The sequence below is a fragment of the Papaver somniferum genome, chromosome 4 (assembly GCF_003573695.1).
Source record: "Papaver somniferum cultivar HN1 chromosome 4, ASM357369v1, whole genome shotgun sequence".
Classification (NCBI taxonomy): domain Eukaryota; kingdom Viridiplantae; phylum Streptophyta; class Magnoliopsida; order Ranunculales; family Papaveraceae; genus Papaver; species Papaver somniferum.
The window spans coordinates 162,372,382-162,444,470 of NC_039361.1; the positions used below are offsets into that span (position 1 = coordinate 162,372,382).

At 37.8% G+C, this 72,089-nt stretch overlaps 1 protein-coding gene across 1 annotated transcript; it reads right to left on the reverse strand.

The window, feature by feature from the left end:
- Window positions 1-37,530: 37,530 nt before the first annotated feature.
- LOC113273389 lies at window positions 37,531-40,180 on the reverse strand. Its single transcript, XM_026523122.1, has 7 exons — window positions 40,024-40,180; window positions 39,829-39,914; window positions 38,730-39,706; window positions 38,518-38,614; window positions 37,968-38,407; window positions 37,720-37,810; window positions 37,531-37,617 (listed from the first exon to the last, which is right to left on the reverse strand). The coding sequence occupies exons 1-7, from the start codon at window positions 40,178-40,180 to the stop codon at window positions 37,531-37,533; spliced, it is 1,935 nt and encodes a 644-aa protein (XP_026378907.1).
- Between the last annotated feature and the right edge of the window lie 31,909 nt (window positions 40,181-72,089).

Below are 72,089 nucleotides of genomic sequence, written 5' to 3' on the forward strand. Positions count from 1 at the left end.
TGGTGTACAATGGGATGAGGCTGAAATCTCCAGATCAAGGATCGCTGAGCTAGATATGCTTGAATAAAGGAGAACCAAGGTGGATAAATATGTGGAAGCTTACAAGCAGAGGATATCCAGAGCCTACAACAAAATGTTAAGACCTCGAATATTTCAAGTAGGAGATTTGGTATTAAAGACGGAAAAACACATTCAACAAGACATGTCTGCTCCTAAGTTCTCTCCTAAATTGGAAGCGTCGTATGTTGTTATCAAAGTAGTGTCTAGCGGATACTACAAAATTTTAGCAATCAATGGAGGAAAGGAAGGAAACATCATCAATGTCAAATGGCTCAAAGCTTATTATGCCTGATCCACGAAACAAACTACCTCTTCATCATTTCAAGCATTTTCAAAAATGTAAAACATTTTATAAATGAGCAAAATTCGTTCATACCATGATCAACTGTTTCACCTAACTAGAAACTCAGATTTATTCAAAAAACAACAACCACAAATGATCACTCAGAGCAAACCATCCAGCAACGGATAATCCCTGTAAGAAGCCTCGTCAAGCTTCTTTTGAAAAATCTTGGTCTTTTCCTTCAAGTCTTCGACCTCTTTCTCAACCCTTGCTGACTCCAGAGACAGTATCCTCTCCTCATCCAGTAAAGCGACATTCATGGAAATTGCATCGGCAGCCTCTGCCGCCTTATGAACCTTGATTATCTCAAGACGACGACGGAGCCAACTTACATTGAATCGCAATATCTCACAATTCGAGATCATTTCATCCCATTTGTGCAGTTCATGGTTTTTGACGTCTCGTAAATGCATCTGGTTCATTTCCTCGATGATCGGCAATAGCCCCACTACCGTGGTTAAAATAGTTGGAAGAAAACCTTTCCACACTTCTGTGGTAGCAATGTGACCATACCTCTTCCAAATCTTGGTGTACAGAGGCGCATGACATTTGGGAATCACGAATCCACTGACCACTTCATTGTCTGGGAAGGTATTAATCAATGGAGCTTCGAATAAGAGTCCAGCGGTTGGGTATTCACGAACATGGACACTGTCTCCAGTCTCCACAGATCCTGCATAATCTTCACATGCCTGGTTGCTGCTTTCCTTAACCTCAACCACGGTCACGGACTTTCCACTCTTTCTTAGTCTAGCATCGACGACGACACGGACATCCGCCTATGATGAAACGAAGGAGTGTTAATCCCGGGACTCGGTACAATCTCAAGAGTCATAGGTTTACTTACAGACGATCCAGCTTCAGCACGAGCCGATCCATATCGGGCAGGAGCTCTAATAGTCCGCTTAGGCCTTGCATTATGAGGAGTAACATTCTTCTTACAGTCCTACGACAAATCATTCTCTTGTGATCAACAATCTCGATCGAACAGAGACAAGAAAGGAGAAGAAGAAGAAGTGTACAACTTACTGAGATAGAGGTTGTTATTTCACGCTTCGATTGAATATCATCTTGAGAAGAAATGTTATTGCTCGACATGACGGCAAGGAGGTAGGATCAAAATTTCTCTGCACGATGAAACTGACTCAGGAATGGAAGAAATATTTGCGTGGATCATAGATTTGGAGTCTTGAAGATATATATATCAGGCAATAGTCATTACTCGCGAATAGTCAACTCAGTTACGAGTTTCACTGAAACCTAGGCTTCAAAGATCGATACTGAAGACACAGAGGAAAATAACGCACTGGGGACTGAACATCACGGGTCAAAGGATAGGCCACGTGGCCTTGTACACGTCATGAATTCTCAGCCGTGTGTTATGTTACTTCTCATGAAAACCGACAAGTCATGATGAATTTGGATGTATGGACATTGGTCCATGTCATAGATTAGAAGAAATCGACGTTAACAAAATGTTCATTATTCAAAAGAAAAGTCTAATTGAAGTAAATTCATTTAAACAGTCAAAAGAAAGGTATCCACTACGAAGACTAAAAGGGAATGCTCTAACGTCTAAAGAAGATGGAAGTAAAACTACTCGTCGGACTCATCCGAATTGTCAGATTCATCGTCGCTATCCTTCTCGGAATCATCTTCTTCAGAGTCACTGTCAGAATCATTATTGAAGTCCGGTGGACGGAAGATAATATCATCATCATCTGAATCCGAGTCATCTTCTACTGCAGCTTCATCTTCAATTTTCTTCATCATCCTCTGATGCTCTCTTTCATATCGATGAGGCTTAATGTAACGCTCGGATGGTTCCCATGTGATCTCTTCTTCAGAAGCATCGGCATCAGAATCATAAGGCACTCCATCCAAGAATCGCTTCTCCTCAACCCTATGTTTGTTATGCCGGGTGCGATCTTTCTCACGTTGACGGGTATCCTCCTTTTTGTCTTCAACTCCTCTTTTCTTGAGTTCAGCAAAAGAGACTCTTCGCTCACCCAAGGAAACATTAGGCTTGGTACCTTCATGGGTAACCCTAGCCTTTGATTTCGCCACAGGAGCGTCGGAATCCTCATCAGAAGAGCCAGAGGAAAAACAGGAATACCAGTAATCGTAATTGTTGTTATTGTTGGTCGACATTTTCTGGAACCGGAAGATCAAAGATTACTATTATGTAAACAAACCAACATCAGCAAAAAAGGTAACTCTGAACTCTTAGCTCTTTACAATTCTACTAATGGTAGTAGTTATGCCGTAAGAGTAAACACCTCAAAATCGTTCGTCTCTTCGAAAACGGCAAAAACGAACGAAACTTTATTTAATTTCCAAAACTGATTTTTCATGAAATCACGGACACAATTTTCATAATGTGAGCATTCACACAACTGACCTATGAAGTTCATAGCAATAATATATTTCATCATAAATATATCGTCTATCTTCGAAGGTTCCTCAAAACACACGCTTTGATTTTTCGAAAAAAAACAACAATTAATGCAAGTTGCATACATGAACTCTCAAGGATTTTATTTAATGAAAACAAACTCATGAAAATAAAATATATCATCATATTTTGCACAACATATGTCACGGATGCATATATATAAAAAAAGAAACTATTTTTCCTTCGTATCGTCGTTATTTGTCTTTAAAACGAAGGTTTATTTCAAAATACTGTGAAATTTCACATCTCATACATATGATAAAGTTTTGTATTTACATGAAAGCTCATAAGAAAATTTTTATCACTGGACACAAGTTCAGCATATGAATTTCCCTTCGAGTCGTCGTAATTTGCCTTTAAATCGAAGGATTATTTCGATTTCGTGAAAATTTACTCCTTTTATGATAAAATCGTGGTACACATTAAATCTCATACACTAACTTTTATCACTGGACCTAGGTTCACATACTAAAAAAAATATCTCCTAAATCAGGGATAATAGTTAGTTTTCAAAACTAACGATCGAACGAACATACGTTTTCAAAAACGAGGGTTTTCATAAAACTCATACCAATATATACACACATGTATATGGTTTCATCATGATCAAAAAATGAACAACTCGTGAAGGTCACAACATCAGCAAACATCAAAAAAAAACAACGCGCGCACCTGGTCGGCCGGAAATTGGCCGGCGGCAACGGCGACTGGCGGCGGCGATCAGGTGGCGGCGGAACTTCAATCTTCTCCTGCTGGCGTGAAGGAGGAGAGGTGATGGAGAGCTGGACGTGAAAAAAAATTTAAAAAAAAAAGGATTAATTCCTTTAATACAACTTTTTATTTCCAAAACCTAATTTTCCAAGGATTTCCTTATTGGGCCCGTCCCGCGAATCCTGACCAAACCACGGACTCGTCGCCCAAACCAGCGGTTCAACACCAATTTATGCTCACCAAACGACACTCCAATCATGACATTGAATCCTTCATCAAGTCGTGGTCTTCTCATGCTCTCTAAATCCGGTAACGTCTCAACTTATGACTAAGTTCAATTACTGGTATTGTTATTTATGGCCGGAAAATCACCATTTAATGCTGACTGAGGAACACAGCTTTCCCCAGTAAGCAGGGAACTTAATGTAGATGGTGGATTTTCGACAAGGGCTAAAATCATAAAATCATAATTATACAAAGCTCCGATCCAGCAATCAGACGTGAGTATTGAGACACGGATCTCTCATCGAATTCTCAACGGAGAGTACTTTTTTCGGAGTACATATAGATATGTAGTCTCACAGCTGGATAACGGCATATCTCATGAATACTGAACACTTTCAGTGATTATTTATGTATAGTATCACGAGATGGACGGCTCCTAGACAGCTTGTTCTGCTAGTATAGAGCAATAACGTCTTCAGGAACAAACAACGAGTTTACCCTGACTATATAAAGGATATGACTTACCGGCAAGCTCATATCGGGATAATTAATGCTCCTAGACAGCTTGTATAGAGCCACAAAGTTAGTTATTCCTAAAGTTTTTGGATTCATCCGTGACATTCACTACTGAATTCCCAGAATAATCTATCATTGTTCCTATTCCATGGTCGAATCCACGTCCTGATCCCATGGAATGGCAATGACAATTGCTCCTATTCCATGGTCGAATCCACGGCCTGATCCCATGGAATGGCAATGACAATTGCTCATATTCCATGGTCGAATCCATGGCCTGATCCCATGGAATGACAATGACAATTTCTCATATTCCATGGTCGAATCCGCGGCCTGATCCCAATGGCAATGACAATTTCTCCTATTTCATGGTCGAATCCACGACATGATCCCATGAAATGGCAATAAACAATTGTTCTGATTCTATGATCGAATCCACGGCTTGATCTCATAGAATAGCAATGAAACAACTATATTATCTCATTACCCCGATTTCATGATCGAATCCACAATTGGTCTCATAAATGGTAATAGATAAATCTTAATTACTACGTGGTCGAAACTACGATCCCATGGAATGGTAATGATCGCTTTATTATTCGTAGTCGAATCCTCAGCTGATCCTATGAATTAATAGTAAACATCTATTTATTTTATTACTCAGTTTCATGAATTATTCTCCATAGAATTTCATAAATTAATAATAAATAATCAACAACCGGGCGTCTGAGCTACCTCTAAGTAAGCCCGATTTATATGATAAAAGTGTATTCAACGACAATGCACTAACAGTCACCGCATGAACGAGTATTTCAAAATACGACGAAACGATTAACCTATTGCAAAATAGGAAGAAAATAATAAATAATCAAAATATTGACCAAGGCGCCAAGGGATTGGACTCATTGACTGGCCGACCGTGCCATGACCAATCCCACGCCAGTTTTATATTTTATCATATTTTTATTATTTTCCTTCATCTGAAGAAGATCCTTTCATTTGAACAAATCTCCTTCGTCTCGAGGAAACTCCTCGACTTCATGGTGTTTTCATGAACCCATGAAAATAATATAAATTTAAGGAAAAATAGTGTAGGGCGTGACCATTGGCCAACCGGCCATGCCTTGGTCCCATCTGGCCCCACACCTTATGGTTCCTCATTATTTTATTATTATTATTATTTCTCTGATTTCATGAAAAAACTCCTTGATTTCATGGTATTTTGCAAAAATTAGGAAATAAATAATATAAAATTATGACAAACTTGTGGGACCGGGCCCTAGCCGGCTGGCCATGCCCTAGCCGATCCCACACGCCCCTTTATTTTATTATTATTTTTATTTTCCTTGAATTCAGTAAATTCCTTGATTTCATGGTATTTCTCTCAAATTAGGAAAATTCTCTCAAATCATGAAAAAATACCTTAAAAAATAATAATATAAAATTATGAAAAACTTGTGGGACCGGGCCCTAGCCGGTCCAACACGCCCCTTTATTTTATTATTTTTTTTATTTTCCTTGAATTCATCAAATTCCTTGATTTCATGGTATTTCTCTCAAATTAGGAAATTTCCCTCAAATCATGAAAAAATACCTAAAAAAATATTAAAAATTATGAAAACTCGTGGAACCGGGCCCTAGCCGGCCGGCCGCGCCTCCACTGTCCCACACACCTTGTTTTATTATTTTAATATTTTTTGCTTCCCTGAACTCATGAAAACTCCTTTAATTCATGGAAACTCCCTAAATTCATCAAATTTCTCAAAATTCATGAATTTTTCATAAAATCATCAAAATATTATAAAATTAAGGAAAAGGCACCAAGGTACCGTAGCCATGACCGGACAACCATGCCTTGGCCTCGGCGGTCCCACGCCTCCTTATTCCTTATTTTATAATTATTTTCAATCATCTCATGGTGTTTTCCTCAGTTTCGTCGAAACCCTAATTTTGGCATATTTTCTTGAATGGATGCCCAATTGCACGCCAGAAAATATCAAAATTCTCAGGACTGAGACATGGAAGCCTTGGGGACACGAGCACGCTATCTTGACCGACCAAGATTGGCTCTTTGGCTTACAGAAGCCGGTCCCATCAAGTTTCACAGTTTTGACCTAATTTGCACAATTGCACGTATTAGGTCCAAGACTCTTCCAAACACTTTGGATTTTCATGAAGTGATCATCAGGCGGTCACATGACTACCCAGGGCCGGTTTCATGACCCCATGTTCGGACCCTCACTTCGTCATAATTAATTAGGTTTTCTCACCTAAGGCTCAGACGAGCATTTTCGAATAAATGATTAAACGAGCATTTGATCATTCTTTCACCAACAAATCGTCAACTCTTCAGGAGTTCTTTGTATTTGCTCACGTGAGCATATGGACACTACATGGTTGATCCACGGTCTCATGTAGTCGCTCCCTCCTACGTCCCATGGTTAAAATTCTGATGAACCATGAATTGATCATCAATTGATCAAATTAGGGTTTCTGAATCCAAGGATCATCATTCCATATTCCAACCTTAATAATTTTACGACGACCTCATGATCATTAATTTTATTAATTATGCTCGGTTCAACGACCAGTACTCTAATTAATATTTTTGGTACGCTGCCAATAATCCATCAGATGAGCAACACATGTTCAGACGATCAAATATTCAACAATTCATCACATGAGCAACACTTTCTCAGATGATAAATATTTGCTCAAACCAAGGGATATTGGTTCAACAATCAATATTCAACGATCCATCGAATGAGAAATACTTGCTCATTTCATCGTAAGAACTATACCTCTGTCTCATGACATGTTCAACTCATGAGTTTCAGAACATCATGTTCACCTCAGCAACTACATGGAATTATCGTCCCATCAAACCACGAAGTCATCAATTGACTAATATACCACGAGACGTCAATCGTGTCACTTTGGGGGGATATCACTTAGGGTTTTGGTCTGGCGGTCTACAACACGTGTGTTCAAACACACGATGGAATGTGAGAAAGTCGTGCAATCAGTTGAAGGAATTCACGAGGTAGTGGGTGGAAAATCGACCAAGTCTCCACACGTTGAGAAACTGGTTTCAAACGCGATCTCCACTTCCCCAATCCTTGATTCCATCAACTGTCACACTTCATGAGGTCATGTGTCTAAAATTCCAGCAATATAAATAAGTCTCTGAATCATGATTGAATCATCAGCATCAACGGTATCATCAATCTCACGTCTCATCGACAACAAGAGATCATCAACTCATCAATTGAGCAACTACTCTCAATTGAGCAATTTCAATCATTTAGAGCTTATCATATTCAGAATTCACACACCCACAATCTTTGATTACCATTGATTCCACACATTTCCCAGCTTCCCTCCTACAGATCAACCCATCCTCTCTTGCGACCGAATTTACTCTGGAACGGTCATTGTCTTGATTTAGGCCGGAGTACTACAGATTGATCTCTCAAATCTAAAGCACCCCCTTTGCAGCGGTGCATCTGTGTGAGGTTTAACATTTCGCTCGGTTCGTGGATCCCCCTCTGTACGGTCGTCTCCTCAATTCCTTAAAAACAAGCAAATCGTTTTTCCCCATATACAAAAATGTGCATAAGAATTCAGGGAGTGCAAAGGAATGTGTCAGTACCACTGATGAACTTCATGTTCATCAACATACAACTTGACTGTTTCTGTATGTGTATCCTCTCTATGGACCAATGAGAATACACACATAACCCTCAATGAAGATACTTTCTTCTTGACAAATGGTATGTGTTGAATTGTGATGACATTGTTCTATTTTCTTGTAATTTACTCTGAACAGTTTTGTTTTCAATTGTTTATCTAATGCCTTCATAGTATACACTAGATTTTCTTCCTAGAATGACAGTCGAGTTACTTTGTATCAAAGATTCCTGTCATTATATCAAAAACTTGTTTACTCTTTCGGTTAACCAACCTGTGCACCCGATCCGTTCCAAACGCATGCAAGAAACCCTAGGTTTCCCTTGTGGAATTTATCCTTTAAATATGTATCAAGTTTTTGATATATATATGATGGTATGGTAACACCAAGAGCTCTTCTGGGTTTGATTTAGCAAGTGCACAACTGAAGGAAGCAAAAAAGAAGACAACTTTTATGATGTAGCGTTTGAACTTGATGATGATCCCATCCCTGTTATTTGCTTTAAAGCAATTGATCATGAAAAAGATCTTCAGATCCAGATGTCTGTTCAATTGGTTGGAAATCTTCTTCAGGATTTTGAGGTCGTACGTGAACATATTGAGACTGCATCAAAGAACCTAATGTTTTTGAAAGAAGAGCTAAAGAAAGCAACTGATGAACTCGCCCTTGTTTGTTCCATGGTTGCTGATCTCGTCTGAGTTGTTTTGATTTATTTGGTCTAATAAATCTTCTTATGAGAATTTATTTCTTGTGTTTTTAGAAGCATAACTAGGGTTTGGAATGGCCATTATTGTGAGTACACATAGCTATGTCTAACGTTTTCATCTTCATGTTTTTAGATTTATTTATTTAAATTCTAAGTTTTTGGAAGATGATTTTTGCAATTTAAATTTTATGATTTTATATTTTGCAAATTGTTATGGGATATGTTGTTTACGTCCGTGAACCTGTGATTGTCCCATACTTGTTCAAAAGTTATCTCTATTATGTCGGTACGAAATTATTGATAAAAGATATAACGAAATTTTTACTTACAAAATTTAAAGCCTTTTATGTCATTATTTGATGGAAGAAAGGATAAGACTTTTGTTTACAAGGATTATGTCTATTGTATGTCATTATGCAAATAGTGATGGAAAATAGTATGAATCCTTGTATATTCCGCAGTATTGGTGATCTCTGATCCACATTTTTGTGCACATACTGTGTTGCTCCGTTACCTCCGTAAGTTCTCTTATGTCGAGCATGGCCAATTGAATTGATCACCTTCTTGTGGTTAATTTAGTTGTGTATTCAAATTGAACTAACTATGGGTTCTCTTGTGGTTATTTCAATTGAATTTTTTGGATACAAATTCATGTTTTCATGTAATTTGGTTATGTCCAAAGAAATCCTTCATTTCTTGTAAAAGCAAGGTCGCCTTTGTTGTTCTTTCGAGAATAACATTTTATGAGGGATAGTTCTTTTTGAACGTGTGCTTAATTGCCAAATCTTTGTTGGGAGTGCGGTTGTGGAATATCATAGGGGTTATCTTGTATCTTTATAAATTCCTTGATGAATGCATTTAGCTTCGGCTTTATGATTGCATCTAAATTAGTTGGTATGTTAATTTTTTTTGGTCATGAAGTATCTCTATGATTTCATGAGGATCCCACTAGTTTTCGTACCTTTACCAATTTATATTTGACAAAAAGGTGAGAATTAATGTGTAGTATCATACTACGAATACATATGGTTGACGGATCATTATGTAAGGGGGAGTGGTTTTCATGTTGAGATGAAGTATTGACTAAGGGGGGGTGATACATATCACCATAGTATTGTTGTCAAAGTTGTGATATAATTGAACTTTTATGTTGTGTAATAATACTATGACACTGTATAACAATGATCGAGAGCATATGTTTTCTTATTGTTATTGCTACGGATCTTCAACAACTATGATGCTGAGTTGAACACGTTTAGGATCATGGAGTACTTGGAAGTGACAAAGTTTTCGAGTTGTGTTGAAGATACCAAGAAGATCAAGCATTTGGATGAGAAGCTAAAAATTTTAATTTATTTTGTAATCCATATGTATTGATAGTTTTGTCACTAAAATTGACAAAGGGGAGATTATTAGAGCACTACTCGGTCGAACTCGCATGTGTTGCTATCTCAAGAATGTTTGTCAATGTTAGTGATCAAAACTATAAGTCTTGATTTCTAGCCTATTTATAGATGTCTCAGATTAGGACATAGATTGTGTAGTTGAGCTTAGTTTTCACGGTGTTCATCATTTGAAGACGAAGAACTACTAAGGGGATCTTGTGGAACTTCATCGACAAAAGGTATGTGGAGACTTGAACTCATCTATCACTTGGAAAGTCTATTTATACTCTATCTCCTATATTAAGTCGTATTACGATATAGTTTTATATATACACATTTGATATTTGGAGTTGAGTTTAAATCGCTTACATATTTCTCGAAATATGTGTTGGAAAGATTTCGCTTCGACCAAGTTCATCTTATATCATGTGAAAATTGCTGAGTAACATCTTACATGATTTGTGTGATACAATCATTTGTGTTGTCTTGGAATGTTTCGTAATGATTATTTCAATAACTTGAAAATCGCTTTGATGAAAAATAGTTTGTGAATAAAAACTATATAACATCCTCTAAGAAAGTTTCAATGATTGAAATAAGAGTTTAGAACACTTAACATTATTGGATATGTCATGTTGTGCACTCTTGCACATATGTAATCCATGTCCGGGAACCATTGTATGCGCACCCTTTTGTGTACCTGTTGGTTTGAGAAATCAGGGAACCTAAGTATGCGTACCTGTTTGCGTATTGGCGTACAGGTTCATGTCCGAGTAACTCAATCTTAGTTTGGGTATTTCAAGTATGCGTACTCGTTTGCATACTTGAAGGTTAAAGTTCTAAAATCGGTTTTAAACATGAACATAAACATTTATATAATAAGGATTGCAATCTTTGCAAACCGTGGCGATAATGTTCATGATTGATTCGGGTGAATCAAATCGATTTTGCTCCAATAGTGTTCTTGTATAATTCTATGAGAATATAGCAATTGAACAACTCTTTAACTAGTTTCATTTGGGTCATTTGAACTAGTTATGATTAAGATGAATAAGGTCGATATGAGAGTAATCATATGGCTAACCTCGGTTACCTATTTGTGAACCAACATGGTGTACACGTTTAGGTACGGTTACATAAACCTAAATGAGGGTACATTTTATTTGTGTGTAACAAGCTAAGTTCGATCTAACGGTTGAAAGATATTAGCTTGGTTGAATCAGGTTTTTCATCTAACGGTGAATATTGAATTCTTTGTTAACAAGGTAACTTGGATTGCAAACCCTGATTTGAAAACTATATAAAGGAGAACTCTAGCAACTGGAAAAACTAACTCCCACACCTCCTGTGTGTGTTACTAGTTGCATAAACTAGAGTTGATTCTCCTTTAACCTTAGGTTTCTATCGACACCCTGTAGGTTAACGACTTCAAAGACTTCATTGGGATTGTGAAGCCAGACCCAACTATTTTCTTTGTAGTTGCATGTTATGATCTTGCCTGATTCTATCGTATTGAGTACAATTGAAATAATTGACTAGAGATTAATTTCTCTGATAGGTAAGATAAAAGTAATCACAAACATCTTCGTCTCATCGTTTGTGATTCCACAATATCTTGTTTCTCCAGTCGATTAAGATTATTATGAGGTGATTGATAATACTAGGTTGTTCTTCGGGAATATAAGTCTGGTTTATCAATTGGTTCTTGTTCACCTTGATTTATCAAAATACGGAACAAAAACTCTTGGGTATTTATGTGGGAGACAGATTTATTCAATCTATAGACTTTTCTATGTGAGACAAATTTATCTATCAAGTCTTCGACTTTGGGTCGTACCAACTCTTGGTTGTGGGTGAGATCAACTAAGGGAATCAAGTGCGTAGTATCCTGATGGGATTAGAGACTTAAGGAACTCAACTGTACCTTGAATCAATGTGATATTGATTAGGTTTCAACTATAGTCCAGTCTGAAGTTAATTGGTAGTAGGCTAGAGTCTGTAGCGGCTTAATATAGTGTGGTGTTTAATCTGGACTAGGTTCCGGGGTTTTTCTGCATTTGTGGTTTCCTCGTTAACAAAATTCTGGTGTATGTGCTTGTAGATGGGGAAAAACGATTCGTTTGTTTTTAAGGAATTGAGGAGACGACCGTACGGAGGAGACTCCTCAAACCGAGCGAAATGTTAAACCTCACACAGATACACCGCTGCAAAGGGGGTGTTTTAGATTCGAGAGATCAATCTGTAGTACTCTGGCCTAAATCAAGACAATGACCGTTCCAGAGTGAATTCGGTCACAAGAGAGGATGGGTTGTTCTGTAGGAGGGAAGCTGGAAAATGTGTGGAATCAATGGTAATCAAAGATTGTGGGTGTATGAATTCTGAATATGATAAGCTCTGAATGATTGAAATTGCTCAATTGATAGTAGTTGCTCAATTGATGAGTTGATGATCTCGTGTTGTCGATGAGACGTGAGATTGATGATACTTTGATGTTGATGATTCAATCATGATTCAGAGACTTATTTATATTGCTGGAATTTTAGACACCATGACCCATAAAGTGTGACAGTTGATGGAATCAAGTAGTGGGGAAGTGGAGATCGTGTTTGAAACCAGTTGCTCAACGTGTGGAGACTTGGTCGATTTTCCACCCAATACCTCGTGAATTCCCTCAACTGATTGCACGACTTGCTCACATTCCATCGTGTGTTTGAACATACGTGTCGTAGACCTCCAGACCAAAACCCTAAGTGATATCCCCCAAAGTGACACGATTGACGTCTCGTGGTATGTTAGTCAATTGATGACTTCGTGGTTTGATGGGACGATGAGTCCATGTAGTTGCTGAGTTGAACATGATGTTCTGAAACTCATGAATTGAACATGTCATGAGATAAAGGTATAGTTCTTACGATGAAGTGAGCAAGTATTGCTCATTCGATGGATCGTTGAATATTGATTGTTGAACCAATATTCCTTGGTTTGAGAAAATATTTATCATCTGAGCAAGTGTTGCTCATGTGATGAATTGTTGAATATTTGATCGTCTGAGCATGTGTTGCTCATCTGATGGATTATTGGCAGCGAACCAAAAATATTAATTAGAATACTGGTCGTTGAACCGAGCATAATTAATAAAATTAATGACCATGAGGTCGTCGTAAAATTATTAAGGTTGGAATCTGGAATGATGATCCTTGGATTCAGAAACCCTAATTTGATCAATTGATGATCAATTCATGGTTCGTCAGAATTTTAACCATGGGACGAAGGAGAGAGCGACTACATGGGAGCATGGATCAACCATGTAGTGTCCATATGCCCACGTGATCAAATACAAAGAACTCCTGAAGAGTTGACGATTTGTTGGTGAAAGAATGATCAAATGCTGGTTTAATCATTTATTCGAAAATGCTCGTCTGAGCCTTAGGTGAGAAAACCTAATTAATTATGACGGAGTGAGGGACCGACCATGGGGTCATGAAACCGGCCCCGGATAGTCACGTGACCGCCTGATGATCACTTCATGAAAATCCAAAGTGTTTGGAAGAGTCTTGGACCTAATACGTGCAATTGTGCAAATTAGGTCAAAACTGTGAAACTGGATGGGACCGGCTTCTGTAAGCCAAAGATCCAATCTTAGTCGGTCAAGATAGCGTGCTCGTGTCCACAAGGCATCTGCGTCTCCGTCCTGATAATTTTGATATTTTCTGGCGTGCAATTGGGCATCCATTCAAGAAAATATGCCAAAATTAGGGTTTCGACGAAACTGAGGAAAACACCATCAGATGATAGAAAATAATTATAAAATAAGGAATAAGGAGGTGTGGGACCGCCTTGGCCAAGGCATGGTCGGCCGGTCATGGCCACGGTCCCGTGGTGCCTTTTCCTTAATTTTATAATATTTTGATGATTTTATGAAAAATATCATGGATTTAAAGAATTTTGATGAATTTAGGGAGTTTCCCTGAAGTGAAGGAGTATCATGAGTTCAAGGAAGCAAAAATATTAAAATAATAAAAACAAGGGCGTACGGGGCCGTGGGAGGCATGGGCGGCCATCTAGGGCCCGGTCCCACAAGTTTTCATAATTTTATATATTTTTTAATGAATTTTTCATGATTTGGGGGAAATTTTCCTAATTTGAGAGAAATACCATGAAATCAAGGAATTTGATAAATTCAAGGAAAATAAAATAAATAATAATAAAATAAAGGGGCGTGTGGGGTCGACTAGGGCATGGCCGGCCGGCTAGGGCCCGGTCTCACAAGTTTTTCATAATTTTATATTATTTATTTCCTTATTTTTGCAAAATACCATGAAATCAAGGAGTTTTTTCATGAAATCAGAGAAATAATAATAATAATAATAATAATAATAAAATAATGAGGAACCATAAGGTGTGGGGCCGGCTGGGACCAAGGCATGGACGGTTGGCCAATGGTCACGCCCCACACTATTTTTCCTTAATTTTATATTATTTTCATGGGTTTATGAAAACACCATGAAGTCGAGGAGTTTCCTCGAGAGGAAGGAGATTTGTTCAAATGAAAGGATTTTCATCAAATGAAGGAAAATAATAAAAATATGATAAAATATAAAACTGGCGTGGGATTGGTCATGGCACGGTTGGCCAGTCAATGAGTCCAATCCCTTAGCAACTTGGCCAATATTTTGATTATTTATTATTTTCTTCCTATTTTGCAATAGGTTAATCGTTTCGTCGTATTTTGAAATACTCGTTTGTGCGGTGATTGTTAGTGTATTGTCGTTGAATACACTTTCACCATATAAGTCAGGGCTTACTTAAAGGTAGCTCAGACGCCCGGTTGTTGATTATTAATTACTAATTATGGAATTCAGTGGAGAATAATTCACAAAACTGAGTAATAAGATGTTTATTATTAATTCATAGGATCAGCTGAGGATTCGATTACGAATTCAGAATAATAAAGTGAGCATTACCATTCCATGGGATCGTAGATTCGACCATGGAATCGGAGTAACTAAGATTTATCTATTACTATTTATGAGACCAGTTGTGGATTCGATCATGAAATCGGAGTAATGAGATAATATAGTTATTGCTATTCTATGAGATCAAGTCGTGGATTCGATCATAGAATCAGAACAATTGTTTATTGCCATTCCATGGGACCAGTCATGGATTCGACCATGGAATAGGAGCAATTGTTATTGCCATTCCATGGGATCAGTCGTGGAATCGAACCATGGAATAGGAGCAACAATAGATTATTCTGGGAATTCAGTAGTAAATGTCACGGCAGAATTAATCTTAATTAGGAATAATTAACTTTGTGGCTCTATACTAGCAGAGCAAGCTTTCTAGGAGCATTAATTATCCCGATATGAGCTTGTCGGTAAGTCATATCCTTTATATAGTCAGGGTAAACTCGTTGTTTGTTCCTGAAGACGTTATCGCTCTATACTAGCAGAGCAAGCTGTCTAGGAGCTGTCCATCTCGTGATACTATATAGAAATAATCACCGAAAGTGTTCGGTATTCATGAGATATGTCGTTGTCCAGTCGTGAGACTACATATCTATATGTATTCCGAGAGAAAGTACTCTCCGTTGAGAATTCGATGAGCGACCCGTGCCTCGATACTCACGTCTGATTGCTGGATCAGAGGCTCGTATAATCACGAGTTTACGATTTTAGCCCTTGTTGAAAATCCACCATCTACATTTAGTCCCCTGCTTACTGAGGAAAGCCATGTTCCTCAGTCAGCATTAGATGGTGATTTTTCGGCCATAAATTATACAAGTAATTGAACTTAGTCGTAAGTTAGGACATTACCGAATTTCGAGAATATGAGCAAACCATGACTTGATGAAGGCTTCAGTGTCATGATTAGATCATCATTTGATGATCATAAATTGGTGTGAACCGCTGGTTTGGACGATGGAACCTTGGTCGTTTAGGATTTGCGGGCCGGTCCCAATAAGATTACATGACTTAAAGCAAGGGGTGTAAGTTTGGATGCTGGTTTTTATGACATGAGTTGGGATGAGCTATACAATTTGTACCTGGAATGCCTTGGTTGGGGTTCAATGAAAACTGAGTTGGAGTTTTGTCGATCAGTTAAAGATGTCGATATCGTTTGCATACCAGGTGGCAGAAATAAGAAGAATAAGAAGATCAAGTTGACTACCTTGAAAAGGGAGTTTGAGAACACAAAGGAAAGAGTCACACAAGGTTTGTTGATAATGGTTCCCGTCAAAGTGAAGCAAACCGGAACTGCCTACTTGCTTTATACTCTTGGTAGAGACATCTTTCCCGACACTACCGGAAACAAGGTAAATGCTAATTATCTCCAATTGGTAAAGAATCTTGAAACTTGTAACAAGTTTGCTTGGGAAACGGCTACGCTCGCTTACCTGCTGGACCAACTTGACACCGCGTCTAGGTTGACAAGTACAAACATCGAAGGGAACTTCACTTTGCTCCAGGTAACTTTTGGGAGTTCAGAGTATGGTTCGTCTTATAACCATAAAACCTTTTAAGACGAAGTTTTTACTTACTTGGTTCGGCTTATAATACTTGATCCATATAAGCCGAACTGTTCTCTGAGTTTGCAAACTTTAGTCTTACTTTGATGTTTCCAAGTAAAACTTGTTTCTATCAATTCAATTCCTTTTATTTTTTAATGTGGTTCTTTGGATGTAGGTGTGGGTATATGACCATTTCCCAATTTTGAACTTGGCCAAAGTATTTGAGAAAGATGTCGATTATGTTGATACTGAGCCAACTGCAGCACGGTACGCGTACGAGGACTCCAAGAAAAGGAACAAAAAGAAGTTGGTGGCAAGTTTGAGAGAGACGTTAGACCGTCTTGGTGTTGATGATGTCGCTTTTCAACCATATGAGAAGGAATATGAAGAAGATGAAGTTGTTGAAGATGAGGATATGCCGGTAGGTATGTATCATGGGCCATTGTGGTATCCCGGTGGTTATGTTATATACGATTCTAGGCGAGTACTCCGTCAATTAGGATGCGTCCAAAAGGTTCCTTTGTTTGACGAGAAATTCAGGTTGTTACCAAAGAGTGGTAAGGGAACTAAAAGCACCACTTCATATTGGGAACCAAAGTATGATCCTGATCCCACCGTTGAGTTTTGGAATAATTTAGACAATCACACATTAGATGCGTCCAAGTTAACACCTTTACTTGATGATCCATGTGAAGATGATCCGGGCTATATGGATTGGTATAACCAAATTTCTCATCCCTTCATTATCAATAAGAAAAGGCAAAAGATGTCTGATAAGGGGAAGGCGAGGCCAATCAAGATCACCAACAAGTCTACTTTCGAAGATGTAGTCAAGGCTTTCAAGGTTATGGTAAGAATGACTTCACTTTATACTGTTTTCATATATTAGTTATGGTAAAAATGTCTTCAACCTCATGGTTATAAGTTGTTGTCAAATGAAAAAATAGGTTGCCTCGGGTAGGGAGATGTTTAAAAAAATGAAGGCCAAACTTGGTTGCAAAGCAACAATGACCGTGGAAGAACAAAAATACCTCATCAACAAGTGGGATGCAATCATCCAAGAGGTCTCGACAAGTTGGTGAAGGTACAATCCAAGGTGGTGCTACCGTCCAACCCGGTAATGATGCGTCGGAAGATGAAGACCAAGGTGGAAGAAGAGGTGGTCGTGCAACTAAGAAGAGGGGTCTTGGTTAAATGCCATTTTATGTAAACTTTTATGGTACACTTTTTCTTAAGTTTTAAGTACACTTTTATGGTGTTGCAAACACCTTTGCTTTAAGGTGCTGAACTTTGTTTTTAATGGTGCTGGGATTGGGTTATGGACACCTTCAATTTCATGTTTTAATGAATAGCTTAACAGTTATGTACCGAATTTACAGAGTTCGGCTTATCCTCTAATGTTAGTTACACGCCGAATCATTTGTCCTTCAGGTTCGGCGCATTCGATAATCACCTTATGTGCCAAACTATAAACATTTTCAGATTTTGGCTTATACGATATCCTCAATATGTGCCGAACCACGAACAATATTTTAACCCAAAAATTAACAAATTCATGTTCGGCTCAGACGATAATCATATTATGTGCCGAACCTTGAACATAAGAGGTTTTGGCTGATACGATATTCTCCATATGTGCCGAACCAGTAACAATATTTCAACCCAGAAATTAAAAAATTATGTTCGGCACATACGATTTTGGATATGTAAGCCGAATTAGTAATGATTCTATTTCGGGCTATTCAGGATGTTGTTCGGCTTACTATGAAACTTTCATATAAGCCGAACTAGTGTCTAGCAAAAGGGTTGGAATTGGAAATTATAGGTTCGGCGCATGCAGTAAACAGATTCAGTAAGCTGAACCGTTCATCAATTGGTAGATTCGGCTCATAGATGTGAGCCGAACCTCAACTTGTTTCGTCGAACCATGATTCATAATCTAAGAAATCAGCCATTTGGGAATCATAGGTGTAGTTGATGTGTATTTTCCTAGGTTTTTTAGATGATATATGACCCTCCTCATCCTCCATTGAATCAAGAATTATAATTTTCTCACTTTCTTCTTCTCTTTCTCTCCTTCTTAACCAAACCAAAACTTTGATTTTTTTCCTCAAATTTTTCATCTAAACAACTCTTATAATTCTAAAAATTATTTTAATCACTAAACAAAATATTTAATCACTAATCAAGATTATTTACACTAATACATAGAGGGCAGATTTGCCATTAAAAAATTGGGTTAAGGGGTTATCTGATTTTGCTATTCAACACCCATTTTTTTCTTCATTCAGTACGCCTTGGAAGATTTTGGTATGCCCAATATTATGGTTCATAAAATTTGGTATAAAAGGTATTAATCCTTTTCTTTTTTTTTTAATTCTCCTTCACACACACGGCCAACACCTTCATCACCTCTCCATCACCTCTCCATCACCTTCACATCAGCAGCGAGTGGAGGAAAAAAATTTCCGGAGCTTCGTCGCCGTCCAACCGCCGCCGATCATCCGTTCGGCCAATTCCGGACACCAACCAGGTAAGCCCGTTTTTTTTTTTTTTTTTGCTGATGTCCATGAGTATCATGGGTTGTTCATGCTTTGATCATGATGAAGTTATATACATGTGTGTATATTAGTGTGAGTTTTATGAAAAACCCTCGTTTTTGAAAACGTATGTTCGTTCGATCGTTAGTTTTGAAAACTAACTATAATCCCCGATTTAGGAGAGATTTTTATATGAACCTAGGTCCAGTGATAAAACTTAGTGTATGACCTTTCATGTGTACCACGGTTTTATCATAAAAGGAGTAAATTTTCATAAAATCGAAATAATCATTCGTTTTAAAGGCAAATTACGACGACTCGAAGGGAAATTCATATGATGAACTTATGTCCAGTGATAAAATTTTGCTTATGAGCTTTCATGTAAATACAAAACTTTATCATATGTATGAGATGTGAGCTTTCACAGTATTTTAAAATAAACCTTCGTTTTAAAGACAAATAACGACGATACGAAGGAAAAAATAGTTTTTTTTTTACATATATGCAGCCGTGACATATATTGTGCAAAATATGATGATATATTTTATTTTCATGAGTTTGTTTTCATTAAATAAAATCCTTGAGAGTTCATGTATGCAAGTTGCATTAATTGCTTCTTTTTTCGAAATATCAAAGCGTGTGTTTTGAGGAACCTTTGAAGATAGACGATATATTTATGATGAAATATTTTATTGCTATAAACTTCATAGGTCAGTTGTTTGAATGCTCACATTATGAAAAATGTATCCGTGATTTCATGAAAAATCAGTTTCGGAAATTAAATAAAGTTTCGTTCGTTTTTACAGTTTTCGAAGAGACGAACGATTTTGAGATGTTAACTCTAGCATTACTATAACTATTGTTAGTGGAAGTATAAAAGGTAAGAGTTAAGATTTACCATTTTTGCTTGTATTTCCTTGATTTATTTCTGGACGACATACTGAAGTAGAATTTTCAGCTACTCAGCAAAGATGACTAATTCCCAAGCTGACGACGCCTCGGGGGAAGAGATGTGCGTTGATGATGGTGTCTCCATAGATGAGACATGCATGGATGAAACTTCTGTTGGGGGAGCCGAAGACGAAATCCCTGGGATTAAGAATGTCCCGAACATAGATGATGCATTCTTTGAAAAAGATATTCTGGGAGCTGAGCAACATTTGAAATCCCCAGTGTATCGTCTTTTGATAAATCCCAGAACTGTTACTCAGAAGAAATTGGTGACTCCTAAGACAGTGATTCGATTTTGTCTTGAATGGGGGATCTTCACCTCATCAATCATAGAGTTTAAGCTTTCTCGAGTACCTTTGGAGAAATTTACCGGCTAGGGGAGGCATATGTTGGGTTTTCCTCATGTGAGGACTATGATCGACCAGGCGCAGGTGACGAGAGCTATTCAAGCTTCTGGAAAGTTGTTCATTTATCATGACACAAGTGGTATTGTGGCTCTGTTTGCTCGCTGGTGCATTCCCACTCACACTTTCATATGTAGATGGGGAGAGTTTACCATTACCTTGGAAGACGTGGCGGCTCTGATGCATCTCCAAATCACGGCAAATCTTCCTGGGGATCTTTCAGATGAGGAGACCGTCGTTTCTCATGTCTTGACAGCTGCAATGGAGAAAGCGAATAAGGTTGGTAGTAAAGGATGCTATGCTTCTTGGTTGACACACTGGTGGCCCAAAGACGAGGTTTCTGATAAACCCATCGAAGGTATGTTACCCATTGCTGCTTTCTTATGTTTATGGTTGTCCAGAGACGTTTTTGAAGACAGTGGAAACTTGTTGAAGCCTTTTGTGATTCCCTTTGCTATTAAGATGGCTCAAGGTGAGCAACTTCCGATAGGTAGTTTATTCTTAGGTTCCTTGTATTACAACCTGGACTCCTTGATTATAGACTCCAGTGTGTCGAACGGCTCTATGAAGATTGAGTGTTATGCCAACACGATGTTTCTTCAAGCTTTGATGTGGAATCACTTTAAGAATTATGCACCTACTCCACGTAATGTTCTGCAAGGACCGAATACTGATGCGCGCCATACTTTCCCTGAGAAAGATAATGCTAGGATCATGCGTTGGTACACAAAGCAGCCTCGTTCTAAAATACGCTTTATTGATGTGTTAGATGAAGAATCTGAGTTCAATTTTCGCTCGTGGGTGTCAGTTCCTGATTATGTTTCTCAGCCGATGACTTTCAATACTGGAGAAAGCACGAGTTTGACGTCTGGTGCGCATCTGAGTGATGGCGAAAGATCTTTCATGTTGAGTTTCACCCCTGGTCATTTGCTATCAGACACGTTTGGAGAGCTTTCAGTGGAGGAGTATAATATTGATAGAGCATCTCGACAAATGGGTATGGATTAGTGTGTTCCAACCATACGGAGAAGGAAGCCATCAGTTGAGCAACTCAGGACTCATTTGGATCATACTCACATGGAAGGGAGTAGCTACTGGTTTCATGGTTCTGATAGATTCGCCTATGTAACCCCAGGTTATGTAGAATTCTGGGATCAGCAACTCGGGCGTTTGCGTGGCTTTGTAAGATTTCCCAAACCTCCATTCAAGGATCTTCCTTCGGCTGAGATGATTTCCAGACGACCAAGATTGAAGTATATTTCTGGTGATAAACGAAACTCGTCTCCAGGATGCTCTCAGGTATGTTTCTTCATATAATTTTCATGAAATTATAAGAACTGTATTCTGATTATATTACTAGATTTCACCACACGACGGTCGTAATATACGACCTCTAATCGGTGTAGATTTCTCAGAGACTGAGGCGGTTATTCATGGCGGAGAAGGCAGGCATAAAGGTTACCGTAAAGTCTCCAGATGGTGCTTTGGTAAGTTTCCAATATTTTCCTCCTCTTTCTCGCCCATATTATTAGGATATTGAAACCGATATTGTTATTCCGTTGCAGGATTTTGCTCCATCAAGTATTTATGGTGTTCGGTTCTCCGCCTTTGAGCAAGCAATTCCTGACTTGAGCGATGAAGGAGAAGCTGTAAGTATCTCTTCACATGTTTGATTATGATACTTTATTGATGAAATGCTAATTGTTTGAGAATATGTCCAGGAGGATGTCGTTATGGAGATGGAAAGTGTTGCCACTCGACCGTCTCTTGAAAATAGAGACACAGGCAGTGCTAAGGATTTGGAGCTGAATGGAAGTAATGATCCTCCCATCGTTGACACGGACAATCCCAACTCCTTGAATGCTTTGGATACCCCTCAAGTAAGCATATACTCTGTATCTTCTTCATGGAAGCATAAAAGTGCTGATTTTTGAATGAATGAATGTGAATCCATGTGCGTGTATGAAAACTTAGTCAAATTTCGTCGTCAGAAAATTCGGAACCCAACTTTTTAGTAAAAGTGTCGTAGAATCTTCGTTCGGAATCGGATTTTGATGATCTGCATTTGAAAATTAAATCCCGGAAAATTTCCAAGCTTTAGAAAATAAGCTTTTTAAGTTTTGAGCACGTTCAGAGCCTGAAAAGGGCGAAATAGTAAACTTCCAGGAGACTTCCAGATTGCGCATCACTTAATATTTTGGCCACATCTACTTGCTCGTTCATCGGATTGTCATGAAATTTTGACATGTCGTAGAGGATATCCATACGAAGAGAATGGTATATGTCCCATCCTCAAATTCCTTGTATATTGCTTCCAGTTCGTCTCTTAGTACACAGCAGAGTTTAGTTTCTTCAGAGGGACTCATCGTAAAACGTGTTTTCATGACTTTTATTTTATTTAATCGTGCGTTGAATGTATTATGATGAACCTTGATGATGTTTCCTTTCTGGTATACTGTGTTTCATAATATCCTTTGGATTCGTGACTCTAACCTCATGTAATCTTCGTATTAGGTGTTAAATACCGAAGTTGAGGATACTGGAGCCAACAATGATAACTCTAACCATTCTGGAGTTATTGATGAAGAGACAACCATCCCTGAACTTCAAGGCCATGAGAAGGTCGATACTGATGTTATTAAAACCCAGATGGTTGTTTCTTCAGTGATAGAAGAAACCGAGACAGCATCGGAGAATACCGAAGGAATTATTTCTTTGGTTGTGGAAGCCGCTCCAGTGACTGAGAACCGTATAATAGTGTATGAATATCCAACTGCAGGAGTTGCTTTCGATCCTCTATTTGACACTTCACTCCCATATCATGAACTGATCGGTGGATTCAACGTTCCCATTGGATATGCACGCTTGTACGAGACAATATGGAAGAAGTTTGGCCACATGATCGTTGACAGGAATCCCAGGCGTGCTTATGCTTTAACCATGCAAGTAGGCGTTATCTTGCATGCCGTGAGTGATATGCATGTTAGACCTAAGAATATTGTGACTCCAGATATACTCTTTGATTGAGAGTTTAACTTGGAGAATTCAGAGAGACTTGGCCTCAACGTGAAATGGCTTCGGAAGCAAATAAAAGTTATCAAGGATTCATGTGAGAAGAACATACCCTTTCCTAATGATGCTGTGAAGGATAAGGAGGACAATATTTCCAAGCTGACCGAGGAGTTGAACAAGGAGAGGGCGGCTTTGCAAATCTTGAAGGATGCTGATGAGCGAAAGTCTTTTCTTGCTGATTTCCTTTGATTATCTCTTGAACTTCTGAACTTCTGAGAGATGTGAGGTTTATACTTGGGTTTTGATATTTAGATGGTTTTGGATTGACTGATGGTTAAGGATTTTCTTATAGATTTGATAGAGATTTTCTTTTACGAAATATGAACTGAATTTTGATAAATTGCTGAATTCAAATACTAATTGCAAGTATTGCAAACGTTTTGGAGGAATTGAAATACAAATGAAAGAAAATCCTAAATATTAAATCCAAACGCCATGAATGCTTCGAACACCCAATACCTCAAATGTCCAATAATTTCAAATAAACGCCTTGAGCCAATTTTCGTGAATTACTGGAAGGGTTCTGTCATCTATGTTGATCAATTTGTAGTATCCTCCGGCCACGGACTTAGCGACCATGAATGGTCCTTCCCAATTGGAGTTCCTTGTAGAATGAAGACCGCGCTGAACTGCTTTGAGAACCAGGTCTCCTTCATGAAACTTGTTAGGCTTGGTCAATCATGCCTTGAATATCTTCCGCTGATTCGGAATTCCCTGTTTGACGGAATTCCACGATTGTGGCACATATGGATACTCGTGTAGAAGAGAGTATCCAGCATAATGTTAATCATGCTTAGCCAGGTCTTCAACAATAAATCTCTCGATGGAGTGACCGATTTGAAGAAGTTCTGAACCCAACCATTGGGTGTAATATTGTTGCGGTGAAGTTACCCACTCGCAACTTTTGATGACTGCTAAATTGTTCATGGGGAGAAGTCTCTGGACCATAGTAACATATCTGAATATTGGTAGTATTGGAGCATGAGGAGGAATAAGACTTGCTTGAGCTCGAAACCTTCTGACAAATGTGTGCGGATTATCTCCAAGTTCCTGCGTAAGTCCCATCAGAGTTTTTACTTCTTCCAGATGCTCAAACGGTGGTGTGTCATCTGCTTCGTCTTCTGACTCGGAATCCTTGTCGATGACAGGATGTGTTGAAGGCATCGTTATCCTTCCAGCATGAATCCAAGTTCTTCCAAGGACCATGTCGTATCCAGGGTCTTCCTGGATTATGAAAAACTTGGCCTCAGTGCATATCAATCTTTCTGTAACTTTGAGAGTGATGAAGTCGTATGCGTCTCTGGAGATTCCTTCGTGGTCCCTGATTGCTATGGGAGCGTGGGTGGCTTCATGTCGAGTAATACCAGCAACTCTGAGAGTTTTCAAAAGGATGATGTTGACAGCGGTACCGACATCGACGAACGCCCCCTTGAACTCATTTTATTTAATGTGCACTGTGGTGAGCAGTCCCCAGTCATACATTTCTTTGTCGGTGGCTGAAGGTTCGGTGGTGGTCTCTTGGATCAGCAGGCGTTTTCCAGACACGATGTGATTCAGTGCATCAAAACATTTCTTTCCTTTGAGCTTTCGAAAGATACAACAACTCGCAGACATGTTCGATCATAGATTGGACCACTTCCCTGATAGGAGGTTCAGAGATGGTAAAATTTCGGACTGAGAGGGGGGTTTTGTGTACTCCCTCAGTCCCCAGGTTGAGCTCTCCTGATTCGACCTTTTCTTGAATATGCGCTTCAAAACTTTGCAATCACTTGTGGGATGGTTGACGTATCTATGGAAGCGGCAATACCGAGGATTTTCCATGGCTTCTTCAGTTGGTTCCTTCTTGACATAAGTCAATTTGATTGCACCATCTTGGATCCAGGCATCGAGTAGTTCATTAACTTCTTCCATTGAACAGGGAAAATCGGGTGCTTCTGGATCTTCCGTATGCTGAGGAGGGACTTTCGAATTCTCCTTCTTGTGTGCCTTTGAAGGGGTGTAGGAAGTCTGCTTGTGCTGTGGTTCTGCTTTTCGCTTACTCCCTTCTGTGACAGCACTTGTTGAAGGTTGCAGGTTGTACTGCTTGTTGATCAAACGCCTGCTTCCTCGAGTGTCTTTTGAATCCTCAGTATTTGTAGACTTTGTTCTTTCCAAAAGAGTGGGTGCAGTGGTTGCCGACCTCTTCGCAGCTTCGTGAAGCTCTGAGAAAGTCTGGAATCGAAGATTCTCCAGCAAGGCCCTATAGATCGGGAGCATGCCATTGATGCACAAGTCTACCAATTGTTTCTTCGTGACGTTTGGGTCGTGACAATCTAGGGCTTGGACTCTGAACCTTTGCCCATAATCATTGGGATTTTCACTGACCCTCTGAAACATTCTTCCAAGATCTGAGAGGGTGACTTGTTCTGACACGAAGAAGTATTTTCTGTAGAATGCGTTAACCATTTCTCCTCAATTGTTGATGGTCCCTGGTGTGATGTTGTTATACCAGGTGTATGCTCTGCCTTTCAGAGATTTTGAGAATTCCTTGAGACAAACGACATGATTATGTTCATGTTATCCCAAGGATTCGAGAAAACGAGAGAGATGTTCCCGAGCATTGCCAGTTCCATCATACAAGGTGAAAGTTGGAGAAACGTAACTTTTGGCGAGTGGAATCCTCTGCGTAGCGGAAGGATAAGGAGGTTGATGACTATGGTCATGCGATGTCTTATCTTTTCCACGGTTCTCTAAGAGGTGCTCCAGATCCTCTCATGTAATGAAGTTCGATGATCCCTTCGCTGATGAGTTGTCTGCAGCAGTTTTGTGGACTTCGTCGTCTTCTACTGTATGGATTGGAATTACTTCAGGATCGTCGTCTGAGGATTTCTCCTTCTCCTTTCCCTTCTCTTGAGTTTTTTTTTGACATCTTGTCAATAAGAGCTTTAAGATAATTACACATCCCCTTCTGTGCAGCAGCCATGTCGGTCTGATTCTTTGCAAGGGTCTCTTGCGCTTTGATAAGCTCAGCAATGGTAGGTGGTGGATCTCCTCTGAATTATTCAGGATGTCGTCTGTACAGTGGATGACCTTAGACGTGAGAAGAGTAATGTCACCACCATCAGTGTTGAAGGTCGGAATTGTCTCCAGAATATTCTGATTGTTTTGGTTGCTAGTGCTAGCACGGTTTGTGTTAGGATTCGTAACTGAACCTGACCTGAGATCAACCATCTTGTGAAATTGTGAGATTGCAACCGAGAGAATGATCTCCCATTGTGGTCGCCAATCTGTAGATAGGAAAAAAGGATTTGCTGGTTTTTAAGGAATTGAGGAGACGACTGTACGGGGGAGACTCCTCGAACCGAGCGAAATATTAAACCTTACACAGATGCACCGCTGCAAAGGGAGTGCTTTAGATTCGAGAGATCAATCTGTAGTACTCCGTCCTAAATCAAGACAATGACCGTTCCAGAGTAAATTCACTCACAAGAGAGGATGGGTTGATTGGTAGGAGGGAAGCTGGGAAATGTGTGGAATGAATGGTAATCAAAGATTATGGGTGTATGAATTCTGAATATGATAAGCTCTGAATGATTGAAATTGCTTAATTGAGAGTAATTTCTCAATTGATGAGTTGATGATCTCGTGTTGTCGATGAGACGTGAGATTGATGATATTGTTGATGCTGATGATTCGATCATGATTCAGAGACTTATTTATATTGCTGGAATTTTAGACACCATGACCCCATGAAGTGTGACAGTTGATGGAATCAAGGAGTGGGGAAGTGGAGATCGTGTTTGAAACCAGTTGCTCAACGTGTGGAGATTCGATCATGATTCAGAGACTTATTTATATTGCTGGAATTTTAGACACCATGACCCCATGAAGTGTGACAGTTGATGGAATCAAGGAGTGGGGAAGTCGAGATCGTGTTTGAAACCAGTTTCTCAACGTGTGGAGACTTGGTCGATGTTCAATTCTGAAACTCATGAATTGAACATGTCATGAGACAGAGGTATAGTTCTTACGATGAAGTGAGCAAGTATTGGTCATTCGATGGATCGTTGAATATTGATTGTTGAACCAATATTCCTTGGTTTGAGGAAATATTTATCATCTGAGCAAGTGTTGCTCATGTGATGAATTATTGAATATTTGATCGTCTGAGCATGTGTCGCTCATCTGATGGATTATTGGCAGCGTACCAAAAATATTAATTAGAATACTTGTCATTGAACCGAGCATAATTAATAAAATTAATGACCATGAGGTCGTCGAAAAATTATTAAGGTTGGAATATGGAATGATGATCCTTGGATTCAGAAACCCTAATTTGATCAATTGATGATCAATTCATGATTCGTCAGAATTTTAACCATGGAATGAACGAGGGAGCGACTACATGGGACCATGGATCAACCATGTAGTTTCCAAATGCCCACGTGAGCAAAAACAAAGAACTCTTGAAAAGTTGACGATTTGTTGGTGAAAGAATGATCAAATGCTGGTTTAATCATTTATTCGAAAATGCTCGTCTGAGCCTTAGGTGAGAAAACCTAATTAATTATGACGGAGTGAGGGACCGACCATGGGGTCATGAAACCGGCCCTGGGTAGTCACGTGACCTCCTGATGATCACTTCATGAAAATCCAAAGTGTTTGGAAGAGTCTTGGACCTAATACCTGCAATTGTGCAAATTAGGTCAAAACTGTGAAACTGGATGGGGCCGGCTTCTGTAAGCCAAAGAGCCAATCTTGGACGGTCAAGATAGCGCGCTCGTGTTCCCAAGGCGTCCGCGTCTCAGTCCTGAGAATTTTTATATTTTCTGGCGTGCAATTGGGCATCCATTCAAGAAAATATGCCAAAATTAGGGTTTCGACGAAACTGAGGAAAACACCATGAGATGATAGAATATAATTATAAAATAAGGAATAAGGAGCGTGGGACCGCCGAGGCCAAGGCATAGTCGGCCGGTCGTGGCCACGGTCTCGTGGTGCCTTTTCCTTAATTTTATAATTTTTTGATGATTTTATGAAAAATATCATGGATTTAAATAGTTTTGATGAATTTAGGGAGTTTCCCTGAAGTGAAGGAGTTTCATGAGTTCACGGAAGCAAAAATATTAAAATAATAAAAACAAGGGTGTGTGGGGCCGTGGGAGGCATGGTCGGCCGTCTAGGGCCCGGTCCCACAAGTTTTCATAATTTTATATATTTTCTAATGTATTTTTCATGATTTGAGGGAAATTTTCCTAATTTGAGAGAAATACCATGAAATCAAGAAATTTGATAAATTCAAGGAAAATAAAATAAATAATAATAAAATAAAGGGGTGTGTAGGACCGACTAGGGCACGGCCGGCCGGCTAGGTCCCGGTCCCACAAGTTTTTCATAATTTTATATTATTTATTTCCTAATTTTCGCAAAATACCATGAAATCAAGGAGTTTTTTCATGAAATCAGAGAAATAATAATATTAATAAAATGCCCTGAGTGGCTCTTATTATAAAAATAATAATAATAATAATGTGGTGTTAAATTGCCTTCTTATGATCCGGGAAGGGATTCTGATACTGCCTTTCCTGCGAATATTGGTAAGCCAAAAGATGGTGTTAAATTGCTTGGTGGACCAGTCAGCCTAGATATGAACTTTTGTAGTAATGTGGTGTTGAACAGGTTTGACAAAACCTCTCAGCTCATAGACAAGATTCAAGAGTTGCACGATCCTCAGTGTGAACTTTTGCTTTTGCGCAACTGTACTGGAGTATCGAGGTTATATTTTGCCCTATGCACTACTTGCCCCCAGGCGATTCAGAATGTTGCCACGCGCTTTGATAATTATCTTATGCAGTATCTTCGTCGTCTTATAGTCGGAGATGGGGCTGGTTTTGGCTTAGTCCAACAACGACTAGCCACTCTCCCCATCGAAGATGGTGGTCTGGGTATTCTTACTATGACAGATACTATGCAGTATTGTTACCTTGCATCTCAGGCACAGACCCAGCATTTGCAGAATTCTATTTTGAGGTTGCCTGCAACGACCGACTTATGCCCTGGTTTCCATAATACTTTGCAGAGTTTCACACAAGCTTGTGGGATTCACCTTCCTGATTTCAACATTAATGATGTCGCCCCCCATTACATGAAATCATTAGCAGCTATCTACTTTGGAGCTATCAGGGATAGAATACCTTCTCGCTTTTCTTTTTCTACACGTGAAGCTACTGTTTGGCAATGTAATAGATCTGATCATGCTATGGATTTACTTAAGGCAATACCTATTCCTGGGCTTAACCAGGCAGTTGGTTCCAGGCAGTTTAGCTCGGTCTTACAGTATCGTTTAGCTATACCCATTTTTGAGGAAGGTAATAAATGTACCTGTTGCGGCAAACTCATGGATATCTTTGGAGATCACGCTATCGATTGTGCTAGCGAGGTCGGGCTTAAATTCATACATGATTTAGTAAAAGATATTCTGGCAGACATGTGTTACAGAGCTGGTGTTGCGGCTAGAAAAGAGGTTTCTTTGGGCGTCATCAATAATAAGGATTTTCGGCCAGCGGACATCATGGTTTATAATTGGGTAGATGGGAAGGATGTTTGTCTCGACGTCATTGTGGTCTCTCCGTTTACCAGTGCTAAAACATGCAACTTCTTACCAGGTCATGCCATTTCTGCAGCAATTACTCGCAAGAACACTAAATACTTAGATGTTTGCACTTCTCTCGGGTATGGGTTCGGTGTTTTGGCTTTCTCCACTTTTGGTGAGATTAGTACGGATTTCTTAACTTTCCTGAAGAGATTAAGGAATTGCATGGCAGGACATGATGCCAACTTCAAGATAGGCAATTCTCTTTTTCATAGACTAGGGATCGTTATTCGAAAAGGTGTTGGTGCCCAACTTGTTGCTAGGCTACCCACCATATCTTGTAATATTGATTTTGATTAATAATAATAATAATAATAAAATAAATAATGAGGAACCATAAGGTGTGGGGCCGACTGGGACCAAGGCATGGCCGGTTGGTCAATGGTCACGCCCCACATTATTTTTCCTTAATTTTATATTATTTTCACGGGTTTATGAGAACACTATGAAGTCGAGGAGTTTCCTCGAGACGAAGGAGATTTGTTCAAATGAAAGGATTTTCATCAGATGAAGGAAAATAATAAAAATATGATAAAATATAAAACTGGCGTGGGATTGGTCATGGAACGGTCGGCCAGGCAATGAGTCCAATCCCTTGGCGCCTTGGTCAAAATTTTGATTATTTATTATTTTCTTCCTATTTTGCAATAGGTTAATCGTTTCGTCGTATTTTGAAATACTCGTTCGTGCGGTGATTGTTAGTGCATTGTCGTTGAATACACTTTCACCATATAAGTCGGGGCTTACTTAAAGGTAGCTCAGACGCCCGGTTGTTGATTATTTATTACTAATTGTGAAATTCAGTGGAGAATAATTCACAAAACTGAGTAATAAGTTGTTTATTATTAATTCATATGATTAGTTGAGGATTCGACTTTGAATTCAGAATAATAAAGTGAGTATTACCATTCCATGTGATTGTAGATTCGACCATAGAATCGGAGTAACTAAGATTTATCTATTACCATTTATGAGACCAGTTGTGGATTCGATCATGAAATCGGAGTAATGAGATAATATAGTTATTGTTATTCTATGAGATCAAGCCGTGGATTCGATCATAGAATCAGAACAATTTTTTATTGCCATTCCATGGGACCAGTGTGGATTCGACCATGGAATAGGAGCAATTGTTATTGCCATTCCATGGGACCAGTCGTGGATTCGACCATGGAATAGGAGCAATAATAGATTATTCTGGGAATTCAATAGTGAATGTCACGGTAGAATTAATCTTAATTAGTAATAATTAACTTTGTGGCTCTATACTAGCAGAGCAAGCTGTCTAGGAGCATTAATTATCCCGATATGATCTTGTCGGTAATCATATGCTTTATATTGTCAGGGTAAACTCGTTGTTTGTTCCTGAAGACGTTATCGCTGTATACTAGCAGAGCAAGTTGTCTAGGAGCCGTCCATCTCGTGATACTATATAGAAATAATCACTGAAAGTGTTCAGTATTCATGAGATATGCCGTTGTCCAGTCGTGAGACTACATATCTACATGTATTCCGAGAGAAAGTACTCTCCGTTGAGAATTCGATGAGAGACCCGTGCCTCGATACTCACGTCTGATTGCTGGATCAGAGGCTCGAATAATCACGAGTTTACGATTTTAGCCCTTTTTGAAAATCCACTATCTACAGTGTTATTTCTTTTCCGCATTATATTTTTTTATATAATTGAAATATCACAGGTTGTGCGTTAACATCAATCAATTAGAATATCCAACCTTTGGTTGTTGATTTACATTTATTGACACTTGAACATTAGTCTTTGGTACCGTTCAAGTAACTTCTCTTATATTCAATCGGGCTCGCAGATTTCTATTTTTTGATTGCATGCGGATTGAATTAAGAGTTGGAGATATTGATCTCTTTGATATACTTTAGTCTAGATTGAGTCTGGCTGTCTAATTGATTCTCTAGAAAGTATATTGGAGTAAGTCCTCTCAGATTTCCAAACGAATTGTTGGATGTGGTTGTTAGACCCCTGCATTTTCATTAACCACAAGAGAACCCATGATTAATTTAATCGGAAATGCTCAACATAAAAAAACTTACGGAGCCGCACAGTATTTACACAAAGATGTGGATCATGAAAACCGATACTGCGGAATATTCAAAAATTCATTCTATTTTTCATCAATATTTACATACAGACATATAATAGACTTAATGTTTGTAAACAAAAGTTCATCCTATCTTCCATCAATATTTGCATAATGACATAATGAGCTTAACTTTTGTTTGTCAAAAGTTCATTTAATGTTTTATCAATATTTGCATAATGACATATGAAAGATTTAACTTTTGACCATGTATGGGACAATCATAGTTCACGGACGCAAATACACATATCACATAACAAGTTGCAATATATAAAACCATAAAGATTAATACTGCAAAATCATCTTCCAAATAAACTTTAGAATTTAAATAAATAAATCTAAAAACATTGCAAGTAAAAAATCGTTGGAAATAGCTATGTGTACCCACAATAATGGCTATTCCAAACCCTAGTTATCCTTCTTAAAACACAAGAATAAATTCTCATATGAAGTTTCCTAGACATTATGACCTTTGAAAAATTATTTATCATTCCCGAACTCCTTGTTGTCAACAGCAATTGGAGCATAAGGTTCATGAAGATAGGAGTCAAACGAACCTTCTTGACTGATGTCGAACCAGGGCCTTCTGAATTTTAAGAGTCCTAAACACAAAAGCCTTTATTTGCTGCATCTCCTTTCTTTTTTCCTTCAACTCTTCAAGAACACCAGAAAACTTCTGAAGATTTGAAGGAACAACCTTTGGTTTTCTCACGTTCTTCCTTCTTCTTTTCAAATTTGAGGGTAAGGGAGATACCAATTTATCTTTTTCCTTCATGATTGACGGCTTAAAAATCATATTAACATCTTTTCCATCAGAAGTCATGATGCTTGGAGTCTCCGTAAAAAATGGATTTGTGAGAGAAAATCACTGAACAAGCTCGACAAGCAAACTTGTGATGAAAAGAGTTTTTTAGAGAAGGAAAAAGGAATATAGGGTTACAAAACCTTTATACGAACTAAGGATTCACGTACGCTCAATTCTCAACCCTAAATAGGGTATAATTGTCGATTTTAACCCTTCTTTTAACGAAAAAGGAAAGACCATTTCAATACCAATTTGTGATATGAAAGGATCAACCACTTCTTTTTTATTGAACCCAAACAAACAAAAGAAAATAACTAAAGAAAAATGATTTTTTCTTTTCTTTTCTTTTTAAGACCTGAATGTGCTTCACTCTTGTCTCTTTGAAATCAGGCACTTGAAACAAGATGCACGGCCAACACAATTATGTTGTGTTCGGGTGAACAATGATTTGTCCACCGTGAACCTTTAGGAAAGAATTCCTAACTACTTCTTCCACTGAATGCTTAGGCCTTGTTCTTTTCCGGAGAGGCCTAATTGGTTCTTTAGAAATTAACCTTTTCGGAGAGGGATTTAGTTTACATACCTCAGACGATTTCTAAACAAGTTTAAGCTTGTTTGCTAATCGATTTGCTCTTCATTGAAGTTTGTTGACATATCTTAATTTATGCTTGTACTTGAAACAATTAGATAGTTCGTGAGCCTTAAGAGTACAGTAAGAACATGTCAAAGTGGAAGATGGTTCAGACACCATAGTGGAGCAGGCTGCTAGAAAAATTATGGTACCTGAAACATTAGAAATAGAATCTCCAGTAGATAGAGAAAAATCCATTTTATCCTTCAAAACTGTTGAAGAAGTTTCTCTAGGAAAAATATCAAGATTGATGTGAGTATTGCTACAATTATCAAAATTAATATTTTCATCAAGGAGCGCAACACTTGATTTTTCATCTTCATTTGAATCATAGTGATCAGACATTTCATCAAGAGTTGCAGCAACACCTTTGTTTAAGTGTATTTTCTCCGATTTGGACACTCATTTGCAAAATTACCAAAGCCTTTACACTTGAAGTATTGTGGCATATCCTCGTCATCAGTATCGTCAGTATCCATGCTTTTAAGAGGAACACGATTATGAGGTTTAACTGATGACTTAGGTTTATCTCTAGTGAACCGTTTACTTCTCTTCAAAAGAAGATCTCTAAATTGTCTTGTGATAAAGAGACTGACTTGTCAAGATATTCATCTGATGAATCAGTCTCAGAAGGATCATATTCAGAGGTGCTAACACTTTTACTTTTATCAAGTAGTTTAGTGTTCTTTTGTGCTTTGAAAGCAATTTCCTTTCCAGATTTGGATACATGCTCATGATCAAAGATCTTTAACTTCCCAACGAGAGTATTTCTGGAAAGCACATCAAGGTTATTTCCTTCAAAGATGGCATGTTTCTTAGAATCGTATCTAGATGGCAATGATCTAAGAATTTTCGTCACAATGTCCTTTTCAGGAATAGTCTTACCCAACGCAAAAGATGCATTAACAATTTCAGACACTTTGTGATTACACTCATCAAATGAATCTTCATCTGCCATACGAAGGTTTTCCCAATCATAATTTAGGTTTTGAAGCCTAGCTTCTTTTTCACAGGTATTCCCATCAAATACGGTTTCTAAGATATCCCAAGCATCTTTAGACCGAGTGCACGTAGTCACATGGTGCTGAAGATCTGGGGTAATGGCATGGAAGATTGCATTCAATCTGTCAGAATTCTGCTTTGCAGCAAGAATCTCGACAACATCATAATCAGCAATAACCTTTGGAACAGTTACAGTGCCTATTGTAACAACCGGAGGATTATATCCATTAACAACGTAAACCCATGATTGAAAATCACGCGCTTGAAGAAAGGAACGCATAGCAATTTTCCACCATAAGTAACTCGAGCCATCGAAGACTGGCAGTACGTTTATAGAGATAGCACTTCTGTCCATAGAGTCAGATCACTACAAGCACAAACTTATAAGGTCTTAAACGTGTTGGCCTGCTCTGGTACCAATCGAAAAGCGGGGGTCTAACAACCACACCCAATATTTCGCTTAGCAATCTGTATGGACTAACTCCAATACACTTTCAAGAGAATTAACTAGACAGTCAAACTCAATCTTAAGAAAAGTACATTAAAGAGTTATATCTCAATTTCTCAATTCAATCCGCAATCAAACAAATAGGAATTTGCGAGCCTGATTGAATATAAGAAAAAATTTGGACGGTATCAAAAACCAATGTCCAAGTGTCAATCAATTTAATCAAAAACCAAAGGTTGGATTCACAATTAATTGAACTTACACACAACATGCGATATTTCAATTATATAAACAAATATAATGCGGAAAAGAAATAACACAGACACCAGAAATTTTGTTAACGAGGAAACCGCAAATGCAGAAAAACCCCGGGACCAAGTCCAGATTTGAACACCACATTGTATTAAGTCGCTACGGACATTAGCCTACTACCAATTAACTTTGGACTGGAATGTAGTTGAGACCTAACCAATCTCACATTGATCAAGGTACAGTTGCGTTCCTTACGCCTCTTGAACCATGCCGGATTCTGTGCACTTGATTCCCTTAGCTGATCTCACCCACAACTAAGAGTTGCTACGACCCAAAGTCGAAGACTTGATAAACAAATCTGTATCACACAGAAAAGTTTATTGAATAGATAAATCTGTCTCCCACAGATATACCTACGAGTTTTGTTCCGTCTTTTGATAAATCAAGGTGAACATGAACCAATTGATAAACCGGACTTATATTCCCGAAGAACAACCTAGTATTATTAATCACCTCACAATAATGTTAGGGCTTTTCGATAAAGTACCCCTACTTTTCACTTTACACAAAAAAATGCCCCCATTTTTCAAACTTTCTAAAATGCCCTTGCCTTGACCGTTTTATCCAATAAACGGTAAAAAACGGTAAACGGCAGTTAACAACCGTTATTGCTTAGGTGGCAGTGAAAAAAAGTCTAAAAATCCCTTTGAACTAAATAAAGTTGAATCTACTTGAATCGCCGAGTTGAAACGCCGATTCGACTCGAGTCAATAAGAAACACGTGGCATCCATCTAACCATCAATATAAAAGAAAAATCAACGACCCACAATAAGATCTAATATCCTAACGATCTTATTCCCAATGTCATCTTCTTCAACCTATATATATACAGAGACCTTCCATATGTTTCTGCAACTCAAAAAAATTCACTATAAGCTAAGAAAACTCACAACAACGAATGGTGGAGGTGCAAAAGACTCTCCAGGTAGTAGTAGTAGTAGTAGTAGTAGTAGTAGTAGTAGTAGTAGTAGTAGTAGTAGTAGTAGTAGTAGTAGTAGTAGTAGTAGTAGTAGTAGTAGTAGTAGTAGTAGTAGTAGTAGTAGTAGTAGTAGTAGCAGCATCAACAACAACAATAAGGTGAGAATGAAAAAACATCACTCATTGTGCTACGTGTGAACAAGGTAATCATGACATAAAAGTGTGCCCTTGGCTGTATTACAGGGGAAAGCATGTTCCCTGTAATGGTGTAAGAGCATTGCTTCAATCTACAACAAATGAAAACTATGGGAAAATATTCTTAAAGTGCACAATACCTACCTGCAGTTATTTTGAATGGTTTGAAGATGCTTCTAACCATTGTAAATCCAAGTTGGTGTTGTTACCTTCAGATAAAAGCTTCCAAGCTTGTGGAGTAGATGATCACTACATTGAAAGTTGTCCACTGCACCATCAACTTTGCTTCTCTTCAACCTGCAATTCCAGAATGTACCTGAAGATATGCAACAATCAACACAACAAGGGAATAGCTTACCTTACCTGCCAAAAATGTGATGCTTTTAGATGGGTTACAAATGTTATCTTCCTTGCTGCAAAGGAGAGAGTTAGAGATTCAACACAACAAATGATTGATTTAGTTACAAAATGAGGAAAAGGTCTTAGCATGTAAACATGCTTCATTTCATATGTAATACATGATTTAAAAAGTACTATTTCATACATAAAGATGTTCCAAAATAACATTGTAACCCTAACTACTGCAAACCACATAGTTCCATTCACTTCTTTGTCCGACTCATGTTCTGCTTCTTTGAAGTTGCAGAAGCTTTAGCAGGAGATTTCTTAGCTTTAGAAGAAGATGCAACTGCTGTTTTTCTAATGCCAGATGGTTGAGAAGATTACTTCTTCTTAGGAGCAGGTCTGTCAAAAGATGTGAAGGTAGCACCATCTACTTGGGTTCTTTGCCTCTTAGCTTTTTGGATTCTTGCCAACATCACCACCTTGACATGTAGTTTTGTTATGACAAGTTGATTTACATCTTGAACATGAATATGCCTTTGTAGGTACTTTAGGCTCATCTCATGCTCTCCTCCTCTTAAATCTAGGCCTTCCTGATTTCCTGATCTTGATAGCAGATTTCAATTCAACCTTTTCATGTTCTTCCAACTAAAAAAATAACAATGAGTTACAAAATGGAAATACATTTAAGAAGGTCTAAATAACATGCATTTGAGTTACAAAATGGAACTACAAAATGACTGCAAGTACCTCATGCCAATCTTCTTGAGGGGGAAATGGAAAGACAACTTGAGCATATGTGGCTCTGTATGCAGCAATTGTGCAATAATGAGAGCAATACCTGCAAAAAAACAAAAACAACAAGGCAGTTAAAGTTCACAACATATAAACTTAGTAAATTTGAGATGCAAAAAATAAATTCTGATAAAGTATATACTTACTTTGTCTAATCAGGTCTGAATGGCTTCAAACAACAAACATCATGTTGACAAACAAACCCTCTGAGTTTCCATTGTAGACAACTGCACTGCTTTTCTTCCAAGTTCACAATAAAAACTGCCTTGCTACCCTCATTTGTAACTTCATACAATTTACCACTCACACATGGGTCTACTTTAAATGCACCAGCCAACTTACACAATTTACCAATCAGTTTCATAGCAGTAGGAACCAATCCATTTGGATTCCATTTTGCACTTTCTTTTCTCCTTTTGTGAAACAAACTCATAACAAACTGATTATAAAGAATTCCTAGTCTACATATTGGTTTGTCCCTAAGGTTTTTTGCCATGGAATTAAATGACTCACTAAAGTTGTTATTTAGGTGTTCACACTTACTAGTGTCATCAAAAAATTCTCTAGACCATGACTCAAAACCAGCCTTTTCAAGGTACACTACAGCAGCAGGATTCTCCTTCTTTATATCTTCCATATGTTTCTGCATACAACAAACAGAAACCATAAACAAATTAGCAAGTTATAACACATATGCAAACCATAAAAAAACCATAAACATATCAACAATAAGAAATGTTATTGAGATGTTACATAGAAATGTTTCTTCTTGTAGCATTTAGCTGCATTCCACAAACAACTATACAACTTTTGTCCCTTAAAGTGCTGCTTGAAATTGTTATACAAGTGCCTGAAACAACAAAAACTTATAAATAGCTAGCACACTCTAAGAAAATTAATGATCAAAGAAAAACAATTCAAGAGAAGCTCACCTCCAACAATATTTGTGATGTTAGTCTGGGAACACAGCAGGAACAACTTCAAGTAGCCCTTTTTGCCTATCTGAAATGAATGTCAATGGTTGTTCATGTCTTAAGAGTAATGGCTTCAAGTCAGCGAGGAACGTAGTCCAATTCTCAATTGTTTCAGCAGGAAAAACACCAATTCCTAATGTGACTAAACCATTTTGACCATCTAACCCAGTTTCATCCATCAACACACCACCATAATTACCATTTATATGACAAGCATCTATCCCAACAACTGATCTACACCATTCCTCCAATCCTTTGATAGCTCCAGCAAAGCTTATTGTCATTGACTCAAAAGCCATGTCAGTATTAAAATATGAGAAAGTTGCAATTGAATTCTTGTTGGAGTCACACACCATCTTACAAAACTGAGGAACTAGTTTGTAGCTCTCTTCATAACTCCCATACTTAGCTTCCATCACTAAGTTCCTAGCCTTCCATGTTGTATGATAAGTAATATCAATGAGATGAGAAGCCTTGAAATTCTCTTGAATTTGTCTTGGTCTTGGAATTACTTTTCCAGAGCCATTCTTCGACTGTTCTTGTATAACTTGAGCTACTAATGGAGGGTCTGCAGATCTATTCATTATCTTGTCTTCTACAATCCTTCCTTTGCAAGTATGGGTTAAGTTCACAGACCTAACCTTAAATGTAGACTGCTTTGGTAGTATTGAAGCAAAAACAAACCACTCACACTCAACCTTTCCTCTATTGTCAAACCTATTTTCACACCATACCCTAAGTCTTTTCTTGTCACTCTTTTCAGCCTTAAATTCACATTCATTTTTTACACATAAAAGCTTAAGATGTCTTTGGAATGCATCTTTATCAGGAAAGGTAGTACCTACTATCATTTGTGAAGGATCAAGTGGTTGAACAAAATCTGAGTCATCAAAAAGCTCACCAGGTTCATCCTCAAACTCAGGGTTATCAGCTTGGAAATCCTTGTAATATTGTGGGTCTTCTTCACCCTATTTAACTAAACAAGTACAAAACAAAAAGCTCTAGTTAGTTCTACACCTTCATCAGTCATATAAACAAGCCATAACAAAACAAAAACAATAATGGGAGCCCAACAATAATATGCTACAACCATAAAAGCAAAAACATTAAAGTGACATGTCAGTCTTCTACCTTGGTCATTTACTTCTGCACCATCATCACTTACATCATCATTATCTGCATAACAATAACTTGAATCAGTTAGTACAACAATAACTAATGCATCAGTAAATATTAAATGCACAAAAGTACAAAACAGTAACTCAAGTGTTTAGGTTATAAGCACCTTCGACTGCATTTTCACTTTCAGCATCACTTGAATCTTCACTGTCTTCATCACTATTGTAAGTAGCTGTAGCTTCAGGATCTTCTACTGGATGACACTCATCCAGTTCTTTGTTCTCAAGTTGAATTATAGTCTCATCTAGTTGTTTTTCTTTCATTTTCTTTAACCAATATTCATCATCAAAAAAGTCATCATCAACTAAAAGTGGTTCCTCATCTACTTAAATTGGTGTACTACTTGATCCTTCTCTTAAATTATCACCAACAGCACTTGATTGAGTAGGTTGTGAACTGCCCTTCCCAAACAACTTCCTAGCAGTTGCACCACCATCACTTTGGTTCTTCTCACCTCCAAGTCTTGGGATTCTTCTCACTTGAGGTGACTTTGGTACTGATTTCTTAGGTGTTACATCCCATTCTGGATTTTTAATCTTGACAAACAACTGAACGAAACCATTGCCATTTACCACAGCATTGTCCCGAAACCAAAAAAAAAAAAGATTGATCATTCTTTAGAGTCCATGGATGTCCATGTTCTAATATCCACATTAAAATAACTTCATCTATATCTTCCAAACACAATTTCATGTGAACCATTTGCTGAAACATCCTCAGATTCATCTTATCTCTCTGTAACTTCTTGAAAGCAAACTCAATCTTACTATCAGTACAATAACAACTTATGTCTCTAAACTTGCTTTTTCCCTTATCAATGTTGCCACTGAAATATACAAAATAAAAAATAATATTATAAGGCATTCATACAAATACAAACCAAATACAGACTCAATACACATACAAATACAGATCCAATACACATACAAATACAGACAGAAATACTAACAAAATTAAACAATTAATTTTTTAAAATAAAAGTGTTTCATCATATTCAACTGCAGATTCTTCACATCATCATTTGTTTTCAAGTTTAAGTGACAGACACAAACAAAAGGAAGATTCCTTTTGTTTTTCAAAGACAAAACAAAAGAAACAGATAAAAAATGATGAAAAAGTGAGGGTTTCAAAGAATAAAGTTATGAGTTTCACTTTATATTGATCGAAAAAGCTTCCAAATTGTTTGATTAAATCATGGAAGTACAGATCTAACAAAATCAAAACTTAGGGTTTCAAAATCTCTTACCTGGACATCACCTTTTCCTTTCCAGTGGTCGCCATCGATGAAACCATTCAATTTAATCTTCAATAGACTGATCAATCAAACCAGAAGCATCTATCGATTTAACTAACCTATCGATTCAATTGAATTGCCAAATTTTTTTCTCTGAGACAGAAGAGAAGAAGAAAGAGAGTGTCGGTGAAGATATTTCTCACTTTTAAGGATAAGTGATGGGTTTATGGTAATTTGACCCATTTTTTGACTAGGTAAACGACCGTTGACTCCATTATGCGGACCCAAGGGGTGAAAGTAAACGGTAAGGGCATTTTAGAAAGTTTGAAAAAAAATGGGAGCATTAATTTTATGGGTTTAAAATAACGTGGGCACTTTATCAAAATTCCCATAATATTAATCGATTAACGAAACAAGATATTGTGGAATCACAAACAATGAAACGAAGATGTTTATGACTACTTTTCAATCTTGCCCATCGGAGAATAAATCTCGAGCAAATGTTAAAGAAGATAGTACTCAATCACAATAGAAAACAGCAAGATCAGAACATGCAACTACGGAGAAATAGTTGGGTCTGGCTTCACAATCCCAATGAAGTCTTTAAGTCGTTAACCTACTGGGTTTTGGAAAAACCTAAGGTTAAAGGAGAATCGACTCTAGTCGCAACTACTATCACACAGGAGGTCTGGGGATTAGGTTTCCCAGTTACTAGAGTTCTCCTTTATATAGTCTCTAAATCAGGGTTTGCAATCAATGTTACCTTGGTGACAAAGTATTCAATATTCACCGTTAGATGAAAACCTGATTAGATTCAAGATAATATCTTTCAATCGTTAGATCTAACTTAGCTTGTTATACACAAATGAAATGTACCAACATTTAGATAAAGGTGACCATACCTAAATGTGTACACTTGGTTGGTTCAATAATAGTTAACCAATGATTAGTCATATGAGCACTTTCATATCAACCTTATTCATCTCTATCACAACTAGTTCACATGACTCAAATGAAACTAGTTAGAGAGTTTTTCAATTGTTTATATTCTCATAGAAGTATACAAGACACAATTGAAGCAAAATCGATTTTGATTCACTCGAATCATGAATATTATAGCCACGGTTTGCAAAAAATTGTGTTCCTTATTACATAAATGTATTTGTTCATGAACAAACCAATTTTAGAACATAACCTACTTAAGTATGCAAACGGGTACGCACACCTAAGTAGCCGGACTGAGTTTGGTTTCGCCAGTACTTGTACGGGTCCGCATACCATAATACACTTCCAAACTCCATCAGAAATTCACGGACTTGAACTTCCACCAGTATGCGTACGGGTATGCATACCTAGTTCCCGGACTTCCAACAACCAACCAGCACGCGTACGGGTACGCATACCATGGTTCCCGGTTTCGGACTTTACACAAATGTGAATACACACTATGTTTATATATAATCATGGTTACATGTTCTAAACCCTCATTCCAATCATTGAAACATTCTTGGAAGATGACAATAGCTGTATCACACAAACTATTAGCTTCAAAGCAATTTTCAAGTGATCAAATGATCAATACGAAACATTATAAGTCTACATCAAATGATTGTCCCACACAAATCATGTAAGATGTTACAAGGCGATTTTCACATGATCATTTTTTGACTTTCGTCAAGAATATAAGATGAACTTGGTTAAAGCGAAAGCTAACCAACACATATTTCGAGAAATATGTAAGCGAGTTAAACTCAGCTTGAAATATCAAATGTGTATAATCGAAGTCTATATAGTTATATGACTTTTGTCTCAAATAGGAGATAGAGTAGATAGACTTTTGGGTGATAGATAAGTTCAAGTCGCCATATACCTTTTGTTGATGAAGTTCCACAAGCTCCCCTTAGTAGTTCTTCGTCTTCAATCGATGAACGTCGTGAAGTCTAATGCTCAACTACATTTTCTATCCTAATCCGAGACTTAGCTATAAATAAACTAGAAATAAAGACTTATAGATTTGACAACTAAACTTGACAAACAAGCTTGAGATAGCAACGCTAGAGAGTTCGACCAAACAGTGCTCTAACAGTTTCCTAGGACGAAATCTTCACCATAACCCATTCACATAATCATAACAATATATACAAGATTATGTAGATGTCATATCTACGAAGTTCAAAAGATATGCGCTATACTTCGTAGTCTAATTCCCGAATACTATGATCATACTATTATGATCATGTCACATCACTACAGTATTATACAATATATATATAATATATACAGATTCGCAGTTATGTTTTCAATATAGCACGACTTGAAAGATACGTTAGGAATGAAACAGTTTAAGTCAATATTACTAACCTCAAGTGGAAGGATGATGTCGCCGTTGTAGTTCGCTACTTCTTCACATTTAATCAAGCGACTTTAGATGAGTTTTGACACACCAAAATATGACAACCAAACTTGACATACCAACGCTTGGTGAGTTCAACCGAGCTATGATCTAACAATACCCCTTCTTCACTCAGCTTAGGAATTGCTGAGGGAATGCACTTGTCTTACTCGTGTCAAGGATGCATTAATCAGGCAGGCTCATGTCGTACTTTTCTTAGACTTATGCAAGCTCTGCTAACTTTCATATTGATATATCTTACATTCGAGGCCATGCCCAATGCGCCATTGGTACATGCCTAAGTCGAACGCCTTGATAGGAAGTATGAGCATCAAAGGAATGGAATGCAACTGGCCTCATCAACTTTGGCCACAATCATCTCTTGCGTCGATCTACCAAGCCAGATGATACGAGAGGCCAGTATGCCGCAATCATCTCACAATTAGATGATATGAGCGACAAAGTGTTGGATCGGAATACGTACCCTTCCCTACTCTAAAGGGATCAAGTACAGACCGTATGTAGTTCATCCTCGAAGGGACCGCAAATTAAGACAACTTATATTGCAAGGTTGTGGCCGAGCAACAATGGTAATGGCCTAATCCGTATAGGTCGTTCAGTCAAAATGCATCCTAGTGATGCATATCTGGCTCGCGGTATGGAATAGTGATTCCCATGCTTAATACGCTCCATTGGCAAGGCTACGCAGCTATAAAATAGGTCTAAGTATCATTTATACTCTTTCGGCTAAGCTATGAAGCTAACTTGGTGCATGGTACGCATATGCACCTTCAACCAACTACCCCTCCATATATATATATATATATATATATGTTTTAAAGACATTTTTACAAATTATATTAGGGGAGCAAAATGACTTCACAAAGTCTCCTACAGATATACCTATGAGTTTTGTTCCGTCTTTTGATAAATCAAGGTGAACATGAACCAATTGGTATACCATACTTATATTCCCGAAGAACAGCCTAGAAATATGAATCACCTCACAATAATCTTAATCGTATGGTAGCGAAACAAGAAATTGTGGAATCACAAACGATTAGACGAAGATGTTAGTGACTACTTTTTATCTTGCCTATCGGAGATTAAATCTCGAGCCAATCTTAGAGAAGATAATACTCAATCACGATAGAAAACAGCAAGATCAGAATACACAACTACAGAGAAAATAATTAGGTCTGGCTTCACAATCCCAAGGAAGTCTTCAAGTCATTAACCTATTGGGTTTTAGAAAAACCTAAGGTTAAAGCAGAATTGACTCTAGTCGCAACTACTATCACACAGAAAGTGTGGGTATTATATTTCCCAGTTGCTAGAGTTCTCCCCTATATAATCTTCAAATCATGGTTTCCAATCAATGTTACCTTGGTAACAAAGCATTCAATATTCACCGTTAGATGAAAACCTGATTAGACTCAAGCTAAAATCTTTCAACCGTTATATCGAACTTAGCTTGTTACACACAAATGAAAAGTGACTTCATTTAGATATGAATAACCGTACCTAAACGTGTACACCTTGTTGGCTCAACAATAGTCAACTGAAGTTAGCCATATGAACACTTTCATATCAACCATATTTATCTTAACCATAACTAGTTCAAATGACTCAAATAAAACTACTTCTAAAGTTGTTCAATTGTTTATATCCTCATAGAAGTATACAAGACACAATTGAAGCAAAATCGACTTTGATTCACTCGAATCAATTCATGAACATTATAACCACGATTTGCAAAATATTACATTCCTTCTTATGTAAATGTATTAGTTCATGAACAAACCGATTTTAGAACATAACCTACTCAAGCATGTAAACGGGTACGCATACCTAAGTAGCCGGACTTGGACCGTGTTTTCCAGTATGCAAACGGGTACGCATACTGTCGTACACTTTGAAGTTTCAGTTGATTCCAGTACGCGTACTGGTACGCATATTATAGTACTCGGACTTCAACTGACTTCGCCAGTACGCGTACATGTACGCATACTCTAGCTCCTGGACTTTACTGACCTCGCCAGTACGCATACGGGTATGCATACTGCATTCCGGTCTTGGATCAACACATACGCAAGTACGCATTCTGTGTTTATATCCAATCATGTTTAATCGTTCAATCGTTGAAACATTCTTAGAAGACGATAATAGTTGTCTCATACAAACTATTAGCTTCAAAGCAATTTTCAAGTGATCGAATGATCAATACGAAACATTTCGAGTCTACATCAAATGACTGTCTCACACAAATCATGCAAGATGTTACAAGGCGATTTTCACATGATCATCTTTTGACTTTCGTCAAGAATAAAAGATGAACTTGGTTAAAGCGAAAGCTTACCAACACATATTTCGAGAAATAGATAAGCGAGATAAACTCGGCTCGAAATATCAAATGTGTATAATTGAAGTCTATATAGAAATACGACTTTTGTCTCAAATATGAGATAGAGTAGATAGACTTTTGAGTGATAGATGACTTTAAGTCTCCACAAACCTTTTGTTGATGAAGTTCCACAAGTTTCCTTGATCAGTTCTTCGTCTTCATTCGATGAACTCCGTGAAGTCTAAAGCTCAACTACACTTACTATCCTAATCCGAGACTTAGCTATAAGTAGACTAGAAATCAAGACTTATATTTTTGGCAACTAAACTTGACAAACAAGCTTGAGATAGCAATGCTTGTGAGTTCGACTGAGCAGTGCTCTAATAAACATACTTTGAACATGAGCAGTAACGACTCTTATCATTTATTGTTCAAAGATATTCCTTGGTACTCAAGGTGATCATGTGCCGAAATAAATTAAGAATCTTTTGATTAAGGTTTTTGATTTTATATGTATTAATTACCAGCAATTAATGCATAGCTCTATAAAATAAAAATTAGTAATGTGCATTTACCAATTGGATAGTTTCTATTGAGAGATTTCAGAAATATTGAACAAGCATTTATTGGAATTAGGAAAACCGAATTTTGCCATTCGTTGCATATCTTGAGAATATTTTCTGTTTTGGAAATTCCTTGGTGTTCAAACATCCTTGGTCTATAAATACCTAAGTTTGCATTTATAGAAAACCATCCTAAGAGCCAGGCAAACTTCATTTCTTGTTATTTCTGGTGGAGTCGTCTATTCGGAGAGGAAAGTATCCTAATTAGGTGAAATCTCTTACGACTGCTCGTTTAAAGACTCCCGTGGGATCAAGAAGCTCTACAAGTACAGTTGGTGGGAAACTAGATAATTGCAGTGTTATTAGTTTCCGATTTGATTTGATTACTAACGGTTGTTGAAACTTTGATTGCACATAGTTTGTTTGTGCTTGAGAATATTCTCTTCTGATATAAGATTCACTCAAACTAGATCGAAATATCGACAGAATCTTTATAATTGTTGTTAAATCTAAAGACATCTTGTGATAATTTATTGTTAACAAACTCCATTCTGTGCGTGATTGATCACAAGAGATTCAAGTGGTGTTGTGCAGGTTTTTAAGATAAAAGAAGATTTGAAGAAGAAAAAGATTTCTTATTAGTTTCTGTATCTTGTGGATTGTGTGCACAAACCTTGATCGACTGGGATCCAACTAGAATCAGTTTATCTGAATATTGATTAGTTGCGTGAGATCGACATTTTCTATATTTCTCTTTGTAGATGGTGGATTTTCGTCAAGGGTAAAATCGTAAACCCATAATTATACGAACCTATGATCCAGCAATCAGACGTGAGTATTGAGACGCGGGTCTCTCATCGAATTCTCTGACTGAGGATACTTTCTCTCAGAGTACATGCAGATATATAGTCTCACAGCTGGATAATGGCATATCTCATGAATACTGAACACTTTCAGTTATTATTTCTATATAGTATCACGAGATGGACAGCTCCTATACAACTTGTTCTGCTAGTATAGAGCGATAACGTCTTCAGGAACAAACAACGAGTTTACCCTGACTATATAAAGGATATGACTTACCGGCAAGCTCATATCGGGATAGTTAATTCTCCTAGACAGCTTGATCTGCTAGTATAGAGCCACAAAGTTAATTATTCCTAAATTTCTTGGATTCATCCGTGACATTCACTACTGAATTCCCATAATAATCTATCATTGCTCTTATTCCATGGTCGAATCCACGGCCTGATCCCATGGAATGGCAATGACAATTGCTCATATTTCATGGTCGAATCCACGGCATGATCCCATGAAATGGTAATAAACAATTGTTCTGATTCTATGATCGAATCCACGACTTGATCTCATAGAATAACAATGAAACAACTATATTATCTCATTACTCCAATTTCAAGATCGAATCCACAACTGGTCTCATAAATGGTAATAGATAAATCTTAATTACTCCGTGGTCGAATCTACGATCGCATGGAATGGTATTGATCGCTTTATTATTCGTAGTCGAATCCTCAGCTGATCCTATGAATTAATAGTAAACGTCTATTTATTTTATTACTCAGTTTCATGAATTATTCTCCACAGAATTTCATAAATTAATAATAAATAATTAACAACCGGGCGTCTGAGCTACCTCTAAGTAAGCCCCGGTTCAAATGGCGAAGGTGTATTCAACGACAATACACTAACAGTCACCGCACGAACGAGTATTTCAAAATACAACGAAACGATGAACCTATGCAAAATAGGGAAGAAAATAATAAATAATTAAAAATATTGATCAGGGTGCTGGGAGCACGGACACACGACCGACCGACCGTGTTGTGGTCAATCCCACACCAGTTTTATATTTTTAATGCATTTTTATTATTTTCCATGATTTGATGAAAATTCTCTCGTTTTATCAAATCTCCTTCGTCTCGAGGAAACTCCTCGGCTTCATGGTGTTTTCATAAACACATGAAAATAATATAAAATTAAGAAAAAATAGTGTGGGGCGTGACCATTGGCCAACCGGCCATGCTTTGATCCCATCCGGCCCCACACCTTATGGTTCCTCATTATTTTAATATTATTATTATTTCTCTGATTTCATGAAAAAACTCCTTGATTTCATGGTATTTTGCAAAAATTAGGAAATAAATAATATAAAATTATGAAAAACTCGTGGGACCGGGTCCTAGCCGGTCCCACACGCCCCTTTATTTTATTATTATTTATTTTATTTTCCTTGATTTCATGGTATTTCTTTCAAATTAGGAAAAATTCCCTCAATTCATGAAAAAATACCTAAAAAAATATTAAAAATTATGAAAACTCGTGGGACCGGGCCCTAGCCGACTAGTCGCGCCTCCACGGTCCCATACGCCCTTGTTTTTATTATTTTAATATTTTTTGCTTCCCTGAACTCATGAAAACTCCTTCAATTCATGGAAACTCCCTAAATTCATCAAATTTCTCAAAATTCATGAATTTTTCATAAAATCATCAAAATACTATAAAATTAAGGAAAAGGCACCACGGGACCGTGGCCACGACCGGCCGACCATGCCTTGGCCTCGGCAGTCCCACGCCTCCTTATTCCTTATTTTATAATTATTTTCTATCATCTCATGGTGTTTTCCTCAGTTTCGCCGAAACCCTAATTTTGGCATGTTTTCTTGAATGGATGCTCAATTGCACGCCAAAAAATATCAAAATTCTCAGGACTGAGACACAGACGCCTTGGGGACACGAGCACGCTATCTTAACCGACCAAGATTGGCTCTTTGGCTTACAGAAGCTGGTCTCATCAAGTTTCACAGTTTTGACCTAATTTGCAAAATTGCACAGATTAGGTCCAAGACTCTTCCAAACACTTTGGATTTTCATGAAGTGATCATCAGGCGGTCACGTGACTACCCAGGGTCGGTTTCATGACCCATGGTCGGTCCCTCACTCTGTCATAATTAATTAGGTTTTCTCACCTAAGGCTCAGATGAGCATTTTCGAATAAATGATTAAACCAGCATTTACTCATTCTTTCACCAACAAATCGTCAACTCTTAAGGAGTTCTTTGTATTTTATCACGTGAGCATATGGACAGTACATGGTTGATTCACGGTCCCATGTAGTTGCTCCCTCCTTCGTCCCATGGTTGAATTTCTGAAAAACCATGAATTGATCATCAGTTGATAAAATTGAGGTTTCTGAATCCAAGGATCATCGTTCCAGATTCCAACCTTAATAATTTTGCGACGACCTCATGGTCATTAATTTTATTAATTATGCTTGGTTCAATGACCAGTATCCTAATTAATATTTTTGGTACGCTGCCAATAATCCATCAGATGAGCAACACATGCTCAGACGATCAAATATTCAACAATTCATCACATGAGCAACACTTGCTCAGATGATAAATATTTGCTCAAATCAAGGAATATTGGTTCAACGATCAATCGAATGAGCAATACTTTCTCACTTCATCGTAAGAACTATACCTATGTCTCATGACATGTTCAACTCAGCAACTACATGGACTCATCGTCCCATCAAACCACGAAGTCATCAATTGACTAACATACCAAGAGACTTCAATCGTGTTACTTTGGGGGGATATCACTTAGGGTTTTGGTATGGCGGTCTACGGAATGTGTGTTCAAACACACGATGGAATGTGAGCAAGTCGTGCAATCAGTTGAAGGAATTCACGAGGTAGTGGGTGGAAAATCGACCAAGTCTCCACACGTTGAGCAACTGGTTTCAAACACGATCCCCACTTCCCCACTCCTTGATTCCATCAACTGTCACACTTCATGGAGTCATGGTGTCTAAAATTCCAGCAATATAAATAAGTCTCTGAATCATGATTGAATCATCGGCATCAACAATATCATCAATCTCACGTCTCATCGACAACACGAGATCATCAACTCATCAATTGAGAAACTACTCTCAATTGAGCAATTTCAATCATTCAGAGCTTATCATATTCAGAATTCATACACCCACAATATTTGATTACCATTTATTCCACACATTTCCCAGCTTCCCTCCTACATATCAACCCATCCTCTCTTGTGACCGAATTTACTCTGGAACGGTCATTGTATTGATTTAGGCCGTCGTACTAAAGATTGATCTCTCGAATCTAAAGCACCCCCTTTGCAGCGGTGCATCTGTGTGAGGTTTAACATTTCGCTCGGTTCGAGGAGTCTCCTCCGTATGGTCGTCTCCTCAATTCCTTAAAAACCAGCAAATCGTTTTCCCCCATCTACAGATTGGCGACCATAGTGGAAGATCATTCTCTCGGTTGAAATCTTACAATTCCACAAGATGGTTGGTCTTAGGACTAATTCAACTAATTCATATCAGAATATTTCAAACGGCAGCATTCCTCATGTTACACCTGGCGGCATGGAAGGGAGAGGGATCCCGACTTTAGCAGAATTGGCTCAAATCCTAGAGGTCCATACCAGGAACATGGACCTGATGAAGGAGATGATAAACCACATCCTCGACTTTCTAATCAAATTAACATCCGAGTTAGGCGGTATCTCCGCTCCAGAAGCCTCAACACCGGGGACTGAAGCGTCACCTGACCCTCAAATCAACAACTTCACCACATACGAGAAGCCGGTGGAACAAGAGGTCACACATTTGATTGAAAATATATGTGAACTCCTACACTTCTCCAGGGATCAGCACACAGACACATTTGTAGGACTCAACCAGATATCATCCAGCGTGCAAATAACGCCACCAACACCATCAGCTGAAGAAGTCTCCCTAGTGCATGGGCATTTGATTGACAACATCTCTTTTGGAGAAGAAGATCGCATGACGGATGAAGGACACAACCGAGCATTCTATGTTACTGGTTTCATCAAAGGCACCGAATTCAGAAGAGCTCTTGTCGACACCGGTGCTTCCACCAACATTGTCACTATGAAGACTCTCAGGATGGCCAGATTCCCAAGAGATAAAATCGTTCGCTATCCCATCCTAATGAAAGGATTTGAAGGAAGTCAAAGCCATACATATGGATATGCATACATAGATTTGAGGGTTGGGCCGATTTGATCAAAAGCAAAATTTCATGTGATCGAGCAAGAACCTGACCACCATATAATACTGGGATGCCTATGGCTCCATGATAACAAGGTGGTTCCTTCAACATACCATCAATGCATGAAGGCTCTGCTCGACAACAAGATCATTCGCATTCCGGCTTCATCATCTCCTTATGCTCCCGTCTATGATACTGAGTTCCTTGAATCTCAAAAAGGCGTCCCGGAACCTCCAAGCAGGATTCGCAGTACTCCACTTCCAAGCTGGAAGACTATCGAGAAGGCTGATAACGATCCGTCATCCTCAGCTGCTAAAATGATCAAGTACCTACACACCGACTAAACGCCATAATGATCAAGTCTCAACTCCAGGGTCAAACTTCACGACCGATCGAGATGTAGAAGGGAGAGTCATTTATCGCCGACGGAAAGATTAGCAATTAATCGGGGAGAACGATGAAAAGTCTCCCCACCATGAAGAATCGTGTCAGAGTGAGCTATCACTTGAAGAAGAAGTCCAGGATGCCCCCGACAACTACAGGACGCACTGACTCTACCACTGACGATCTTGAAACAATCAACATTGGGACTGAAGACGATCCAAGGCCAATCCTGATCAGTTCAGCACTATCACCAGAGGAGCGGACCGAGCTGATAAAATTTTGAAAGAATATCAAGATGTCTTCGCCTGGACGTACGAAGAAATGCCGGGTCTGGATGACAAACTCGTCACCCATCACCTGCACATCGTCCCTGGTTCCAAAGTTGTCAAACAACCGCCCAGACAATTTAGACACGAAGTCGAGGAGCAAATCAAGGTCGAAATCCAGAAACTGTTGGCAGCAGGGTTCATCAAGCCTATTCTTCATCCAACGTGGCTAGCAAATGTGGTACCTGTTAAGAAGAAAAATGGTCAAATCAGATGTTGTGTCGACTTCAGGAACTTGAATAAATGTTGTCCAAAGGATGATTTTCCTCTACCCAACATTGACATGCTCGTCGATGCAACCAGTGGTCACGGTATGTTCTCATTCATGGACGGCTATAGTGGGTACAACCAGATCAAGATGTATGAACATGACGCCAACAAGACTGCGTTCCGTACTCCCATTGGGATTTTCACATGTGATACCCTTTGGATTAAAGAATGCTGGTGCCACCTATCAACGAGCCATGACTGCCATATTCCACGACATGATGCACAAGCAAGTAGAAGACTATGTTGATGATGTGGTGGTAAAATCGAAGACTCGAGCATCTCATCTCGAAGTTCTAAGGCAGGTGTTTGAAAGATGCAGAGAATACAAATTAAAAATGAATCCTTTAAAGTGCGCATTCGGAGTTTCTTCCGGAAAATTCTTAGGATTCCTGGTCACGGCTGAAGGGATCAAAGTCGACCCAGACAAGGCAAAAGCTATTACCACCATGCCTCCTCCACGTACCGTGAAGGAACTACAGAGCTTTATGGGCAAGGTAAATTATATTCGACGCTTCATTCCTGGATTAGCTCAACTCATTGCTTCGTTCACACCTCTGCTGAAAAAGGAGCAAGCTTCACCTGGACAGCTGTTCAAGAAGCTTTCCATAAAATACAACAGATATTATTGTCACCGGCCGTCATGAGGTCTCCAGTGCAGGGACGACCTCTGATTCTTTACACAGCCTCCAGTGACGTCGCCATCGGCGCACTCCTCGCTCAGGAAGACGACGAAGGCGTCGAACGACCGATTTACTACTTCAGCCGCACAATGAGAGATGCTCAACTCCGATATCCAAAGGCCGAAAGGGCATGCCTGGCATTGGTACATGCAATCCAGAAGTTCAGACATTACTTACTATCTAACAGGGTCGTACTCATCTCCAAAGCTGATCCCATAAAGTTCTTGCTATCAAAGCCTTGATAGGGAGACCAGCGAAGTGGCTACTCCAGATGTCAGAATTTGACATAGCTTGCACGCCACCTAAAGCCATCAAAGGTCAAGCGGTCGCAGACTTGCTCGCTGCTTTTCCAGGGGAAGACACAACAACACTACATGAAGAAGTGCCCGGCGAATTCCCAGACATCTTGGTCATCAAGGAAGAAACATGGCTTCTATACTTTGATGGATCTGCCACCCCTAGTAGTGACACCGGAGGAGCGGGCATAGTACTGGTGTCTCCATCTGGTGAAGTTTTCTCACATTCGTTCAAGTTAGATTTCCACTGCACCAACAACTCAGCAGAATATGAAGCCTTCCTATTAGGATTATCCTTGGCCAAGCAAGCAGGAGCAACACACCTTGAGATAAGGGGGATTCAAAATTATTGGTCAACCAGATGAATGGAACGTATTCTCTCAAGGAAATCACACTTGCTCCATTCAGAACCGAAGCTCAGCGACTGTTGACCTATTTTGCTGACGCAACGATCGTCCATACTGGACGGACTAACAATAGGCATGCTGATTGCCTAGCAACTCTCGCCTCCAAGCTGCAATTTGAAGGAGCAGAAAAACGATCACTGCACAGAGGCGTACTGTATCTTCAACTTGTCTCACTCAGATAGAAGACATTCCATCAAACGATTGGCGAGCACCCATCATTCATGAATTGAGCAGCTCTTTTTCAGAAGGCCAAGTCAGCCTCAAAGAATTGAAGAACTACTTCTTGCTCCATGGAGGACTATACTATCGAAACCCTGATGGATCTCTATCACGATGTCTTGGGAGCAACGAAGCGGAAGAACAACTCAAGCGCATACATGAAGAAATCTGCGGGCAAACGTTAGTGGTAACACTTTACAAAAAGCTTCAAAGAATGGGATACTACTGGCCATCCATGGAAACTCAGTCAAGAGCTTTACAAGGATCTTGTCCTGATTGCAAAACACCTCCTCATCACCTGGAGGTTTTGACAGTCAACTGCACTGGGGACTGGAAGGAGCCTTACATCAAATACCTCTGGGGTAACGAACTACCACTGGAAAAGAAGTAAGCAGTCAAACTCATTCAGAAAGCTAAGACATTCGTCTATCTCGATGGGATCTTATACCGCAAAAGCTTTGGTGGGAATTTACTGAGGTGCTTAGCCGAATATGAAATCCCTACAATCCTGAAGGAAGTACATGATGAAGAATATCAAGGAAAGAGGAAATTATTTCTTCAAATCCATGAGAAATATTATTGGCCAACCATGGAAGATGATGCAGCTGCACACGTTCAGAGGTGTCACCAATGCCAAACCCATGGTAATCTCATCCACACTCCTTGTCTCCCATTGAATTCTGTGAATAGTTCGTGGCTTTTCTACAGCTGGGGACTAGATATCATTGGGAATATCAATCCAGCATCTTCAAAACAACATGAATACATCATTACTGCGACAGAGTACTTCACCAAGTGGGTCGAAGCTATTCCTCTTCGAAGCACCACTGGAGTTACGATTGCCGCCTTCATTAAACAGCACATAATATGCAGATTCGGAGTTCCTAAGCATATCATCACAGATAACGGAACTTATTTTGCCAATAAAGATGTTGAGAAGCTGCTAAATAAATAAGGGATCAAACAAATCTTTTCCACACCTTACTATCCACAAGGAAATGGTCAAGCAGAAAGTACCAACAAGACTTTGATCAGGATTATCAGTCGGACGATTCATGACAATCCTCGATTATGGCATGAGCAATTACCCATGGCTCTATGGGCTTACAGAACTTCACCAAGGAGCTCGATCGGTACTTCGCCATATTCCCTTGTCTATGGAGCTGACGCCATACTTCCAACAGAAATCAAAGTTCCCTCAGCCAGGATTGCAGCATCCAGTGGTGTATAATGGAACTATTTTATTTAATGTAAACAAACTCATGAAAATAAAATATATCATCATATTTTGCACAATATATGTCACGGCTGCATATATATATAAAAAAAAGAACTATTTTCCTTCGTATCGTCGTTATTTGTCTTTAAAATGAAGGTTTATTTTAAAATACTATGAAAGCTCACATCTCATACATATGATAAAGTTTTGTATTTACATGAAAGCTCATAAGAAAAATTTTATCACTGGACACAAGTTCATCATATGAATTTCCCTTCGAGTCATCGTAATTTGCCTTTAAAACGAAGGATTATTTCGATTTCGTGAAAATTTACTCCTTTTATGATAAAACCGTGGTACACATGAAAGCTCATACACTAAGTTTTATCACTAGACCTAGGTTCATATACTAAAAAAAAATCTCTCCTAAATCAGGGATTATAGTTAGTTTTCAAAACTAACGATCGAACGAACATACGTTTTCAAAGACGAGGGTTTTTCATAAAACTCACACTACTATACACACATGTATATAACTTCATCATGATCAAAGCATGAACAACCCATGATACTCATGGACATCAGCAAAAAAAAACACCTGGGCGAGTCGGCCGGAAGTTGGCCGGCGACAACGGCGACTGGCGGCGACAGCGGTGGCGGCGGAACTTCAAGCTTCTCCTGCTGGCTTGAAGGAGGAGAGGTGATGGAGAGCTGTACGTGGAAAAAAAAAAAGAGGATTAATTCCTTTTATACAATTTTTTATTTCCAAAACCTAATTTTCCAAGGATTTCTTTATTGGGCCCGTCCCGCGAATCCTGACCAAACCACGGACTCGTCGTCCGAACCAGTGGTTCAACACCAATTTATGCTCACCAAACGACACTCCAATCATGACATTGAAGCCTTCATCAAGTTGTGGTCTGCTCATGCTCTCTAAATCCGGTAACGTCTCAACTTACGACTAAGTTCAATTACTGGTATTGTTATTTATGGCAGGAAAATCACCATTTAATGTTGACTGAGGAACACAACTTTCCCCAGTAAGCAGGGGACTTAATGTAGATGGTGGATTTTAGACAAGGGTAAAATCGTAAACCCATAATTATACGAACCTCTGATCCAGCAATCAGACGTGAGTATTGAGATGCGGGTCTCTCATCGAATTCTCTGACTGAGGATACTTTCTCTCAGAGTACATGCAGATATGTAGTCTCACAGCTAGATAACGGCATATCTCATGAATATTGAACACTTTAAGTTATTATTTCTCTATAGTATCACGAGATGGACGGCTCCTAGACAGCTTGTTCTGCTAGTACAGAGCGATAACGTCTTCGGGAACAAACAACGAGTTTACCCTGACTATATAAAGGATATGACTTACCGGCAAGCTCATATCGGGATAATTAATGCTCCTAGACATCTTGCTCTGCTAGTATAGATCCACAAAGTTAATTATTCTTAAATTTCTTGGATTCATCCGTGACATTCACTATTGAATTCCCAGAGTAATCTATCATTGCTCCTATTCCATGGTCGAATCCACGGCCTGATCCCATGGAATGGCAATGACAATTTCTCATATTTCATGGTCAAATCCACGGCAAGATCCTATGAAATGGCAATAAACAATTGTTCTGATTCTATGATCGAATCCACGGCTTGATCTCATAGAATAACAATGAAACAACTATATTATCTCATTACTCCGATTTCATGATCGAATCCACAACTGGTCTCATAAATGGTAATAGATAAATCTTAATTACTCCGTGGTCGAATCCACGATCCCATGGAATGGTAATGATCGCTTTATTATTCGTTGTCGAATCCTCAGCTGATCCTATGAATTAATAGTAAACATCTATTTATTTTATTACTCAGTTTCATGAATTATTCTCCACAGAATTTCATAAATTAATAATAAATAATCAACAACCGGCCGTCTGAGCTACCTCTAAGTAAGCCCCGGTTCAAATGGTGAAGGTGTATTCATCAACGATACACTAACAGTCACCTCACGAACGAGTATTTCAAAATACAACGAAATGATGAACCTATGCAAAATAGGGAAGAAAATAATAAATAATTAAAAATATTGATCAGGGTACTGGGAGCACTGACACACGACCGACCGACCTTGTTGTGGTCAATCCCACGCCAGTTTTATATTTTTAATGCATTTTTATTATTTTCCATGATTTGATGAAAATTCTCTCGTTTTATCAAATCTCCTTCGTCTCGAGGAAACTCCTCGGCTTCATGGTGTTTTCATAAACCCATGATAATAATATAAAATTAAGAAAAAATAGTGTGGGGCGTGACCATTGGCCAACCGGCCATGCCTTGGTCCCAGTGTTCCTCATTATTTTATTATTTTTCCCCATCTACACTCTTCGAAATCTATATCGATTGAGTGCCAATCTAAACTTGACTACTTCAGTAGTTATTGGATAGATTGATCTAGCCAGACAAAGGAGTTTCTTAGATTAAATGGAAGAGCCTTTGTCAACGACTCATCTAAATCTTGTAGCAAGATTGATTAGAGTGGTTACCAAACAGATTCTTCCTTTGCTGTTTGGAATACGCTCCAAAGGGATTGTTATTCACGTGTGTGACTCTAGAAGTCGAAGGCGCAGGGATACTGAGGGAACTAAGTAGCTAGGGGTAGTCTGTTTGGTCTCAACTATACCAAGTTGGTATTAGATTTGTATAACGTCTTAATTATGAGATTATTCAAAAATGGACTAGGTCCCGGGGGTTTTCTGCATTTGCGGTTTCCTCATTAACAAAATCTTGCCGTGTCATTTACTTTTCTATTCCGCAATTACACTTGTACGTTAACTTCACATTACTTGATATTGATCCTATAGAGTTTGGTGATTTTCGAACCTATTATCAAGTATGGTTATTTGGTTTTTGGTACTTACTTTTTGACCTAAATCTAGGTTTGGTCTAACATTTGTCCAGGCTTTGCGTTTGGTCTAAATACCAACGTTGACCCGCATTGACCACGTTAGACTTTAACATTTGTTTATAAATTAATTAAAGAAAAATAAAAAATAAAAAGAATTAAAATTTTAAGGGAGTTTACCATCTCACCCTTAACTAAAAAGCAACTATTACTCTTTCTCTTCTTCATTTTAAAACTGAGAGATCGAGAGAGGAAAGGCCGAGAGATTGAGAGAGAAAAATCCGAGAGCAGAGAAACCAATTGAGGTTTTAATGGGTTTGATTGTTTGAGATTTATGGGTGGAGTTGGATTCGAAGTAACATCAAGCTACAAGATCAGAAAAATTATAAATTAGGGTTTTGATATAATCTGCAGACCGGAAAGGAAGGTTCACGAAGAAATTCGTTACTTTTGATTGATTCAGTCGGAGATAGAGAAGATTCAGATGGGGTTTGTGGTGGATTTGATTTTAGCATCAGCTGAGAAACAAAAAGTTGAAGAAATTGGAGGTAGTCTTGAGTAGCAGAGAAGACCGAAAAGGAAGATTCATGAAGAAATTGGTTGTTGTTTATTGATTTAGTCGGAGATAGAGAAGATTCAAACGGGGTTTGAGATGGATTTGATTTTAGCATCAACTGAGAAACATAAAGTTGGAGATTGGAGAAATTGTAGGTGTTCTTAAGCTGCAGAGAAGACCGGAAAGGAAAATTCATGAAGAAATTGGTTGATGTTTATTGATTCAGTCGGAGATAAAGAAGATTCAAATGCGGTTTAAGATGGATTTGAGTTAAGCATCAGCTAAGAAACAGAAAGTTGGATAAATTATAGGTATTCTTGAGCTGCAGAGAAGAATGACACTGATATTCTTGGGTTTTGAGCAGGTTGTGAGTGGTAATTATGATTGATTGAATTATTGCTGCCGTTGAGTTTGAGAAAAAGAAGTACAAGCCGTGAAAAAGTTTGATCTGAGAAAATGGATGTTGATTTTGTATGTGACAGAAATTGATGAGCTGAAGCAGTTGTAGTGGGTTTGTGTTGGTGGTGGTACTAGATTCAGTGGGGTTAGATAGCTGTTGTTAAATCTGGTGATGGAATTCATATAGTGTAATTGGTGGAAGCTGAACTGAAGTCCTGCAACAGATGTAAGAGAAGAATTAAGAAGTCTGCTGGTAATGAAAGAATAAACTAGATGAATGTTAGGAAATTGTTGCAGGGAAATAAGAAAAGAAAAGGCCTGAAAATTTGGCCGGAAATGCCTGAAACAGATGGAGCTAGGCCAGATTTTCATCCGGGCGATTCAACTCGATATCGGCGATGAATCAACTCAGGTTTAGATGTTATATAATAGTCGTTGGATTTTAAACCCATTTCAGGGGTATAATCGTGAACTCCTTATTTTTATTTCTATAAAACAAATTAAAAAGTCAATATTTAAACACGTCATCATATACCGGAGTCAACGCCAGTCAATGTTGGTCTTTAGACAAAATGCAAAGGCTGGACAAATGTTAGACCAAACCCAGGTTTAGGTCAAAAAAATAAGTACCAAAAACCAAATAACCCTATCAAGTAACACACTTTGTTGTTGAATTGTCTCGATCTTGTATCCATAGTCAATCACACAAGTTATCTTGTTGTCGTATTCTCTCGATCTCGTATCGATAGACGATCACACAAAGTGTGAACCGGATTGTTGTGCTGTCTCGATTCTGTCCATAGACGATCACATTCGGTAGAGGACTTATAGGTTGAAACAAAAAGATTATGGTGTATTTGGGTACCCTCGTGTTTTCAGTTTTCTTCCCAAAATTAATTCCCTTGAAGAGATCACGATCATGATTAATCCTCATAATCCTCGTGATTATTTTTCTAGGTTTTTAGGAAGAAAAAATAAATCGGTTTAGGAAGGACTTTAGACTAGTTAGCACATAACTTAGGGATTTATAAGATAAGAAATATCGTAAAAATATTTGTCTTGAGATGTATGCATATAGATGATACAATATCCAAGGGTTAAGAGGTGCACCGTTATGGTAGTTGCCACGAGGGTGACCTCGTCACGACACAATTATTATTTTTATTTTTATTTTTGAATGGTTTATATAAAAAATTCAACATTTAACCGAGTCAACCAAAGTCAACATCCACTCCAGGTACCAAGCCCTAACATTGGGCAAATGTTAGACCAAAGGCTGCATCTGGATAAAATTTGAGTACCAAAGTCCAATTATCCCTTGTCATAAAGGTCAAATAACTGAAAACTAAATTGAAAGAAGAGCCATTCTAGCTTGGGTTATTCGGACTGAAAGATATGAAGTGGCCTTTCAAAAATATATAATATATATTTTGACAAGACTATTGTGAGAATTCTAGGAAACTTGAATAAGCACATCATTTTTCTTACCGTCCCATATCTCTCACTGGGAATGTAACTAGGATAAGTAATTCTAACTCAGTTTGGTTACCTCCAGAACCTGGGATTCTTACTATTAATTGTGACGAATCTTTTAAAGATTTAACCAAATCTGGAGGTATTGGAATGATCATTCGTGATTGTCCAATTATCTCAAAGAGAAACAAATGTGCATTCCTTAAAAGTATAGTGAATGCAGAACATGCATAGCTACAAGCTCTAGAGGTGACAGTTCAGTGGGCTCAACAACTAAAGTCGGAACATGTGAATTTTGATACAAATTTGGAGCTGGTGGTAAATGCAGTTACCGGAAGAATATAACGTCAACATTAGGTAGATGATGTTATTGAAAATTTTAAGATTAATAAAATTTAGACATGTTCCAAAACACAGAAACAAAGTATCATATATTTTATCCAAGATTGCTAAAACATAAAAAAATCAGCCAAGAACGGAGTACTAACATTCCTAGTTGTATTTATAGTCAAATTATTCAAGATCAAACAATGTTAGGGTTGTACATGGTTGGTTTCGGCTTGGTATCCAGAAAAACCGAAACCATTGCACTCGGTTTCAAAAAAATCAACTAACACCGAACCATTAACCATCTGCTCAGTTTCTAGCCGGTTTCGGTTTATTCCAGTGGATTTTGATTAACCGACTGTTATGTTAGTTTCATGAAACTGAAAGTTCATTAAAAACAAACACCAATACAATGGAAGTGTAAAACATTAACGTAAACATTCCAAAAAAAAAATGATAGTTACAGTTGAAGGTGACATTCACTCAAAAAGCAAACACTAGCAAGTAGCAATTCACTTTAACATTGTAAAACCTAAATCAAGATATAAGACAGTTGCACATGTGATTGTGCATCATTAATAGATTAAAAGACAACATGGTCATTAACCTTCTTAGCTGCAAAGGCGTCAGGTTTGTCAGCCTCTCGATTCTCTTTAATCTCAACAGTGAAATCCTCAACAAGAGCTCATCAAAATCCGAAGGAAAACTACAATCAAATTGAAACTTGTATCAATAACTATATCAAACTGAACAAGTAAACAATATCTCAATTTTTTACTGAAAGTTAACATATAAATCAAATAACCTTCAAAATCAAATCAAGCAACCTTTATAGCTAAAACCCATCTTTTTTTACTAAATCTATCCAATGCACTTGCAAGTTGCAAGTGGATTAAGGTCTATATAACTATATCAGTAACGCCGTTTCAACCCTTACATCAAAGGTATTATAAAATGTTGTAGCACTCCCATGCTTAGGTAGTACAGTATGATTCCCAGTCCTAAAAGAAATAAAAATGTTCCAGTTCCGGGGCTTCATTTCTCAACAATGTTCTATTCATTATTTTTGGGTCAGACTTTTCTTTCACTAGATCGTCGGGAATATTAAACTGGAAATGAATAGTGAACATTCTGAAGCTATAGAAAAGTATTATTTTCTTAATAAGCTAAAAAGTATTAAGAAAGTATAATCAAATCAATGGAAGTGTGTCGTCGATGTATTATTCTTCTTAGATGATAAATCTTGAAACAACTCTCAAATCACAGGTTTTATCATGTTTGTGAAGTTATTTGTTAGTCTATGAAATTTAATAGTCTTTAAGATATTGAGATACTGCAGGAGTGTCAACATCTTTAATATTGTTCTTCCTATTAGGCCATTCCCCAAGCTACTACTGGTGAAGTAGTTAAATACCTTAGTAGTCTCTTCACAATGCAATAAAAGGTGGATATTAACCTCTTGCTAAAATGTGCCACATTACAGAACAAGAATATGATATCATTAGACTCTATTATAGCAGAGAGTCCACAGCAAAAATAGAACTTTTACTAATCACCTTTTTACTTGTGTCTTCAAAAACTAATGAAAGAACCAAAAAATCATTGACGGCTAGGTTGTGAAAGTTAGTTGTCAACATTCCTTCTCTTTTTAGTTTAGTTCAAAGGATTTAAAAAGTAACAATCAAAATGAAGAGTTGAATATTCTTATAAATCTGAATACGTATTGTGCATATCTATAGTATGACGTTTAACTGCATACAGGTGTGAGCTCATGTTTGTTGTCACGCGGTTATGCGCATGACAGCTTGATTGAGTAGACGTTGGATGATCTACCATAAACCCATTCTGGGATACTTATATCAATGAGCAAGTGGTTTCTTTACTAAAACTTGTCATCAAGATGACCAAAAGTTGTCTTGAAATGATAAAAGAGTGGAAAAAAGAAAAACGAAAAAGGGGGTTTGGAATTTTTTTATAGAACTTATTTTCGACTTCTAGAAGTTGAATTGCAAAGTGCTTATGCTTCTCCAGATATCAGAAGTAAAGAACGTCGATTCACAAAAAATTAACCTTTTTGTTTCTGTTTTAAAATGGTATCGCCAAACTAATTTCTAGATTTACGCTCTCAGGCCTATTCCTATGCACATGCTAAAAAAAACATGTTTGACATACCAGGTGGCATGACAAACGAGTTTCTAGGGAACGAGATAAATAATATCGCCAGCGATACCATTAGTATCGCTTGATATTAACTATATTGCCAGCGTTCGAATTAATCTTGTCAATGCTCGAATTTCTAACGCCTATAAAAACTACATCGTTTCTTCCTCCTCTTCACACCTCCCTGTCCCTTCTCATCTATACTATTATGTTCTCTTTTCTTCTGTAGTTTAACAAAATTTTCTTGAGTGAGAAAAGAAAAAGAAACAGAAAAGTCAAAGCATTTACTAGTACCCGAGCCATTGGATTGAGTTATTTTTTGGATAAAGAATATGAATTTCAAAATTTTAGATAATTAGTCGGTGATGGTGTGCTTCCTAATCACATGCCTGACCATCCTGAGCGAGTTAATTTAGTATTTCCAAGTGGTGGATGGTCTGAGTTCCGTACGATATTTCGGTTACTTCCCCCTGTTGTTCAAGATAGAGTCTGAAGATATCCTTGGTGATATTTATATCATATACACCACATGACCCAAATAGTTCAAGTTATATTCAAACGATGGTGGCAGACCACAAACACGTTATTTTTCAAAGACTTTGAATGCAGAAAGTTAGTTTTTTCTAATAATTAAATTTTAAAATTTTCAAAGATTATGTTTTTTGTTTTATAAAATTCAACAAACTCTTATTGTGAACATGTTGTTAAATAGGAGTTACACCGATAGATTTGTACATGTTAACGGGAATTCCATGTGCTGGAAACTTACTTACATTTAACAGACTAAATTGGTTATCAGAAGATATATGGAAACAAATACTTCCTTTATACTCAAATGATGAAGAAGGAAATGCTTCATACAGACTAATAAAAGCAAATGGATTAAAAGTGGCTGGGTTGAAAAGTTTCTTACAATGTTATGCTAGGAGAATGGAACAGTTGAGGTTGGCTACCCAACCATATTTGTTCCCTGACCATTATGAGGAGCTCGAACGTCTGTTTGTGTTGTGGACACTAAGCCAATGTTTATTTCCAAATGCTAGCTTAGTGGTGTTAATTGGTTTTCTCGAAGCATTAGAAGATTTAGAGAAAGCACCAGCATATGAATGGGGGTCTCCAATTTTATCAGAGCTTTACATATCCCTTGATGATTGCTCGACGTGTGTCAAAGATAGTTTTAATGCTTTTTGGGGAATGATGGAGGTAAGAACCAATATTTTTCACATTATTTATTTGTTATTTTGACATGAAAATTTTACTAACCAATAATATTATTATTTTCAGTATATGTGGTATACATATTTCCGTGTTTTGGAACCTTCTCTTAAGAATCACACCAATATTTTTCTGGTCATACTGAAGTACGATTCAGATAATTAGCAAGCAGAACAGGTTGAAGATGGTCAACATACTGCTATTGTTCAAAGGATCCAACAACTATGTGGAACAAGCTGTAACCTTGTCTCCACGCCGTATGAAGCAATCCCTGAGTTCGGAGAAGAACAAGCTCGGAGAATGATACAACTAAGCCTTAAAAGGATTGTGTTACACAATCCTATTTCTGAAAATGGTGTTTCGTATTATGGTAAAAGACTACTTCTTCAATTGCAGAAAATAACGGTGATAGCCGTCAACCCCTATCCAAGTGAAGATTTTTGAAGGCGACTACTTGAAATTGATAAGGGAGGTCATCATTGACAAGAAGCTGATGAATTGGTCCAGAATCCGATGGACATAACTGACTACCTATATTGATTTAACACTATTTTCAAGCCCAATATTAATATGCAACCGCAAAGTTTGGGTCATATGGATTTCCCAGCTTTAGGTATGATGCCACTTGGCGATGAATTTCTTCCTTCCCAACCTCCACCAGAGACGGGCGACGCATTTGCATATCCTTCTCAAGCGAGTTCATCGTCAACTATGCCACCATTTTCTTGGGATGTACAGACTTTATTCACCACATTTGGACAGATTGTTACTTATCCAATTGTTTATACTGCACCTGGTCGGACTTATCCATACCGGGGGTCAATGATACACCGTAGCAGTATCAAACCCAGTTGAACGATTATCATGCTCTGTTACATGGATTTCAGAGATTCCACTTAGATGAGTTGCAAAAACTGAGGGAAAGCATGATGTTTGACATGAGTCAAGGATTTTCCGGTCATGATGGTGCAAGTAGTAGTAGAGGCATGAGTCTCAGTGTTAGAGGTATGAGTCCCACTGGTAGAGGAATGAGTCCCAGTGGTAGAAGAATGACTGGAATGAGTCTCAGTGGTAAAGGAATGAGTCCCAGTTGTAGAGGCATGAGTCGCAGTCGATCAAGTCAGCGAATTCGTGGAAGTGAAAGAAGTTTGAGACTTCGTTCTATGAAGGAGGTACCAGAAAGTTCTACTCCAAATGAAGTGTTACAACTCCTGCACGTTTGTTTAGGGTTTTGCCAACCGACACAACGACTCCTGGTGGTGGTGTGAACATGGAAGCAATTAGGCAATCAACTCTGTATACCCCAATTGCCTCAAGCTCATCAGCATTCCAACCATTTCAACAAGCTCCTCCATCGAATTAGAGAAACATCTTCTTCTCGAGTGAAGCTAGCCACTCCGGTTATAAGAGCACTAGGCATGTTGAAATGAATTTGAAGTTGGGATGGTGTGAGTTGAAATTGAGTATTTATAAAAGGGGGAAATTATAGTCGTTGAATGAGGAACTGATGAGCAATGATCAGACCAGCGAGTGACATCATGACTAACGTTGGCGCTGGAATGACCAACTAGCAAGATTTTGACCATCTAGCGATGGACACTCTATCGATCGCTGGAATGTCTGTCGTGTATGCCTATATGTTATAATTCACATACTGGCATATATGTTTAGTACTTTGGCGTACCCATAATGGGTGCATATATGGTTTGAGATAGTGAAAAATACTATAAACCCCTTTCTATATGGTTTCAACATACAGCATCCCCACTAAATAGATCATTCATTGTCAACTCCATACTTTAGGAAAATGATATTGGTAGGCCCAAAAAATCAATTTTTCTTCAGATCTGGCCCATAATTAATTATTACGAATTTTAGTAATACCAAGACTACCCTTTAGTATTTATATCATTAGATATTTTATTTTTCAGTTCATATTCTTTTTCACTTTCTCTCTCTCATTTTCTTCTGCTCTCGAATGAAGAAACAAGCGAGAAGAAACAAGCGAGAAGACACAATTTCCGATTGAAATTTTTAGTGGAAAATGATTTCAGAACCTAGATCCTGACTATCTGAACGTCAATTCAACATCAACATCAATTGTTCTTTGGAGATTCAACGAAAAACGATGGAAAATGAATGGTAATCATCATCAGCAACAAATAAATATGAAGATTCGCCTACGAAATCAAATTGAACAGATAAGCTTCGTTATCTTTAACGTTTCAATTCAATAAGTAGATTTAGTTCTTCGATTTTTCAGATTTTTTTTCCTGAAAAATCATTTTATGATTTTGAAAACTTTTTAAAAGCTTGATTTCAGCATAAATCTCTTATTTGAACTCATAATTAGACTTAGATATGTTATAATCTCACCTTAATCTTACTGTCGAGAGTAAAATTTCGAAAAAAAAAACTCAAGATAAATTTCTAGCGTTATTGAAAAAAATTCGATATATCTTTTAATTTTTCATCTCAATCGAAAATCGGTTCTCAGATTCGAAATCAGTGAATCATCATCTCTTTTACCCATCTATTTGATACGAATTTCATATAGTTTGATTTTTTAACTGATTTTTGCTCATCTAGTTAAATCTATATTTGCTTTAGTTGTTCAAATTTAAACAACATGATGGAGGTGCATGTTGTACATGAGGATTTGGAGCCAGTGGTGGTGCTGGTGGAGGTGCAGGCTATAGATGAAGATTTGGAACCAGTGGTGGTGCTAATGGTGTTGTTTTGAGTGTCAATTTTGTATATAATAATGTGATTTTGTTGCTTGCAGGAAATATATGGTATGTGGAGGACCCATAGGTAAAATGAAGAGTTATGGATTGAAATCAAGTAAGTTAGTTATTAAGATTGATTGTAACTTTTTATTTGAGATTACATGGGTTAGATTGATGTCATTTAAAATATATGAACTTAATACATTCAGCTCTTAAGATTAACGTCTCACTTTGTTCATGTTTTGTAAGATATACTTACTGATTTCAGTCTGATAGATCTTTTTGATTAAGAAATTGATACATAATTGCGAAATACAGCTGACAGTGTTCCTTAGATTACTTGATTGCAAAATTAAAAGTATTATGGCGTGCAATTCGGTAGTTTAATTAGTTAAGATTGATTGTTCTAACAATCACTGAATTTACTACCTTGTAAAAATAATTTGTAACTTAATACATCTGTTAAATTTGTATTGGAAATAAACCATTTCTTGACAAATAGTGTGTCTTAGCACCTTTTTACTTGCAAAAATTGTCGTAGATAAATTTCAAATGTACAAAATCGAACATCAGACCAAGTATTTGTCACAACAGTTCATCTAATTGCAGCATAGATGGTTAGTATGAGAATGAATATTAAATACCTAGCAGTTCATCTAGTACACATGTTGTATATGGATGTGTAAGTCTCAGTTACACGAGTCGGATGCATCTGTAATTATGAGTTACACTAGTCATATGCATGTGTAACTCTGAGTTACACTAGTCATATGCATGTGAAACTGATAATGCATTGATGTGTATATTGTTCTTTTTAATCTCATAAAACTTTATTGCTTTTTGTTATTCTTCAATTGTCGATAACTCATTAGAGTTGACTGCTTATTTGTGGTATTTTTGTAGGATGGTCTCACTTTGTTAGCGAAAGAGACGTTGTTAGCTTCCTTCCAGTGCTACGTTAGAGTCTAAATCTAATTTACTTAGTTAGATCATAAAATCCATCTATTGTTGTTTGACTCGGAGGCTTGAACACTGAGGTGGGTAGTAGCACTGAAAAGTCTTTCAATTTCGTAAAATGGTAGTATTGTACTTTCAATTTAAGAATGGTTTCCTGCTCCTCGTGGTGCTGGTATTGTTGCTGCTAGAGTTCCTAAGAAGGTTTTGCAGTTTACCAGTATTGTGATGTTTTCACTTCTTCTTGTGGATCTACCAAAACCCTTGGAAACTTCGCCAAGGTTTGCATCTCTATCCTACATTATCTGTATAGTTTGATGTAGAAGTTGTCTTTGCATAGAGAATGAATGAATACTTTGTATGTTGATTGAATACTGGTTATTGTTACCTTGTATCAATTAGCGTAACTGCAAATTTTATTGTTGAATTGGCCGTGTAACTGCCGGCTGCACAATCCATATCGATGTGTAACCTCCGATTACACAAGCCATATGATTAGCGCATTATCCAAATTGTTTTCCTTTTTCTTCTTGTTGTTTCATAGTTATACCGGTAAGTCTTCTCTCATATATTGTAGTGTCGATCCCTAATTGATGAATTATCAGCATCTCACTCAATAGACCTGCAGCAATGTGCGTATGAGCTGCAAGCAGTGCTGAGCTTCAAATGCTCATGCTGTTGGAAGTATACTGCCATTAGATGCAAGCTGTGAAGACATTAAGGTGAAATTTTATTTCAAGTTTTTACTTTGCGTTCTCTATGAAACAAAAGTTATTAATTTCAAGTGTATTTTTCATCTTTGTTTGTCTCCTGATTTATGCTAGTTGACGCATAATTCGGGTGATATGAAAGAGGTTTTGCTTCTGCAATTTCAAAAAATATTAGTATTGTACTTTCAATTTCAATCTAAATTGTGTTGTGGTAGTATTGCTTTTGTTACAGTTTTGTCATTTTATTGAGAAGTTAGGCTTGCTAGGATTGTTCCCGAGATTGCAATGGCAAATTATAGGATGTTAAAATCGTTAGTTCCCTTGCCTAATGTGTATGTGTAATTCCTAGTTACACATTTTATATGCATGTGTAACTCCAAATTACACATGTAAGATGCATGTGTAACTCCTAGTTACACATGCATGTGCCTAGTGTAATTGGAAATTACACATTCATATATCATGTGTAATTATTAGTTACACATGAATATGACTATTGATGGCTTATGTTTTCCATTTATTTTGGCAGAAAAACAATCCTTTGGTCCAATCATTAGAAAAGCTGCTCGTATTCTCAGTGCACCTAACCAGCCCCATGTTCTGATGATATTTTCTCGTGGACCAGTGAGTTTTTTTGGATCCGGTTATGCTAAAGAGCATCGGTAAAGTTCCTTATCACGTTGATTTTTCTTTTTATTTGGACAGGCCTGATGTTTTTCACCTTTGGTATAATTTTCAACTTTACATGCAAATATGTGTGTGTAACAGTTGGTACACATATCAATATGAATGTGTAACTCCTAATTACACATGCTATATGCATGTGTAACTGCTAGCTACACTAGTCAGATATATGTGGAACTGAATGTAAATTGTTGTATGTATTGTCCATTTAAGCTTATAAAAACTGATTGCTTGTTGTAATATTTCAGGTTTCCGATAACTTCATAAAAGCTAATTTCTTATTTGTGGTATTTGGTCTTACTGGAATTGGAGTTGACCCTGAATACACAAGTCAGATGCATGTGTAACTTTCAATTACACTAGATAGATGCATATGTAACTTTCAATTACACTAGAAATATGCGTGTGTAACTTCTAGTTACATATGTGATGTGGTTTTTTTATGATGTTGTAGTAAGATGATTCGTTCACTCATATTTGTTGAGAATTTGTTTTAAGACTTAATAAAGAAAATAAGGAAAAATATATACACACAATTTGTCACAATATGAAGAGACGCTGAGACGCGGGATTCCACTACTTTTCATATTGTTATGGTTCAGTCATTAACTCTAGACAATATAGCTCAAACAAAAGAATTTGTGACTCTAGTTCTTTTCCAAAAATAGATTTCGTAAACTATTATTTGTAAGTTAAAAGCATGACGCATCTAAAGCATTTAGAACTAAGCATGCGGCATCTAACAAAATAACAAATAATTAATAGAAATCATAAAGCAATTAAATCAATGCAAATAGTCAATAAAAGAATTAATTCATTTACCACAATCATGAAAAGTTGCTTCCTCCGTCGTCCCAGTGATAGGGTTTAGCTCCACATGGTGAAAACACACTCAGAATAATTTTTCATTGCTCAAAAGTGCTTACAAGAGGTGAAAATATTATAAAACAGAAAAACTCTATGCACCTTTATATTATACGCTCTGTTTCTTCCCCTAACTCTCCATTCCCTTTTGTGTGTCCCCCATCACCTATTTATACCCAACAGATGGATATCTCTCGAGTTAATACTCACATCTTCTGACGATTAATAAAGTATCTCCCAAGTATTTTCTCTTTATTTTCACACGTAGAAGAGCTGTCAAAATCTTTCAGAACTTCCCTAAATTGATAGATATGAATCCTAGGGGATTTTATATTCCCATATACTGCATTAACTTGCAGATAACAGCAAGTCTTCGAGATATTATTATTTCCCTGTTGACTCAAATATACACGAAAATCTTCTATTTTGTCGATCAAAAACCAGTCAGCAATCCTACTTCGGTGTGTCAAATCATTCCTAATCAATACTGTTGAAAATCTCCGACAAAAATCTCCACAAGATTTCGACAGTATTTCCACCTCCTCTGTTCTATAAAAGGAAAGAAATTTTCCCTTGTTTTACTCTTCAAAACCATATACCAATCATGTTTTACCGAAACAGGATACATCAAGTCCAAATCCTTTGAGAATCTCCAACAGAACTCGTTAAAATCTTCCCCAGAAATATCGCTGCTGTTGTATATTTCTTTCCGCCAAAATTTCCTTTTTAAACCGTATAGAAGAAGTGCCCCTATCCAAAATATGGGAGCCTTTAACAGCTGGGGCGCCTGGGGGGTGCCCTAATCCAAGGTGAGGGTGTCTTTTAACACTTTTCTGGGGTGCCTTTAGTAATTTTCTACGGGGGTCCAAATATCACTTTTCGAGCACTTTTTCCACACAAATGTATTTCTCCAAAAACACCTATCCAAACACAAAAGCACCATAATTAGTACGATATCGAGCACTAACAATACAGAACATTGAGAACAAAATAGACACATAAATGCGTCTATCAAATACCCCCAAACTTATTATTTGCTAGTCTCGAGCAAATTAAAAGAATAAAACCGAGTTAATCTCTGGTGGGTTTATCAGAGGTGTACCCATAAAAACCATGACTTCTAATTGGTCACAAGTATCTAAAGAGCTATGAGGACATACATATTCTCAACCTATCTTCAAGTAACTAGAATGCCAGAGAAATTAAAGATGTCATCTCTAAAGCTGACTGAAGAAAAGGGGAGACATATCCGCACCACTGCTAGATAAAGAGATATCCGCTACACAGCTAGATAAACATTGTAAGATGCGTCCGCTGCTATACAACTGGATAAGATTAGGAGAGAGATAAAAATGAGAGGGACATCTGCTACACGACTGGACTAATTACGTGTGATGAGTTAAACCAGTGCTAGAAAGATCTTGTGCCAAATTGAAAGCAGACTAACAAAGCAACCAAAATGCATCTTTCTTTGACTCTCTCACAGTGCTCAGTAGAAATAACGCCTTCTTCGGTCTTCAACTGTTGATGATAAACTCTCGAACCTCATGGAACCTTGACAATTAACTCTTCTCTTCGATTTCTTGCTTGAGTTATAAATTTCTTCTTCCCTATGGGCTTATTGAACAAACAGAACGTAATGATGTTTCATTTTTCATTTATTTTTTTTGACAAAAAAATTACAAGACAAAAATTTACATGGCCATGAGAGAAGGACTTTAAACTTGGATCTTCACAACTTGTGATGTATTGGTATCATGAATTCAAACAACTTATATCAG

Bases quoted from the DNA above. Each gene is read 5' to 3' on its own strand.
- LOC113273389 (XM_026523122.1), bottom strand. From the start codon at position 40,180: ATGAAAGAAAAACAACTAGATGAGACTATAATTCAACTTGAGAACAAA. The intron at 39,915-40,023 runs GTGCTTATAACC...ATTGTTATGCAG, and splicing joins AAGTGAAAATGCAGTCGAAG to ATAATGATGATGTAAGTGAT. The intron at 37,811-37,967 runs GTTTGTTTGTCA...GTTTTTTTGCAG, and splicing joins CTACAATGGAAACTCAGAGG to GTATTGCTCTCATTATTGCA.